The sequence below is a fragment of the Thunnus thynnus genome, chromosome 6 (genome assembly GCF_963924715.1).
Source record: "Thunnus thynnus chromosome 6, fThuThy2.1, whole genome shotgun sequence".
NCBI lineage: Eukaryota > Metazoa > Chordata > Actinopteri > Scombriformes > Scombridae > Thunnus > Thunnus thynnus.
In genome coordinates this window covers 1,757,801-1,828,836 of record NC_089522.1, presented here as the reverse complement: position 1 = coordinate 1,828,836, position 71,036 = coordinate 1,757,801, and the positions used below count along the sequence as shown (strand labels likewise).

Here is a 71,036-nt window from a genome sequence, read left to right as displayed (position 1 = left end):
GGACTGTGCAATGCTCTGGCAACATTCCAACAGCTGATGGACCGTGTCTTAGCCGGCATGCAGTGGGAGACCTGCCTAGTCTACTTGGACGACATCACTGTGCTGGGCTGGGATGTGCCAGAAATGTTGCAGCGTCTTGGCCAGGTTTTCGACAGGCTGCACCAAGCTAACCTGAAACTCAAATCTGCTAAATGCTGCCTCTTCCACCACCAAGTAGCCTACCTGGGCCACATCGTCTCGGCAGATGGTGTTGTTACCGACCCCACCAAAGTCCGGAAGGTGCAGGAGTGGCCCACACCAAAATCCAACCAGGAGATTCGTCAGTTCATCGGCCTGGCGTCATACTATCGCCGGTTTGTAAAAGACTTTGCTACCATGGCTGAGCCCCTGCATGCACTGACCAAGAAATACGCCCGTTTCCAGTGGACTACTGAATGCCAGGCGGCATTCGACAGACTTAAGCACCTGCTAACCACCGCACCAGTCCTGGATTATCCATTAGACCAGGGTAACATGTACTGGACACTGATGCAAGCGATGTTGGCAGTTTACACGGACGGAACTGTCCGTGTAAACTGCCAGGTTCCACCCCTCCTCCGGCAAACATCAGGCACCAAGCTGTGCAGTGTGAGTTGGACTCTGTCATCAACCGGGCAGTGCAGAGTCGAGTGGGGGTAGAGAGACACCCAGTTGCGATAACAGTGAGTCCAGTGGGGGTACAGGAAACCCTGCACACAGACACAGACAGTTTAAAGCCCCATGAGAGAATCTATCTCACTAGGACCAGGGAGACTGCATTGTTTTCTAGCTGGTCCCTGGAGGAGCTGCAACAGGCCCAGGAGGCTGACCCAGACATTGCGCCTATCAGGGAATGGAGGGAGGCCAGTGGAGAGCATCTCTCATGGAATACAGTATCTGCATACAGTCCAACCACAAAAGCTTATTGGAGCCAGTGGAAGCGGCTCTACATCCGAGATGGAATACTAGTCAGGCGGTTCTATTGTCTGGATGACACCCAGTACTATCCACAAGTAGTGCTGCCACACATCTTCCAGTCTGACATCATGAGGCAGATGCATGAGGGACCAGTAGGTGGACATTTCGGTGTGGAGCACACTGTGGCACGGCTGCAGACTCGATACTACTGGTACCGGATGAGAGAGGATGTTGCCCTCTGGTGCCACATCTGCATCAGCTGTGCGTCCAAAGCCAGGCCCCTTAAGGCACCACAGGCCCCCATGGGAATTGTCAGGGTGAGAGCCCCAATAGAGCGCGTAGCCTTGGATATTATGGGGCCACTGAATGAGATGGAGCGCAAGAACCGTTATGTGCTCGTGATACAGGACTATTTCACAAAATGGGTGGAAACCTTCTCCTTACCCAAAGACCAGGCAGTAACTGTGGCTGAAGTGCTTGCCTCTGAGTGGGTGTGTCGCTATGGGGCACCACAGATGTTGCATAGTGACCAGGGTCAGAACTTCGAGTCCGAAGTGTTCCAGAAAATATGCACACTGTTTGGTATTGAGAAAACACACACCACACCCTTCCGACAGCAGTCTGATGGCCAAGTAGAAAGCTTTAATGCCACCCTGCAAAAAATTCTGGCCACAACAGCTGAGCGCCGTCACTGGGACTGGGACCTTATGATCCCCTATGCTGTCATGGCCTACAGAGCGACAAATCACAGTTCCACCGGTTTCACCCCCAACTTCATGATGTTCAACCGGGAAGTGAGTGAGCTGGTAGACCTGGTAACCGGTTTTCCTCCTGACTCTAAAACCGCTCCCTCTGCTCCTGAGTATGTTCAAAGCTTCTGTTAATGGCTGGAGCTGGCACATCAAATTGCCAGGGATGCGCTTGGTGAATCTGTGAAGCGTGCAAAGAGACAGTATTACAAGAACTGCTCCTGCACACAGTATCAGGTCGGAGATGCTGTGTGGTACCTCATCAATGGCACACGGAAGGCCAAGAACAGGGTTAGAAAGTTTCTCCCGTCATATGAAGGTCCCTTCTTTGTCCTAGGGCAGCTGGATGACCAAGTGTATCGCATCCAGAAAGGCCCAAGAACCAAAGTGAAAGTGGTTCACCACGATCAGCTGAAGCCCTATCGCAGCCGTGAGCTGATGGACAACACCTTGGCCATGGAGCATATATGTTTATGTACATTATCTGACTGTTATTACTGATGCATTGATGTGTAGGCAGCATTTTACTGTTGTTGATAGTCGAAGTGGAGATAATGTAACTTTTATATTGGGTAGGTTAATCGTTCACAGTGCATCATATTTAATAAGCTAATTACATATTTTGTTTGTAAAATCTAAATCTGTGAAGAAACTAGTAACTGCAGCTGCAAGATAAATGTAGTGGAGTAAAAAGTACAAAAGTATTCCCTAATAAATTAAATCACTAGACGCATTTAAAAAGCTGACAGCTGTGTCCTGGTGTGTTTAGGTTTAAGTCCAGCCAGGAACATTTTGTTGCAAGTCGTTCACCATCTCTCTCACTCCCTTTTTATTGTCTACTCTCTAATTGAGGCAAAATGCCCCCCAAAACATGATAGCAGCTGATTCAGGGGTCTGCAACCACACAACTATTACCAACCTAGTGGAAGTTACCACCCCAACCATACTCACTTACTACTGTTTACACCTGCTCAGCACTGCAGAACAGTGATAGTGTGAGTGAGTACCTACAACCAGTCTCAGCTACAAATCAAAAACAGCTAGCAGCAGCCATTTTGTCCATAAAAAATATCGGCATATGCCCTAAATACTGTAATCGGTCAGACCTAAGTGTGTGTGCATGTGTGAGTGAGTGTATGTGAACAGCCTAAGGAGTGGATTAATCATTTATTGAAAAAAAACAGCAGAAACAAACACGGCCTTGTCCTTCAGGAGGTGAGCAGAAAGTCTCTTATTTGGTTTGCTGGACCGGAAGCTGCTGTTTCAGGGGGTTAGTGCTCCTCAGCTACTACACTGAAGCACAGAAAGACCTGGTTCAGATACAGTAAAAGGTATGGGTAATGTAAATGTCTAAAACCAGCACAAAGCATTTGATTTAAAGACAGCACTGTAGAAATAGAATACAAATGTCAGATGTCAGTGTTAAATTTGAATCCTCTTAAACTCATCTTTACTGCTTACATCATCCTGTTTAGGGCTTTAGGCTCATTATCCAAATTGAATGAACTCATATACTGTCAAATTCACAAGCAGCAGGTTTGAAGATAGTTTCCATTGCCTGATGCTGCTAACAGGTTCTTGATTGTTGTGAATGAGTCCAGGTCTTTAGATGACCATGATGTAGCAGTGTAGGTCCTCTTCACCAAAGTAATGTGAGGAAGAAGATGAAACATCAGCCTCATCAGCACAACATTCTCTGTTTGATCCTGGCAGATATACAGCTTGTAAAGAAGGCCACGCGTGTTTGTCTGATATAAATCTATTAGAAGTAGTTCAACATCTTGGGGTAATAAACTTAGTGTATATGCCTTTTTTCCAAAAAGAAGCTGGAAACAGGTAGCCTAGTTATGTCCAAAGTTCAAATATACTCCTAACAACACCTCTAAAGCTGATAAACAGATATGTCAAATCTACAATTAATTCTTTCAGATTTATGTGCTGGAACTATTTCTTGACAAACAATTTATCCAGCACAGCACTTCTGTACAGTGTCTCCAACTATTTCCTAATAACACTATTTCCTCCTTTGCTCCCAACACAAGAGTTATTTTACAACAGCGGCTAGGTGTGGTCACTTTAACATACACATATTGTTTAGAACACAACCGCACTCTTGGAAATATGAACAACTGAGATACAAACACACACCTCTGACCCATGGTGTAGCTCTGCTAGCACAACCGAAAAGCTAACCATCAAGTTCAGGATGAGTCATCAAAAATGTGTTAATATGTTTTACAGGAAGACAAGAGAAAGGGATTTAAAGATTAAATTACTCAAAAAAAAATCTTTTGGACAAACAGTATATTTAACAGAAACAGAGATAAGTCAACAATTAGCACAGTGTGTCCCTGTGGAAATTAGAACTTGGAAAATATATTTTTTATTGTGTCTTCAATGCACACACTCGCCAATTAACTGGTCCTAAGTCTGAAATTTGTCCCCAAAAGTAGCCTATGATAGACCACACACACATACAAACACACACAGATTTATATTGATCATCTCATTTCACTTTTGGAAAGGAGGTGAATAAGCCAAAGAGTTAACCCTGTAAAACCAATAATAGCACTGTAATATTCTGTGTTTAAGTGGTGTATAATTTGTTTCACTAATCTGTATTGCAACAATCGCACAATACAGAAACAAAAAGAATATAGTCTCTTAGAATACTAACCACAGTGAGCACAGTATATAGCTTAGAGGAGGAGTTTGCTTGCTATGTGATGTAAGTAAGATTAATTTGATGATTTATGGACTGTAGTCTTGAGTAAAAATGTGCTCTGTCTCTACAGATTTCTTTTGACTGATGCATATAAAAACTGTATTATAGGAAGGAGGCTTTTTCTGTGATAAATGTTATTTGTAGAGCTTGTGTGAGGACAAAGTGTTGTACTGCTGTTGTAGGGGTTTGGTACCCTGATAAGAATATAAGTGAAAAAGAAAAGATTTGACATTAAAACTGTCAAATGTCTAAAAAATGTCTGCTTTGGTCCTAATATTCAAATCTTCCAAAACCCATCATAGAGGGACAATAGTGTGTGACTATAATAAAACAGCATTTACACATTACTCACCTTCATAAAGATGTTATGGCAAACATGTTAGCAAGCAACTGCCTATTTACACATCTAGCAAAAGCTGAAAACAGGAGAAACTGTTGTTTTGGGTTTTTTTATTGCTTGCCCAGTTTAAGTTTATCTAATGACTCTACACTGGATTATAGTGTAGAGCCACCTAAATGCAAGAATATAGTGATAAAGACATTTCTTTCTGTGTTTTAGTCTAACATGTTCATTAAACAGTGCTGTTGTTGTTCAGGTATACACTTCAGATTAATAATTTTCATGGTTATACAGTACCAGTCAAAAGTTTTGACACACCTACTCATACAAGGCTTTTTCTTTATTTTTTGCTATTTTCTATTAGAACAATACAGAAACATCAGTCTACATACCTCATCATTGTGTTTGATGGTTTTCGTGACTGCACTTGAAGAAACTTTCAAAGTTCTTGAACTTTTCCTGACCTTCATGCCTTAAAGTAATGATGGACTGTAATTTCCCTTTACTTATTTGAGTGGTTCTGCCACCTTACACTGGGACCCTGTCAAATGATTGGCTACTGCTGTTGTTTGAATTCAGCCTGCAAGGAAAGATCCTGGCTCCAACCATGCTTCTAATGCTAATTTTTGCTTGATTTGAATTGAAATTAAAATAATGTTTTTCCTCTTTCTGCATGTGTCATTTTCCTCTCCATACATTTCTGACTTTTATATTGATACAATGTATTTTATTTTTTGTAAAGAGGAAGGTGGTTCATTTATCTAATATTAAGTGTAAAGTTAATAAGAGTGGTAAGACTGAACCAAAACAGTTAAGTTGCAGGCTGGAATGGTACATGGCAACTAAGCAGGTGAACCCAAGTGCGAACACAGATGGGCTGGAGACAGGATTGAAGTAGAACCTTCTTTTTTCAGGTCTGCAAATGAAGAAGTCTAGCCAGGTGAGGTCCAGGGAGTACTTCAGAGCTGAGCCAGGCGGAGATCCAGAGGGTGAAGTGTGGAGCTTGGTGGGTCCAGGTTAGGAGAACGGAGCAGACAAAGTGAAACCAGGTCCAAGAGAAAGGGGCCAGAGGGCAGAGCAGATGGAACTGCAGGGAAGAGAGAAACGGGTTCAGACTGGGTACAAGGCAATGGTCAACTAGCAAAATGCTCAGGTAGACGAGCATAGCTGGGAGCTTAGTACTGACTGAACAGAGGCTATGATGTGGCAGAGCTGAGAATATAAATGATCACCCGTATGTTAATATATATGTCAATATAATGCACTCCAGTACACCACCACCCACTACGTCCTCAATAATAAACATAAAGTAGAATTTCACCTTTGTGACATTGTCAACAAAAACTGAAAATGTATAAACTTAGAAGTAGAATTTATGGCAGAGCTGTTGTATTGGATTGCATTCAGTGCTCAGTGAGTGTATATACTGTAAATTTTAACCATGCAACTGAATTAATCAAATAATGATAGCATGGTTTGTATTTGAAGTCTGCCTTCAAAAGAATAAAAAAGTCGAATCTGAGTCTAATTAAAACCTGTGTAACTCTTAAAAAAAATAATGCATTGGGCCATATTGCATCATTTTCTTTGAAAAAACAAAACAAAAACAAAGGTTGTGTATAATGGCAGGAAGTCAAAATGAAGGTAAAGTTGGTCTTTAGCCAACTCAGTCCACATTGGGTGGTACTTGCAGATGGGGGAGGGGTTTGGGGGTCAGTAGGACCGAATAGCAAATCTCTGCACTGGGCCCTCTTACAAGTTCACCCTGCCATGGTACATCTTATAAAATCAGCTCTCAGTCTGAACACCTCTACCTCTGGCCATGTGACCTCAAGAACATTCTCATGGACACTTCTACAATTAAAAATATAGTTAAACTGTGTGTTCTTACACTCCAGGTGAATGATACTGACTGGATCAAAGGGTAATAAAAGACAGCAGTGTGTAGGACACATAAATGGTAGCAGCTGCCACTGTGACACACTTAACATCAGATCAAGACATGAAGGAGAAAAAAGAGAAATCCCACTTCAGGTTGCCTCATAGCTCATTAAGAATGAGATAACATGATGCTCAAACACTTAATGCTCAAGCCCTTGGAGAGGGAAACAGACAAGATAAATAACATCTTCATCATATTTAAATATGAATGAAGTCATTTTGTCACTGTGTGTCCTGAACACATGGTCAGTGACATTAAGACCTATGACACCCCTTTCTTCATAAATTTTTTAAGTCTAAACAATATGTATTTCTAAAGTACAGTTTCTTATTGGATGGATCTCTTTCTTTTTGTGTTCATCTCTATGTGTCTTTTGACTGACCTGTGTATACTACTTGTTGTCATGTTCCTTCATATTATTAATGTTGGAGCTTTTTGTAACTTCATTTCATTCTATATTTCCTGTTCATAAAAGGCTATTGTCCCTGACAAATAAACAGAAAAACTAATCTGAACGAAGACGATGAATGTCTATGTTTTGTTCTAACTAACCCAACCCTTAAAGAATAGCTTATCTTCAAAGTGAACTGAACACTGAATCATCGTCAGTGACTGAATCAGCTTTTAGCAGTGCAGCTACTCAGTGGTGACTGAGAACGCTGCTGTCAGCTCAGCTGTTATTCACAGTACATTAACTCCTCATTAATGCTTTTAGAAGACTGTGAAAACTACAGAAACAATCGTAATCTGATAACTGTGTAAATAATAGGCTATTGAGCTGTTAAACTTGTGTGCAGTGCTTGTATAGGCTATTGAACTGGACGTGACAGCTTAGACTAGCAATAGACTGAATGTACTACTGAACTGAACTGGACATCCAACGATGTGAACGATGATGTGATCACTTACTGATGAACAAACTACATACTGTAGTTGTTGTAGAAATCTTGAGCTGGGTAATTCAGAAACTCTGGGAGATATGGATGTCTTCAGCAAAAAGATTTATTGACAAACACAAACTTAATTGATCAAGCAGACAGCGGTTACATATCGAAGTGCTGGTGTTGACACAGTGAGAGAGTTGTCTGCATGCCTAGTTAAACCTCTTGCCCTGATCAGATAAGGATTCCTGCATAGCAGACAGCCTTGGCCCAACTCACAAAAGGACAGCTGTCTGCCTTTTCTCTGTTTTATTTTCATAATCCTATGTATGAAAATTTCTTCACAGTTTCCCTCCTTTTTGATCAAAAGATCAACAAAAATGACCTACCATAATATCCTTCAGAGTTGGAGTAACATACACCTGCCTTAATCAATCAAACAACATTTGTAAAACATCATGTGAATCAAAGTATACAATGATTAATATGGATAGATTTATTAATTAAGAATTAATAATGTAATGTAGAATTAATGTGATGAATGTAACAATGTGATGAATGTAGTGTAATGTAATATTAGTCTAGTGGGAAGGTGGGGTTCCCATGCACCCCACTGATGTATTTTTCTAACCTAGTTTTTTGTAATCCTCAAGGTGTCTAGTAAACAAATTTTCATGTTCCCAACTTGAAATATTGTCCTAAGGGTCCATTGGGCGGCCATCTTTGTGACCATCTAGGATTTCTGATGAAAATTGAAAATCAACATAATATTTCACATCATACAGAGACAAATGATCCCATTTTTCTACACAATTTTGGCATGAGGAATTGATTGAGATGGTTATTGTTTGGTATATTAAAACTCAAAAAATAAGAAAAAAGTTTGTATAATTTACACTCAAAATCTTGCAAAATATCTGTCTACATATATACCAAACTATATGGTCCATGCAAACTCTGGAGTCAACTAAAATTGACAGTGAGTAGGGAAAAATAACAAAATATGAGTTAAATAAGTCAAAATAACAAGGAAAATGTTCCACTAGTTTCATCTTTCATGACAGAACAAGCTACAGAAGTGGTAAGCAATACTATTTTTTTCATCGTGCTGCTGTATATTTAGTCACTTTCATTAAGATGCTCTTCATAGTGCACACAACAAAAAAAAAAAGTATTTTAATGTGTTTCTAAACTAAAATGGGTTATACAAGTAGTGTAGCTACTTTAAGGAATGGCTCAGTGTGCAGTTGAGAGAGAATGTGTGTGGCTGCGCCGACACTGGTCTGTAGTGCACACGCAGGGATGAGCCAGAGGACGATCGCTGCTTAGCACCAGAACCAGAGCAACCCGCCTGACATCCGGGGACAGACTCACCGAGAGCAGGCAGAGAGTGGACCTTGAAAAGGAGCCTGTCGTGTCCAAGAGATAGAACTTCATGAACGGACAAGGCGTAGGCCAGGACGCCATCGCCCATATGTCCTCGACACTCACCCCACCGAACAAGGCCATAGACGTTGCCACACCACATGTGGAATATGCTCAGACCACATTGGGGGGGGGGGGGTTCCTTACCTGCCTGCCAGTAGGCTTAGGAGACGCACTCACAAAGCCAACTAGCTAGGAGCTTCTTGGATAGGGCTTTACCAGCCACTCCCTCTCAGCTGTTCAGTGCATCAAAGTGCATTCAACATGACATGCCAACGTTTGTACTCGGCACAACCTGTGCAGACAGTCATTTAAAGTCATTTAAATTTAAAAAGTTCATGGAAGTGATGCTCCCCCCGAAAACCAAATGCCTGTCTGCTTGATCTGTTCTGGCACTGACACGGTTTCATTCACTGAATGTGTGTGAGAGACAGAGAGAGAGAGAGAGAGAGAGAGAGAGAGAGAGAGAATGCATTTAAGATCTGAATTGTACCTATTGCCATATTAACCCTCAGAACTTAGTGTCATGTAATATGGTTGCTAAATTTAGTGTGCCTATCCGTCTGATTTATCTGACATCACTACCATTGTTTTAATCATACTCATATTCCAGTACAGCTGAATATGGAGGAGAGGTATGACCAAGTAAGAAATGTTCTTGCTTTTGGTCAGTAAAACAGAAAGGCAGACATTTCAGCGATATGCAGCCAAGTTCAGAGTTTCTGGTCAGTAATAAAATCTTGAAACATTTTTACGGACGGAGGAAGGCTATGAGGACAAAGGCAGAGTGAAAAACCCTGTTTTGCGAATTCCAAAGCAGCCCTATTGGAGGCCACAGTGTGGTTTTTAAAACAAGAAATTATTTGTCCATTCAATTCTACTGGCCAGGAATCTCTACCAACACTGAGAAATGGGTCAGTAATCAATGTCCTGCTCTCCTGATTAGCTGTTCATCTATTAGTTTTAATAATCAAATGTAACTATTACTACCTCACTCAGTTTTCTAACTCTCACTCCATATCCATTTACTTTTTTCCTTTAAGTTTGTTCACTCCTCTTATTACTTATCCTCAAGAAACCCACAATTTTTTTTCTTAATTTTTCTAGGACTGTGATTGTGACAGCTGGGACTATGAGTGTTCACTGTTTATTATAATTCTGTTTTAGGACTCTCAGAAAGCTTGTCGTCATCCATCAAAATGATTGGGATGTCTTCTTGGATGCAACTTTGTTCTCACTGCAATCAAAGATTCATACACCAACAAAATGAAGTCCATTCTTGTTAATGTATGGATGAAAGGCAAGATTTCCACCCAAGGTCCCAGAAGAATGACCTATGAGCTTAAATGGTTTGCTTAATTCCAACAATTAAGTGATATTACACTTAAGGATAGCAACTGATTCTTTTGTGATTGCATCAACATGAATTCTCACAACCTCCAATCTGAAAGGTTTAAAATGTACAAGAGTGAAGGAATTAAATGCTTAAAAGTTTGTGTTCTGTGTTTCGACAACAAACCCCTCCATGTAAAGTTTTATTTCTTCATACTGCAGCTTTCAAATGTGGTTCTTCCTGTGAATGATGGCTATAGGAAATGTATTTAACAAAGAGAAAAAAATTCTGAATTTCTGAAAGAAACTGCAAGTGAAAATGTGAACAAATCGCAGAAGATGCAACAAGAGACCTATGCAAAGTGCATGCAAAAAAATGTTTAAAAATACAAGAATGTAACTTTCCATGTAGGAAATGAAGTCCTGCTTTACAATACCAGAAAAAGTGGAAGCAAGGGTAGTAGAATGGAAGTAGACTTCTCTGGGCCATACACTGTTCATAATACATCAGGGAAGACATACAACATAGATAACATAAAACCATACAAGAGAAGCCATTTAAAGGAAGACACCACAGAAACAACACAATTGACAGCAGAAATTCTTTATGTCAATGGATCCCCACCATCAGTTATCAAATGGACTCAATCTAAGGTAAGTCAGAGGAAAACAGAGGAAGTTGAAAGGGAAAGAAATACAACCAATACAAAAAAGATGTTCAGGAAAAGAAAAAAAGGAACTTGAAAGGGAGAGAAATGTAAGAGAGAGTATGTAACATATATATATAATACTGGTAGCTCATCCTGAGTGGGTAGCGCAATCTGGCAGAACACCAGCACCAACGTGCTCAGTAACGTGAAAAGTGGCACTTGAACATAGCCAGGCATGGCGGCCACGTAAACCACACACATGCATGGACATGCATATGCACACATGCACATGTGCACACACACACACATACACACACACACACATACACACACACACACACACACACACACACAGATGGCAGATGCAGCAACATTAGCATAAAATCCAATTGCACACCCAACAAAAATGATACCCAATAGACAAAAATACTGAAATGAGCAAACTGTAAATTAGCTTACTTTTGATGATTACAGCAGGAGATGACGGGGCTTGGTGTTGAATACTGAAATTATTTCATTGTAGTCCAGTGCTTCAGTCAGTTATCTTTTCAAGGAGAGCAGAGACAAAGAGTTCAGCCTGTATGTCATTGATGCCCTGATGCCGGTTTTTGGTTTTCAGTTGAAAAGGGTCTTGGACATTCACATGCTGCTACTGATGGGAAAAGGGCTGAATTAGGATTAGTGTTTATCCTTCGCATATCTTGAGAACCAATCTACTTCATAGCTGGCAGGTGGATTGCTGGGGGATCAATGAAGTGCAGTGTCGATGTGTGAAGTTGCTTAGATGAGCGGTTCTCGAGAAATATATAGAAATACCTCATAAACAACATTGCTTCCACAATGTTGATTTGCTTCTTGTCCTGCCCATGGAGTCAACAAGTGGACATGTGGACCACACCACTCTGCCAGTACCAGTTTGGTACTGACCCCTCATGCCTTGATTCCACTGGGCTGCACATGGCTACGTTGTGTTCCATCCTCCGCACAGCGTCATACCCCACCAGGAGCATTTCAGAAGCAGAGTGTTTTGCTCCAGCAGCGCCAGAGAGAAGAGAGCCACCCCTCTATCTGGAGAGGAAGCCAGGGATCGGGGCAGTTGAAGCAGCAGTGGTGTCATAAAATCTTGTGATTTTCCACTTCACTTCCAGTCATCCATGGTGACAAATATCCTCTGACCACTTGACTTCTGGTCTGGTGCCACTGGTTATAATGTAATGTTGATGTAGTGATGTGATATACAATCGGGAGTCTGCAGAGGGTGTTTTATTTTGAAAACTGACCAGATGCTCTGTGCTGCTCCTGTATCTGACTTCCTGCATGGCTCAATCTGTTCTGTGCAGCTTGACGCGGCTTTCATCAAAAATACACAAGGCCTGTATGTTTAGCAGAGCGGAAAGCTGCTTCTTTGACACTTCTGAAAGGCACTGCGGCGTGCAAATCTGAACCTCCTTGTGAATGAGCACAGAAACTTACCTGTCACAAGTCTCATGTGAGAGACTTGAGGGAATATGAGGGAATACTGAGGAAATATCTTTTTGAAGAATGGTGTTCCTCAGCCTTGACATTGATTCTACAGGTCTGGGGATGGGATGAACACCATTCTTCAAAAAGATATTCCCTCATTTGGTGTTTGATGATGGTGGTGGAGAGCGCTGTCTAACAAAATCTCCCATAGGTGTTCAATGCGGTTGAGATCTGGTGACTGCAAAGGCCATGGCATTTCATCTGCAGAAACGGACGTCCCTACAAGATCGTTTGTGACCACTGGTACTAACTTCAAAGGATGGAGCACCTAATTACAACAAGCCTTCTCCATCATGGCTCCTGACCTCCAGCAGAAACTGCAGGATCAACAAATTATCTTCTGTTTCAATCCCCCAAGTGACCCACACTTTGGTGGCACTTGGGAAAGGGAAATAAGATCCGTAAAGGATGCTTTTCAATACAACTACTTATCTAATTTAACTACTAAAATATGACTGTCTATGAGGTTAACAGATAGTTAAACACTGTATTTTTAAATACAAATACATGGTTACCAAACATTCATCAACTCTTAACATAAGGGAATTTAACTCTTGTCACTAGAGGGCAGTATTGTTACATGTAGTACAAAGGTTATAAAATCAAAGTCCTATATCTCTCAAGTAGATAGTCACTCAACTATAAAATAACATGATATAACTTGCATAATGATTAGACATTTAATTTACATGAATTTCAGGTTTGGCTCAGATTTGCAGGGAGACCTCACAAAGTCCTCAGGAATGTGGCTGTGGTGAGAAAAGAGAGTCTGTGTTCCATCTAAGGTGAGCGTTGTTTTTCTCCGGTCCAAGTGGCCTTAGGGTCAGTGCTTTAAGTTCAGACCATAAATTTTGAATGTTTAGTCAGAAATAATTTCTTAGGAGGTCTTTCTGAGTCTGTTGAGCATCATTAATCAACCCCCACAAGGTCAGTTCTGCAGGCCGGGGGTCTGCTTTTACCAACGAATCAAAGATTAGTTAACACAATTAAAGAACAAGCAGTTGTCCTCCTACCACAGGTAGTGATGATAACGGATCCTTGACTGCCACGCTCTCTTTGGCTTGTGGGGTAAGTGACACAAGTTCATCCAGGGTCAGATGGACATGTCAGAACTGTGGAAGTCAGAGTCCAGACTCACACCTATTTCCGTCCATTGTGCCCTTACCTCAATTAGAAGAGGATACTGAGACTTTTGATTGACTCAAAATCACACAGTGGTTTAAAGTGGAGGTCACATGGCTGCTGGATTGGAGAGCACTCCCTGGAAGCAGGAACAGGTATGCTAATTAGGCAGCATGCTCAGGTGCATTTGAGTGTCCTGGGCTCAGTTCATTCACTCTTTCCCACATATGGAAAAGCTGTCAGCAGGTCATCAGCTTATTGGAGAAGGTTGCTTCCCCCTGGCACCTGAAGCTCTTCCAGATCTTGTTTTATTGCTATTGCATACACCGTCACACTCTCTACAGATCCCTGGACTAGCCTGGTCCAACAGTATTGTTCATCTTTATCTGGCTATCTGGATGTAATGACTGTGTAGTGAAGTGCTGTGAAGTTAGAAGGCAGTGATGCAAGAATCGAATCAGAGTCAGGCACAATTGTACTACAGTGGTATTGATGGCTTGGAAATCCTGTACAAATTGTCATTCATCTGGCCTAACGGCCTGGTTTTGGAATAGGCAAAATAGGAGTGTGTTATGTAATGGTGGTTTGTACCAACACACCTTGATTTATTAATGACTAAATCACTGGTTCAATCCTGTCTATTGCTTTCTGGGGCAAATAATGTCATCGGTAGCTTAGCATTAGCTTTGAGTGTTACTTGGTGAGGCGGAGCAGACTTTACTAATTCCACATGGTTCTTATGATCAGATCAATAAAACATTATTTTCTAATCTAATAACACCCCCCCCATACCTCTGCTCAACCCTGCAGCTGTACACTGCACCACCTGATTTGGTCTGAATACAGGCAAACACAACAGCATCAGCTCCCTGTCCCGCCGTGCTGGCTGTCCCTTTTACACACACAGTCAATCAGTCAAATTATTGTTGGAGCAACTCTGCCCCCCCACTCCATGTCCATACCTTTTATACAGAACAGCGAGGCGGACTGCAGGTGCAGTATTCCTACCTTGAACAGGCTGTGTAAAAGGGGCTTGCTACAGTAACTTGTGGACATGACTCATTGGTTTGAACAATTTAGTGTGTCAGGTCACTGGATTGGTAGCATACCCCTGGGGACCCACAAACAAAAATTGCTCACTCTTTAACCATTCCTGTGTATTTACAAATGAATCAGCCAATTGCTTGTACTCAGCTGAAGGCTTAAATGCGGCTGTACAATTATAATGCAAGACAGATCTCATAGCAGACAGTGATGCACACACCAGCGATATTTTAGCAACTTGTTAAATGTTTGACACCTTGAAAATATGTTGCATATCAAAATCTGGTAAAGTCCAGTCCAGCAATACAAATAATGGTGGATTGAACAATCTCATCCCTTCAGATTTATTGGGGTTTTATCAGAGATACGGAAAGAATGCTGTACATCTGAACGTTCAATGGTTAAAGTAGAATTTTTAGACATGGGCTCTGCCATAGGAATGACAGCAACACCTACTGTAGTAACACATTTATAAGTTAGTGTACACACTTGTTCATTAGCTTTAACTGCTGAAGTGGTAGCTCCACTATCAATTAAATTATCAAGCTCAATTGTCATCGTTGGATTTTCCGCAGGCCAAGTAGAGAGCCTGATTGTGATTCTGATTATTGCTGCTTGTAACTTTAGGTTGCTGCTCTTAATCATGGCTCTCTATGGCCTCCCAAGCCTGATTGTGATTTGGTTTATGGATGTGTTGATGATCTTATTGGAAAAGAGATCTTAATCTCAATGGGAATGCTTGATTAAATAAAGATAAAAATAAAAATTGTGTCTAGTGTCTACTATCGAATCGTGTCTACTATTAAATCATGATCAATGGTAATAGATAATAAACTCTGTTGGAACCCACAGGTCAATCATGTTAAATCAAAAAATGTATAAATTCACCCTCAAATTTATATAAAAATAAACATTTGCTCTTTTGCACCCCCAGCTCTTAAATAGAACTTGCATATTTCCACATTATATTTCAATCCTGTAGAATTTATTGCTTAATTTTTATTTTCTATTTTGTTATTATTACTATTCTTAATTGTTTACACCTTGTCTTAAGGCTTTTAATGATTTATTGTAAATCTTTCATAAAAAATTGATTCTTGACCTTTCTGTCACACACATATACCCAGCAGACATTACAACTTTGTTCCGTTCTCTATTGCTATTGCTCTATTGCATTTATCCTCTATAAATCTGTAAATTTATTATTTCTTTTTTTTCTCTTTACTAAAATTTATCTTGTAGTCTCTGTTTCTGCTCATTCAACACACATTTTATCATCCAATCACTAGTCATCAGTGTTGGGAAGGTTACTTTTGGAATCCAGTAGGATACAGTTACCCTGTTACAAAATGTGTACCTATTTTAATCACTTTGTCAAAGCAATGTAACTTATTACATTTGATTCCCCTTTGATTACTTTTCTATCGCATGTTATAAACTATGCAATAAAGGTAAAAGTCCTAAAGGCATACATTTAAACGAGGCAGTGTGAACCTCACAACAGTCCTCAACACTTATTACTGTCCGACTTTCACTAAAAGTCCTTCAATATAACCAGAATTAAGATTGGAATGTTTGGATTTTACATTTAGAATTACATTTATATTGTAATTCGATTGCACAATGCTGTTAAACTTAACTACTTACTCCCCTATGCTAGTCATGATGTTGCTGCTTTCCTGAAACCTTTTTCCTTTTTGTTCTCAGCCTCTTTTCTTTCTTTCAACCTCTGTGCCCTGCTGATGCGCTGTGTGCGTGTGTTCATCCTTCACATTTACATCAGCAGTTTTTTTGTTTTTTTTTCACTTACTCTCACACTTCTCTTGCTTCTCACACTTTTTTTCCATGGCTCCTTGCCACAACTTTCACAAACCTACAACATACAATTCTTACATTTTATATTTCATAATCATATGGTTTCAAATGATTTAGCAATTCTTACTGCTTTATTTTAACAAGAAAGGGTAAAGAAACTACCTTGCACTCTCTCTATCTCCTTTTTCCCAGATTACTGTTACACCCGGTGTGATCTACACCCCTGGGCCCAATGGCCTGGTTTGCTGCATAATGACAATTGCCTCTTCTATGTAACATCGTACTTTATTTATTGTTGCTGGGGGAGACTGTGCCTCATAGTGTGATTTTGTCTCTGCTGGACTATTAGCAGCAGGATGTTTTTGCTTTACATTTGGAGGTTCAGTTGCTTTTGGTGAATTTAGAGTTTTAGTGTCATTTTGTCAATTATTTATGTATTCATGGTTAACCTCCACTCTGGAATGACACCTACCCATACATTCACAGTGAAGCAAACACAAAAAACATGCAAACACACACACAGTGACAATACCAATAAATCCTGTTGCCGCATCCAAGTCTCTGCTCTCTCTCAGAGGTGGCAATTTGAGATATCCATTTATGTATTCAATAAATAAAATTGATCCATGTACGTACACTAGATTCTTGAAGCTATAAAGCATTACGGAACCACCTTCTCCCATGGACACAGACTTATACAACAGTATTTTGATTACACATTGATGTGAATTGAATTTTGAATTTTGCCTATGTTGGATCTCAACCTGTAGTTGGCCCAGAAAAACTTTTATTTTGCCTGATTTTGTCAGGCGGAGCACAGGGTCAGTCAAAAAGGCAATAAAAACATCATTATTCTACTCAACCAGTGTTGTGATGCGAGCCGTATTTAAATCCTGTTCCGAGAGGCCAATTTGTAGAAATCTTGAGCTGACTAATTCAGAAACTCTGGAAGATATGGATGTCTTCACAAAGAGATTTATTAACAAACACAGACTTGATCGATCAAGGAGACAACAGTTACATATCAAAGTGCTGGTGTTGACACAGTGAGGGAATTGTCTGCATGCCTAGTTAAACCTCTTGCCCCTTTCCAGATAAGGATTCCTGTGTAGCAGACAGTCTTGGCCCAACTCACAACACGCAGAACCCTTGCAATAACTTTGATGCCCCCTGGCAATGGCCTTGTGGAGAGACTGAGAGATACAATTTGACCTAAGAAAAGACAGCTGTCTGCCTTTTCTCTGTCTGTTTAATTTTCATAATCCTATGTGTGAAAATTCCTTCACAATAGTCAGTTACACTGTGGCCTATGAATCTTTGAACTGAACTTGAACAACGTGATTCGAATCACCAAAGTGATTCATGATTCCCACCTCTACTTGGTGGTGGTAATATACCAAGAAACTTAGCAATGTGCCACCAATGGCGGGGAAGAAGAAGACTGCTAACATAGATCTAAACAATCTAAGTTTCAAACTATTCCAAAAACCATCTTTGCAAATGTAAACAGAACCACATATTCAAAACATGCATTCAAACCCATGGCCTTTGGTGCATATTCCTAGAAGTTTGTGTTTGACCAAATTATCTCAAACAGGGGGTCAATAGGGGCTAACAGCTCATCTTAACTTGACTTTTAAACACATTTCCTTTCCTGATGACTGGAAATGTGCTATTGTCACGCCTATTTTTAAATCTCGAGACCGCCTTGAAGCCAGTAACTAAAGACCAATAAGTATACTGCCAGTACTTTCAAAGGTTGCTGAGAGAGTTGTCATTAAACAACTGACAACATTTCTTAATACAAGTAATTTTGGGCTACATTGTATGCAATTTGGTTGCTACCTTGCACTTAATAGAGCAAATTAAATCAAGACTTGATAAAGGAGGAGTAAAGCATTTGACACAGTCAATCATGATGTTTTAATATCGAAACTCTATATTTAACTTCTCATCTAGAGCACTGCCATGGAGGTCTTCATATTTATCTAATAGAATACAATGTGTTAAAGTTGGTGACACACTGTCCAGTAACATGAAGTGCAGAATGGGTGTTCCACAAGGGTCAGTGTTAGGTCATCTATTATTTAGCCTATGTATTAATGATTTCCCTCAACAGTGTCATGATGTAGAACTGCAAATGTATGCAGATGATACTGTTGTGTACACACATGCAAAAACAGCTGAGTTAGCTGCTTCTAAGCTAACAATTACATTGGAAAGGAACACACATTGGCTTGATCAGTCATATCTGAGTCTAAATGTAAACAAGACAAAGGGTATGTTTTTCTCTAAAACCATGGTACAACCTCCCAATGCTGATATTCTCATCAAAGGTGAAAGGATTGACATAGTCACTGATTTTAAATATCTTGGTGTGACACTGGATCCAAATTTGAACTTTAAGAAATGTTAAAAAAAAAGAAAGAAAGAAAAAAAAAAGGTTAAAACCATAAAGTACAACTTAGCAAATTTTAGACATATTAAAAACTGTCTCTCTTTGGACGCAGCCAAGATATTTATGCATGCTATGATTCTTTCCCATATGTCTTATTGCATCACATGTTGGGGGAAGGCTGGAGAAACAGCCATAAAACCTCTTGAGTCCTTATACAAACAAACTCTGGACAAAAAGCCAATGCATTTCCATCACTGTAGGGTTTTGAGAATTTTAGATTATTCTCAAATTTGTGTCTAGTGTATAAAATTTTAAATGGTTTGGCCTCCTCCACTATGTGACTTTGTGTACACTCACTCAGTAAATTCTATTAGATCCTCCAGAATATCCGCTATATAATATTGTACCATTTTGTCACACTGCATTTCTACAGTCAGCTTTCTCTGTGAAAGCCACAACTCAGTGGAATGTCCTACCTGATGATATGAAGAGCTGCAGTTCCATCAGTTTGTTCAAAATCAAATTTAAAAAACCTGCTAAAAACTACTCAACTCTGTAACACTGACTCTAAATTTCATCGCATGGTCTTCTCATGAACACAAATAATCTTGTTTTTAATTTGACAAGCTTACATTATTAATTTCTAGTTGATATTGTGGGTGTACATGATGTGCTATTGTGTGTATTTTTGTATTTTGTATTATGTGTCCTGTGTGTTTTTTTTGCTTTGTACTGATTGTTATTGTTCTGGTATATGTTTTAATTGTGATCTGCCTAAGGGACTGCAGATGAAAACTGGCTATAAGCTAACTCTGGTACAGTATGTTAAATGGTAACAATACATATGATTGCTCACAGGCAAACCATAACTTTACAAGGATTCTATCTCAGCATTAAGTCTGTTCAGCTAAAACTTCTGTGTCAGGATGACATGCTGATAAAAAAAGAACAGGTACATTTTCCAGCCCTGACTAATCTTTGTATCAGATTAAGAAAAAGAAAGAAAACCCAGAGTAGAACCAGGATTACTTAAGAAAAAAGTAAAACTGGACAAATGCAGGTGAATAAGTATGCCATGGTAACCATGGTAACTATTATGTTCTATGCTAGAATTCCATTACTGATCCACAAGAGTTACTGTGTGGTCTTAGATTTTACCTTGCACTATACAGAACACTGCATTCAGTGTGATCATGGTGTGTTCTTCTCATTGCGGAGGAAGAAAAAAGAAGTCTGACCACTTCTTATTCAGACTCCCCAAAGTGTATCCATCATCTATCCATGGGCCAGGAAGTGATTAGTCACAGCTCACACAATTCAGTCTAGTTAGCGTCATCAATACAGAACTTCCCAGCTGTTGCTCTCGAAAGGCAAAGAGTGTCAAATGCTTGCAGAACAGAAGAGAACAGACTTTCTTCGTGACTGAGGGCATGTTTCTCACTGCATGTTACAACACATTTTGTGATGAATACTTACAGTTCCCAAAAATTATATTAAAAGCTCTGAGAGCTTAGACCATCAGGGGATACACAGCTGTTCTCTATAGGCAGGATGCCTGCTCACACCAGTTCAGTGGCAGATCAGGCCTGTAAATAAAGATGTATTTGACAGAAAACTTTATTGAACAATTACAGAGCAATTTCAGGCTAAATCTTTTGTCAGCACATCTTCCTGTGAGGTAACAGCCCCTGCATGGTTTTTGCGTTGGCCATTGTTCTCCTGTACACGCAGCCACAAACCTCAATAACAATTGGATGGTAGCTAGCATCCAGACCCGGCACATACCTCTCGAAACATGAGACACTGCAGTCCCAAATCTTGCTGGCTGCATGTTGTTCCTTGCAGATGGTTGGCTTCTGGTCCAACACCAGCATATCTGTTGGTCACATAAAAAAATATTATTTTGATCAGGAAATAAAGTCTTGATATTGCTTCATCTGCTTCCAGCTTAGTCCACATTTCATAGCTCACAATCTACATCCAGTGCCAACCTTAAATATACTGTAGTTGCCATGTACAAATAATGTAATTAAAAAAAAGATTGGCATTGAACATTAAAAAAGTAAAAACAAAGGTCCACTACCGGAAACCTATAAAACAAACGTCACAGTGTGTCATTGTTCCATATCTGAACAATGCCTTGTTATCAAGATATGTGTCGCCTACATTTATTTAAACAGCATGAACAGATAAACCTAGAACAAATTAATTGGAGTATGTTGACCTTCCAGGTGGCTTTAGTGGGTTTGATGATGGTGCAGAGACCATGCTGAACTCTTAACATTTCACTAGAAACAGAGCATGCAGTAAGGTGAAAAAAGTCACCCTTTGTGTAGATGGTTATACTAACAAAATCAGTGCTGAAACAATATCAAATGTTAGTCTTTACTTGTTGATCTGTGTCTACAATGACAATCTTCTATTATATTGTCCAAAGCCAGAGAGAAGACAGGTTGAACATGTCGATAAAGGTATTAGTATGCTTCAAAGTGCTTGTTGTCTCGTCTAACAACATCTTGTAAATCTTGGCATGTACTGTGGTTTAGGTGTTATACTGAATTGTGCCACCAAGTGGTGCCTCTGCTGGCATAGCTTTGCATTATTTACAGATCAAAACTTCTTATTCATCTCATACTGACCTTTTATGCAGCCTCTGTCTGCCCCCCTCGTGATGAGCCCAATTGGATCTGATTAGCCAGCTCCGGTGGTCCCAGAGGCTACATAAATGAACAATAATAGGAGATTTCATTTCTTTTTTACTCAAAATGGAAACTTCTAAAATACATCTGTACATGTTCAAGCCAAAATCAGATTGGAAATATGCAAGTGGACAACATGAACAACTTAGCAACAATCTTAGCAACAAATGCTACAGATGGGCATGCTCAAACAATCTGATGTCATCATGAGGAGGAAGTAGAGGTAACATTGCAAATGAAGTTTTCAGAGTAGGCTGAGGACATGGCTTTTGGCATTTTTACATAGATTCAACTCAAATTTTGGACCTTTTAACATATTGAACATAGACATCCGACATCATAACAGTATAAAAATAAACCCCTAAAAGCATTTCTTGCTTCTGTGAACCACAAGGCTGTTGTGTTAAAGAAAACAATTATGCTCTCATTCTTTTTCACTGGTAGAGTTCTGTTGGTACACTGCTAAATGGTTTAGTTTAGTTTAGTTTATTTGCCAAGAGGTTACAATAAAATACAGTAAAAAAGTTATATTAATTGTGCAGGAGAGGAAGAAAGCCCAGAGGACTTATACAAAGTCTTTCCCTTCATTTCAACAAGTCATTCAAAACATATTGAGTCATAAAACAATACAACATCAAATAGACAAAAAACATGTATAGCCGAAAAGAAAAAAAATAATAGAGACAAAAATTTGAACACTTTAAATGTGCAAGAGATGTAATACATACCCAGTTACTCCAAATTCTATTTAGATAAAAGATTTTTTTTTTTATGTGTTTTGAGAGTTATTAAAAAAGATGCATCTTCAGAGTTGTACTTAGTGAATTTCAGAGATGAGGACCTCTAAATTTGATTAAATAAATAAATAAATTGATGATTGGAAGTGCAACAATAAGGTAAATGAAAGTCCTTTGAGTGCCTCATTGAATAAGAGTGGATGTCTGATGATAAAAGGAATAAATTAGCGTTACTGCTATCTACTGATCTCTTCTACCCACCACTGCTTCCTGTTAGCTACCCTTTCCCTCATTATGATGGCAGACAGCTTTTTGAGATGACAGCTTTTTCACCCCACCCTCAAGCACGGCCATGTGGAAAAGGTAAAAACACTTTTGCCTTTAGAAGTGTTTCACATCATGCAAACTAGTTCATTTGTAGCATACTGAGCCCTTTAGTCACAGAGCTAGACCACCACATCTGAAAACACAGAGGTTTCTAATAGTCAAAGAAAGATGCTTGTGTTTAAGCTCTGCCACTAGTGTGTGAAAATCATAAATGTACTGTGTGACTGTTCTCTGTGATGAGAAGATCTATCTTAATTTCAGAATGTGTCAGCCCCCCAGGAATTGCAGAGCAACACATTCAGCGAATTACCAGAACATAGCACAGCCAGTGTGCTAAGTGTTGAAATGTTGAGTCGTTATGGTAGTTACAGAGATTACTTTTATCTGAAATGAAATCAAATGAGCAAATAAATCAAATGCCAACAGGTTCTCAAGAGTGTAATCTTGCTGTGATGTCTACTATCTATAGAGAGCCACATCAGCAACCCAAGATATCATTCTCTTACCCTGCAGGGTTATAAATATCAATCTCAATCCCAGTAAAAGACTAATTATCAAGACAGACTGTGCACCTGGTACCAGTGTGTTGTATGTTGTTGTCTCCCTCGGTTATATCCCCAAGTTTTCTCTTCTTCCCTCCCATGAAACAAAGATCCACAGTGTAACGTTGGTCCATCAGTGAGCCGTCACAGGCTTTAACCTTGAAATGGGATGAGGTTGAATAATCATGTGTGGATCAGTTCACCAGGTCCTCCCACTGTACAACAGAGCACTGACTGGCCTTGCTACCACTTATCTCATATACAATGCAACCTGAAGGCATTTGCTGACCACACAGACGACATGAATGTAATGATTACATTCAGAAGGTGTAGATCTGCTACGAGGCGGGGGAGGTGTGCACAAATTGTCAGTGCCTGAAACATGTACTGTATTATTATAGCGGTTGGGTGAAAACCTTGGATTTGTATTTACCTTGAGGACAAAGTATGGCTGTATGGTATTCATTTTCCCATTAGACTATGTTAGGTAACCATCTGTAACCACGGATAGACGTGAAACTGTCCTGTTTGCATCGTCACTACAAACTATGAGACATGCACTAATTAAAAAAAGTAAATGATCATCATCTCTGCAGTTCCCCTCAGCTCTATGGAGCGTTTCAGTGTCTTTCAGCTCTTTGTTTTGGTTTTATGCCTGCAACAACCTGGCTTCCAGTAGCAGCAGGCACCTGTTTTCAGTGAAAAGGTTCTTAGTGTATACTACCCGCTCAACACCAAACAGCAGACAGACACAGTTAGAGACTAGCTAGTGAACATAGTGAACATTTAGCGGCTAAACAGCCAGATATGTTTCTCAGGAGTTGATAGAGACCAAAAACAGAGCTAAAAGGAGAGTCACTTGGCACAAACATAACTCCAAATGAATGCTAATGTTGTAATCTGTGTCCGTTAGATGTGTAAATAGGCAACTGTTTGCTAACCATGTAAGGTGATGGTGTCAGCTTGTTCCACTGTGGCCAAGTGGCCTAAAAGATCAATTATTACTGTTTCAAGAACATTCAATCATCGAGTTCCAAACTCTGATGCTAATACTAATGACGGGGTGAAGAATCTGTTGAACAGTGTGTTTGTTTCTGGGGTTGGGGAGGGGGTCAGTCCTGCAGATACTCTATCTTACTGTGCACATCTATACTATACATCATGTTTATATTTGAATTCAAATTCCTCATTCTCCCTCATATATTATACTTTCTTTCAGTCTCTCTGAAAAAGACGCCAAGATGGAATGATGATGATGATGATGATGATGATGATGATGATGATGATGATGTGCTGATGGGATGAACTGCTGCTCCTATACCTTCTCCGCGTGGGCGTTGTTAAAATCTCCTGAAGCGGGGAGGCGGTGGGATTATTATTCACGCAGTATATTTCCCTCCCATTGGTCCGCTGATAGAAGCTGCTGTGATGCTGCGGTGACACAGACAAGACTCCTGCGATAAAAAGAAAGACGACGAGCCGCACAGGAGAAACACAAGTGTCAGAGGGAGGACAGCGAGTTTCCATTTGGTGGTAGATGCAACTCTGCGAGTCTAACACGCCTGGAAGTATCTGTCCAACTCCTGAGGTACAGACTCAGCACTTTACTCTGACTTAGTGCACACTTTTTTTTTTGCTTGGTATTGGATAAAATAGTGAAAGAAACACGGGTGATAAACCAATGTACGATTACGCACATTGCGCACGGCTCTACATGATCAGTAAAATAGTTATTAAAATAGGCTAAGTTCAAACTGTTTTGAAGAAATAAGATATTTTCATCATTGTGGGTTTTTGTTTGTGTATGTGTGTGTGTGTATGTGTGTGTGTGTGTGTCAGGGATCTGGTGAAGAATGGAGTGGTATGTCCTGGTGCTGATGCTGAGCTTGCCGCCCTCCATCCACACAGATTGTTCTTCACAGTGTCGGAAATGCGCGCAGCAGATCCTCAGCCCCGACGCCGCCTTCAGCAGCCTGGTAAGACCAGGGGCAACTTTACCTGGAGCTCATTTATTAGAGGCAGGGAGGGAACTGATGCTGGTTGGAGTAGTTTTGGCGTTTTCGTTTTTTTTAAATGTCAAAATAAGGCAGCAGAGGACTAATGAGGAATTGGGATGATTTCTGAACTCAAAATACTAATTTGTCTCTCCAACGAAACTTTATTCTACTGTTATTTTATCATTATAAGTTACTTCTAAATTCACAAATCTTAAAGTTAAGATACAGAATATGTCAGGCTGAATATGAGTTGAAAATGAGAATATACTATATTATTCCCATATTAGAGGGCTGTGTAAAAAATACAGCATCGTGGGTTTGAATTTTTCAGCCCCAGATGCCATATTAATACAGCTGTGGGCAAATGTGTGGTATAATCATTTCAAAGCTACTGAAGGGGAATTTTAAGCTAGAAATCGATATTCAGATGTTGGTGTAGTTGTCTGAAATTGATGCCAGTCTGTAGAAAAGTCTTCAGCAAACAAAAAAATTCCATGGAGCTCACTGTGTTGAAAGCCCATGTGCGCACAGATGCCGGTTGCTTTCACTCTCTTGTGTCTGTGTGTCCTGCAGTCGTGCAGAGCGGGCTGTGAGGGGCAGCTGGAGAGCTGCGGACACGCTCCGGAGCTGGCGGACTTCAGCCAGGATGAAGCTGCGGAGGAGGAAGAGAGCCAGCAAGCCGACCTGGTCAAACGCTACGGCGGTTTCATCAAGAGGATCGACAAGAACAAGAACAAAATCTTCACCTCTCCGTGGCGCGACAATTATATTGTGAAGGCCGCCGCGTTGCCCAAGAAATACGAGGACTTGTTGAAGAAGCTCGGGGAGAGAGATGTCGACGCGCCGGAGGACACAAGCGATGCTCCCGAGGATCAGATGCTCCGCAGTTATGTTAAACGTTACGGCGGCTTTTTACGCAAATTCGGCCCCAAGTCAAAGAGGAGTAGCTCCGTGGAGCAGGAGAGCCAGGAGCCCGAGGAGCTGCAGAAGCGTTACGGGGGCTTCATGAGGAGGATCCGACCAAAGTTGAACAACCTGAAGTGGGACAAGCGGTACGGAGGCTTTCTGCGCCGCCACTTCAAAATCTCTGTGCGCTCAGTCGAGGAGCCCAGTTATTCCTATGATGACTTGAGCCAATAAATGAACCCTGCAGAAAAAGAGAAACTAGAATGAACTTGTGCAGGTTCACTTGAAATGCCACCATTTATCCAGAAAATGATCATATGCCTGCCTATCATGCTTATAGCCTCCTACTCGGTTGCCTTCTGTGTAACAACTCTCATTTTTGTGTTATTGGCATCATCGTCTATCGTTCAATAAAGGATGCTTGTTTAATACAACCATGAATAAAAACACTTTACTGTTTGTCCAAAAACTTCAAAGGGAATCGTATTTGTGCGGCTGATTACAACTCCATCCGGAAATTAGGAATAATTTTATATTTCGTTCTTCTCGACAGACTCATGAACATCATTGCTAAATGTCTACATGTCGCTCTTTGATTCGACATACATCAAATATACAAAGCTAATATTTCTCATGACTGACAAATGTATTTTAAAGAGTTTGCAGATAAGAAAAAAAATAATAATCAGAAATTTTGAGGAATTCGGTGCGACTTTCACAACCATACCACTAAAAAACGGAAGGAGCCTGTCAAACTAAATCAGCAAAATGCAAATAGCACTCTAACCTTTCACAGTCCGATTCATTTAAACCAATAGGACCTATTATAATTAACATTTTCCCAACAGTCATCAATTTTCTGCTATTTCTATCAGATAATTTTACACAAGGCAACATCCAAAATGACTTTTACTTTTTTCTCGTTAGTCTGTGTCCGTAAATCTAAACTGTCCTTCTGATACGAGACAATTAGTTACAGATTCATTATCTCCCCGTGATGGAAAAATCAAAGTATTGTGCAAAGGAACCTGACGAGCTGAGATCAAGATGAAACGCATTCCCAACAAACCAGATGAAGAATGAGCAATAACTAATATTGTTGCGCCATCTTGTGGCCGAATGAAGTCACATCTGCTATTGTTTCAACACAGACGCGGCAGTGTGTTTAGATGGTTTCATCATGTAGGCTGTTCTTCATTATTCATATTCTATATGCTTAATGCTTGATGAAGTACTGCAGACTGTAGATGATGATTTTGGCCTCCATCACTTACACTGAAAGCACATTTGAAGGATCTTTTAATATCCAGTATGAACAGGAGGAATGATTACAGCGAGGAAAACCTCTTTCACTGTTCATACGGACACCTGACTGATGTTTCAAGACAATTGAAAAATCGTGACCCTATTATTTCAGGTGTCTTCTGCACTGTTACCCATCAAATAATGTTTCAAAATGTTTAATCAAATTACAAACACAGCACACCAGAGCAAGGCATTATTCCAGCTGACCTGATGAGCACTTAAATGCAACATATACAATAAAAACTGTCAATTTATGACATATTTTTACATGGAAAATCTTAATACCAATATGTCCTCAACACTGGCCCATCACTCTTTTTTATAATCTTTGTGATGAATTTACAATCTAGTGGCACACATGACAACTGAGCAAACTCCATACGCTGATTAAGACCCTGAGATGTGGTTGTAAGGCCCGAGAAAAACCAAAGAAGTGGACCCTGAGTTAAGATTTTGATGAAATTTAGAATGTGTCTTTACTTACTTCGGACCAAACCAATGAGAAAAGCAGGTACTACATATTGAGTCCATGTCTCAGTGTCCTTATTTCAATGTCTAAGTCACTCACTCACTTATGAAGACATGAATATGTAATGTATGTAATGTGATGTTCAATTTGTTCTTGAAAACGGAGCATTTATTACCAAACTGCACAGTACTTTTTTTTACAGCCTAAATGGAACACATCCATACAGAAACAGCTGTATCAGATATATTAGATACAAATACAGCATATTTACAGTAAATTCACAAATGAAATACAGACTGCTGACACCAAAGGCCATTCAGGTATCTTAAAAGTCTAAAGACATTTACAAGTGAGGGTGCATCACAGGAAATGCACATTCAGTCCAGGAACCAAACAAACCCTGATATAACACAGTGGACACTGGAGAGAACAGCTGCTCCCCGTTTGACTATTTAACCTCTTCTGGCTGACCTTCCTCATCACCGTCAGCTTGTCCTTCCTCTAGCAAGTCATCCACAGCGGTTACTGTGGCGTCCACCACACTGATGCTGCTGACGGGCTGTGAGATGGTGGTGTTCTGTGTGGTGGCCAGGCTCTGCAGCGTGGCCGGCAGCGTCACCAGCTGGTACTGAGGTCCGACCACCTTAACGAAGGCCGTGGAGGCTGCAGAGCCGCTGGCACCGGGCGCGCCCTCCTGTCCTGCCGCTGTGGACAGCACAGTTAGGTTGGAGGCATCGGCTGCCAGCTCTGACCCAGCGAGCGGGGAGGTCAGCAGGGTGTACCCGCCCAGGTTGGTGCCAGCCTGGGCTCCCGCCATAGTCAGCACCTTGCCGAGCGGCAGCGCGGTCAGCTGGTTGAGAGGCAGCGTGATCTGTGTGGGAGTGGCGTTGACCGAAGCGGGGCCAGAGATGGCGCGGGTCAGCCGGGGGCGTTTGGGCGCAGGGGGCGCAGGGACTGGGGTGAGGGTCATCAGGACGTTGTTGAGGTGCTGGGATTTGCTCTTTAGCTCCTTGGCTCGCTTCCTGTGCTCATCACACTGCTGCTCCAGAGCTGCAAGTGAACAGAACACCTCATCAATACCTACAAACACCAACTAAGACGCCTTCATACAGATGGATACTAGTTCATTTCTCTACAGCTACACATAAACATGAGTGTAGGAACACTGACCGGCCAGACTGCGTGTGTACTGCTCTCTGTAACGGTCCATCTGGCTCTTGTGACTGGCCAGAACCTTCTTCACCAAGTCCAACATCCCAAAGTTCTGCACAATGTTGTTGAGCAAAACAGCATCTGACAAAATAAACAATTCATGTTAAATATATCAAAGCTGTAACAACAGAACGTAACAGCAGAACGATTTATGTGCAGTTTGTTCTCACATTTATCTGCTGAAGGAGGAAAGTTTATCTTAAATCTGAGTAGAAGGTGTGTACATATTAACATGATATGTGACATTGCAAATATTGATTGATTGATTATTCAAAGCTGAGTATTTTATTTTTTTTAAATATGTCTAGAGGGGATCATTAAGCATCATTTCCTGTAATAAACTCCACAGGAAATTGAACCGAGGCTGATACTTCAAACTTCATTCTTGGAAAAAGCTTTGACAAAAAAAAATCCCAACTAAAAGGTCCACACACTAGCTTTTTACAGCGCTTTCAGCCGTGTCAAATGGTCTCCATCCTCAGTGGATGGAGTTGGGTTCAGATGTGATGAAGATGGACCTGTTTAATAAACTGCTACTTTATCCTGTTTAATGTCTTCCACCCACCATAGGGGCCGGACAATTCCCTTAACTTTATCCACATTTCCCTCACTTGCATCTTTCCCTCCCACTTTAGTCCCTCCCACTGAGGACGTGAGAAAAACATGTGAGGAGAGAGGAAATGAAGAAGTAGTAGTAGTTGGATTGCTGTTGCAGTTTCCATGTGAAAACAACATATATCTACGCGTCTGTCGAAGACATTCTGGTAAAAACCTTCATTCACACAATAACACCAAAACAACAGAAACACAAAAAAACAACAAAATTCAACTAACAAATCAAACTTACATACAGGTTAATGACAGCTGTGTGATTGGCCACTATGTTGACATTTAAAATTATAAATCACAGAGAAAGTAAGAAGAATCAAAAGATCTCACTGCCTCACAGCTGATTATGACTGGTTAACTACAGACAGCCTGCTGCTCTGCTGAGTGTCGGCTCGTTCAACATCCTGTCAGTCCCCTCCTGCTCTCTGACGTCACACACTGTTGTTGTTAGTTGTTCTCATTCACATCGTTTTCTGTTGCTGTTGTCAGACAACAGAATCAAATAATGAAATAATGACTTGATTGCAGCTAATAAAAACTGTATTAGAGCAGTATTTTGGAGTGTGAAGTGAGGATGTTAAGTTCCTGTTTAGTTTGTTTGGAGTGTCGTTCACTTAAGATGTGTCACTGTGTGTGCTGCACTACGTACGTTCTCCAGCCTTTGCCACCTTTGTCTCAAAAAAATCCAATCTGTGCAGAAGTCCCTCTAAAGTTTCACACTCAGCCCTCCGCAGGGCCAGTAGAGACCTGCTGACTGTAGATGTTCTGCTCTGCTGGTTGCAGTAAAGCAGTGATGACATTCAGAGTGCAAATATAAGCGTATCTTTTCTGTTATTTATGCTAAGTTAAACATTCTTGTTGTTATATGTTGGAGATATTGACATGGTTGGAGATCATTTTTTATGATGTGTGTTCGAGGTAATGTTGAAGTGCTGGATTCAGTTGGGGGTTTTGAAACTTTTGGGTTTCTTTTTCTTTTTACATATGGAAGGTATTTGTTAACCTCCACCTCTGTGTGTGTTTCTGACCTTTGACCTGTAGCGGTGGGTCACACACCCTCTCCTGCAGCCCCTTCAACACCTCCTGCAGCTCCCTCTGGAAGTCCTCCACCACCTCCTCCAGCAGCCCCGCCTCCTTTACCCCACGCCAGAACGCCACAGAGTCCTCTGGACACACACACACACACACACATATCGTAAACATCACTTCACTCTACTCTATCAGTTCATTCTTAGTGATGCTTCGTGTGTATGCAGGTTCCTGATCACCTCCGATGGCTGTGACCCACTCTGAAGTTTCCTCTGGCACCTCTGGAAACGAGGCTGCTGCTCCGTTCACTAAACACAAACACAACACTCACTAAACCACATCACTAGACTCAGACCAGTGTGAGAATTTATCCAAGTATGTGACAACAATAATTCTCTTGGGGGCTCGTCCTGACTGATACGGCATTTTTCCACAGTGTGATGCCTGAGCTTGTGTGACTTACAGTTAGCTGATGATGGGGTGGCAGGAACCAGTTCAGCAGACTGGTCGCTGCTGATGGACACTTTGGTCCCGACGAGGTCTATCTTGGTGCTGCGGCAGGTGTTGGAGCAGACCTTTGTGTGCTGGTAGAAGTCCAGCTCACCTGAGTCCATGATCTTCCTGAGGAATGAAATGTGATGACGGGACTTTAGGAGGCATCAGGATACACAACTTCTGTTTACTGACACCATGTCTGAGGGAACAGCGCCTCCCTGAGGCGTATTTGTGAATTACATATAACCCATTGAAAGGAGGGAAGAGGTGGAATCACGATAAATGAATTGAAATACAAAATAAATAACCTGGATGACCGTTCATGTTTTGTTTGTCTCTGCCTCTCAGATGAGCATCCTGTAACACTACGCATCATCATCATCATCACCAACATCTTCTGAAAGGAATATAGTTTAAGGAATCCATGTAATCAGCCTAAATCACAAGGTAGTGATAAAACAGAGAGGAGAGGCACAGTCAGCCTGATGATTTCCTCAATTCACACAGCATCTGGCATGTAGTGGACTACTTTCCATTTGCCTGGTGAGAACTCTCCATGACGACAGCGAGACACGGAGGAGTCAGAGGTGGAAACTCCAACAGAGGAAAGTCAGCCGGAGAATCTCTTTTAGCCGACATTTAAACAAAACCTCTTACGCCCTAAAACTGACACATAGGCCATAAGATGGTGTGTGAGACCACACAAAGGAAAGTCATTTTAAATATTAAACAATGTTGTATTACTTCAACCAAGAAAATCTCTCTATATAAGGAGGAAAATGTTGATATGTAGCTATAAAATGGTAAAATATGTAGATGACACTGATAGAATTAAAAACATCTGATCTACCCAAATGAAGCACCATTCATTTGTGTGCAAGTGTGTCCCAGTCAAGCTAAAGAGGCCTCAGATATCCACGGAGACGGGGAAACTTCACAAGGTGTGAATGCCCCCTGCTGCTGCTGATTGGCCAGAGCAAGTGTTGTGTGACTCGTCCTGCACATTTACAGAACCACTGCTATGTATTAACATCACATTTTCTTTCCAGTGCACACAATTTGACTAAAAGTGTATTGGATTAGAATTTCTGACTTTACCTTTAATGTTAGTGTGTTAGAAAGCTATACTAGCGTGCTAAGATGCTAAACATTACATCCTAAATATTTGCATTCTGCGTTCACACAGTGGCGGGAGGACGGGAGGAAATGAAGAACAGCCTGTTTATCTTATAGTCACAACATATAAATAGCCTGAATTAGCTTGTTTATGGTCTTACATATTTCTAGTGTTCGTGCCCAGCTCATTCTGAATGAACTCAATCAGCTCTGTTACAATAAATCAAGACAGTAAGTTTCCACTCAGAGTTCAGCTGATACAGTCTTATTTGGTCTGGTGTGACCAGCAGCTTATGGTGACTCATTTTAGTAAAATGTAGACAGATATTGTTGTGTAACTGACATTACAGTCTGCAAACTGACTCAGTAGCAGGACATTTGAGCATTTATCATTATCCCATAATTATGACTTGTGACCACAGTGGCCACTGTTGAGTCAAACTAACATAAGCTTCAGTGTTGAATTTTATTGAGACGTAACTGCTGACAACGGTGGCTTTGCAGGTTTGGTGACATTTCTGTAGTTATTTTCATCAAGTGGGAGATATTACAGCCATCATCAAGCTTCAATCTGTGGGCTGAACTAATAAATAACTGTTTAACCAAAAGCATCTGGTTTTATGTTGCTTCTCTTCCCCCCAGTGAGCTGGGCTGTAACAAATATATATTTTTATATATAATTTTATATTTTTTAAGGAAAAAAAGTCCAAATTCTCTGATTCCAGCATCTTAAATGTGAATATTCTCTGGTTTCTTTAGTCCTCTGTGACAGTTGACTGAATATCTTTGGACTGTCGGTCGAGACAAAACCAGACATTTGAGGACGTCACCTTGGTTTTTGGGAAACAGTGATCGACATTTTTCAACAGAGATCAACAGAGCTGCTGGACACCAATAAACTGAGGGTTCAAACTAGGAGCTATAAATGTAACTTTCTTCAAACATGCAAGAAAATAAAGAAAGGTTTAGTTAAATAAATGTTGCATATAAAAGAAGGCTATGGAGTCCAGACCTGAGCATGGTGCCGTTGAGGCGGATGGCTCGTTTCCAGTCCTTCAGAGTGGACTTCCCTGCTAAACACACAAACTCCTTCGGGCTGATGAGCTGCTCGTTGAACTGATGAGAGAGGAAACAAAATCAATCATGAGCTGACCGTTCAATTAATTCTTATTTACGTCACCTGAAATATGTTTATGATGTTTTCAAAATGACAACGCACACCTGGACACATTTAACATTGATCCCCGGGCAGACAAACTTCTTCCAGACTAGCGTGGCTTTGGCGTCTCCACAGGTGATCGGGTAGAAGACATCAGCTTCCACATCCACCTCCTCAGTTAACTTCACTGCAGAGACAGAGACACCCTCAAACACCCGTCTCCATCAGCTGACCATCCAAACAGAATATCATGTCACCAACCCAAGATCCTCATTCCTAGAGCGGTTGAATAAGGAAGCCTACAGAACTGTTGTTCATCTTGTTTTAATGCCAACTGGTATCAGTTCAACGCCTCACTTATACAAAATAATATAACATGTAGCAAAAGCTTGTAGGTCACATTACCAATGACTGCCTCTTCCTTTGAGAGGGAATCCGTTCTGCTGGCTTCAGCTTCTGTTTCCACTGGTGCTACTGTGAGGACGTCTTCCCTGGAGACACGGCACAGAAACAACGTTTGAGTTTAGCAAAAGGAGCAACAGAACAATCTCCCCAAAACTCAGAGCATGACCACTACAGTTGTGTGTGTGCAGTATGTGCATGTTACCACAAACCCTGGCTGAGGGGTCAGCTCTGCAGTCACCAGCACGGCTTTATCCTCCTCCACCACTGAGGGAAGGTCCTCGCTTACCGACCCTGGTATGGTAACAATCACAACCTCACTCATTTCTTGCATGCCGACGTCTGATGAAGCCATAGTGGACAGATGGAGCTTCAAAGCAAAAAAAATGGAACAACGGCATTTAGAGATATGTCGTTATTGTAAATAATATTCATATAAAATTGGAGAATGTTGAGTCAATGCAAGGAAGAGGGTTTGAAAGACACTGAGGAGAGCAGCGAGCAAGAATGTGCAACAAATCTGAATCTAAAGAAAGCATGGCTCAGACTTCAATAACTGACTTTTAAGAATTGAAAGTAAGAATAACTAGCTTTTGATAATTAAATGTAAGTACATAATTACGGCTGGATAACAAAAGCAACTTCAATAATTTCTCAACTCAAACAGTGCATGTTGTGATCCCTACAGCCACAGTATCAAGTGGGAAAAGTTTGACTTTTGTTCTAGAAAACGATTCTTTTGTTATGGTATATATGCCGAAAAGTTTATTAATGGTATATCACACCTGATAATGTCTTACAACGTTGTAGCTTCAAATATACTTTCTATACATCAACAACAAATTAAATTAGTAAGTTTTGAGTGCAGTTTGGTTTACCCTCGTATTTAGCTCGCGAGGACAACAGGGGGCGTGATGGGGCAAACGCAGCTAAAATTAGACATAGAAATGTAAATATATGACACATTGAATTAATCCTACCTTTTCGGTCTTAATTGTCTTTGACAGTTGTTAGATACGCTGTTCAATTATCGCTGATGTTGCCTCGTCTTGTAGAGAAAACGTGAGGAAACTGAGTGTTAGCCTGACAGGATGTTTGCTAGCTAGCTGTTCATTTAACTTAGTTATATTGCTAGCTAAAAGCTAAACGCAGCTGATACATCATTTCAGATGAGGGGTCTCCCCTTTAAATTTACGATACAGCCGCCCAGCACAACTCATGGAAAACATCTCATCTTCACAGGACTAAATGGATGTATCCTTCTCTATCACTGTCTTCTTCCCATGGATGTTTTCTTCTTCTAATGAATTTCCAGCAGACTGTAAGTGAGAAGCGTAATGCTGCCCCTATGGGAAGACTGTTTTGGGGCCAGTGTGCTTCACGTAACGTCGTAATTACTCGGTTTGGCCGCTATGTCAAGTTTGCTTTAAAGCCCGGCGCTCTTCTTCTATCCAGTTGTCTTTATACATCCATAGTCCAGCGTCATGGAGGCGTGAGGAGACTGGCGTCATGTTGAAAATAATAATACAGTGTTGTTATGATAGTTATTTTTCGACACGTTAACATATCCGGATTCTTGAAGTGCAGGTGAAGAGGCTCGTTGACTGGAAGTTAAAATGGCAGTCTCTGCCTGGTCAGAAGACATACTCCGGCTCCTCCGCCGAATGAATAACTTTTATTTACCAGGTAAAGTTAGACGAGAGGTATTGTGTGAATTTGTAGCATTGACGGGCTGAGATATTGTTTTGTACAGTAACCAATCACCAACTGTTCCCCGCAGGCTCCGGTCGAGCGAAATGTTTTCGGTTTGAGATAGACGGGACGCAGGTCGGCTGGATCCCTCCGCATGTAGCGTCGCTGCTGACGCGGTATCCAGACGTGTTCAGTCCGCCGCACGGTGGCGCAGTGTCCCTGCATCACAGGCTGGACTCTGCTGGGAAGAGATCCGAGGCTGTGGACGCTGTCCTGACATCCTGGAGAGGAGAAGGCTCACTGAGCTGCCTGACGGGATGGAGAGATGAGGTGAGACCTGACACACACACACAGCTGTTAGTATGATGTTGTGTAGCATTGGATCATGGTTGGTTCCCATTGATGGTGCCAAGTTAATTTTAATCGATTTAATTAAGGAATATGCATCATGTGAGCAAAATATAAATTAAAATACATGGCCACAACATCAATAATAATGCAGAACCTGTTTTAGTTGATACTGAATAAAAATCAAATGACTTAAACCAACTAACATACAGTTAAGCGAGTGTTTTTGGGCCCCTGGGGGTTTAGGGCTCCAGAGCAGTTGCCAGCTTTGCTTGGCTGGTAATCCAGTCTTGCGTTACTAATATGGCATCTGATTTTGTATCTCTTCAATACTGATTCAGAGGAGCAAACCTGGAAAATGGATGTCTTGGTCCACAATTTTTCAAGTCTGTCTTAAAGGACCAGTGTGTAGGATTTAGTGGCTTCCCTTCTCTAGCGCCAGTGTTTGCTTGGTCCATTCTGGGATTCTCTAGAAACATGGTGGTGCAACATGGCGTGCTCCGTGAAAGACGACCTGCTCCTTATGTAGATATAAAGGGCTCATTGTAAGTTAAGGAAAATACACAATGATTCTTATTTCCATGGGATTATACACAAATTAAAACATATTTATGAATATTTTATTCCATTTCTGCCCAAGGATCCCCCTAAATCCTGCACACTGGTCCTTTAAACAACAGTCAGGAGCCCAAATGAACATTGAAACATGTTTTCAATCTAATAAGGGAATTGGGATCTATGTCTTCTATCTAATACAGTGGATTAAAAATTGCATCCTAATACCTGAATTCACTTTACATGTTCACACTGACAGCACATGACTCTCAGTAAATCTGAAGTATTCTCATCTTTCAGAAGTACAACGTGATGCAGAAGTTCTCAGACCCTCCTTTGATGTGGATGGAAAGAGCAGCTACAAGTAAGTGTGGGCTCACAGTAACAGGTCAAAGGAAACTTTAATCACTATTAGTGTCCTGTGAACTAACCGTGATGTTACTGAACAGGTCTTTTTGGAGTGAAGCGGTATGGAGTCCATGTTAACGGCTACACTGTTAGTGAAAGCGGGGAAGTCAACATGTGGCTGGCAAGACGCTCCCCAACAAAGCAGACGTATCCTGGACTACTGGACAATGTGGTGAGCACAAGCTGTGACACTGTCAAGACATGCTGCCATGGTAGATACTGTAAAGAGTTAATATATATGAATTAAATGAATAGCACAACATTTTAAATTCAACATTTTGAATGATATCAAGTATATAAGTGCTGTTAATGCACTTGAAGCGCTGCTTGTTGACTGGCTGATGAGAGGACTAGAAAGAATCGAGGAGGGCTGATGTGTTGTATCTCTGAAGGCAGCAGGTGGTCTGGCTGCTGGGCTCGGCATCAAACACACTTTGGTCAAAGAATGTCAGGAAGAAGCATGTATCCCAGCAGCCCTTGCTGAGAAGGCTCATCCTGTAACCACAATAAGGTAAGCTTGATACCAACACTCATAGAAAAGAGTCTTTTCTCATGTGCAGAACCAAACAGACACTAAATGGATCTAATAACAAGTACTGTGTGTCTGTGTTTCTGAAGCCAGTCCAATGTGGAAAACTACAACTATACACCAATAAAACAATACAGAATTACTATCAATAGCACACAATAATATATATGTATAGACCAGTTAACAGGGTAACTACGTCATCCTAAATAACCTACATTAGCATGAACAACACTGATAATAAGGTAACTCGGTCTACAAAGTAATTAAGCCGTAAATCAATTAAGCTAGCGAAACTGTCAGAAATTTTGCTAAATGAAACAGTGTAACAGAATGAGGTAGAATATGTAAGTAAGAGGGTCGACTCAGGCAGAAATATTCACAACATAAGTGGCAAAGCTGATATGTTTGTCCTTCACACACACATCAGAGGTTCTAGACAGTCCATATTATTGTCTCTCAAGAGGTTTTCACCATGGTGACGGTAGGGAAACTCTGCTCGTTAACTACTTTAGAGCAGGGCTGTGTGTCAGGAAGGTATGAGAGAGTGTGACGTCACCTTATTAAGAGGTATAACTGTTTTGCTTTTGTACATTCACTATTTTGTGAGGTTTATTCTTTTATTTTGATATTTGTAATATTTTTGACATATTGTTTTTGAGGTTTAGATTAGCGTCAGCGACAGTAATGTTACATAACTTGCTAATACATATTATATGTACCTTGTGTTTAGAGGGTATGGAGCTATTAAAACTCACCTGGAAGAAAACATTAATGCTTTCAGTCCTATTTAGAACACGGGGTAGTGGTGCACTTGTGGCCCCTTGTGGCCGAAATGAGTATTACAACAACAAACACTTAAAAAAATCTTGATTAAAAAAAAAAAAAAATTTATTCACCTGCTACTTTCACAGATGATGAAGAAAAAAAAAAAAAAACTTTGCCCTCTTGTGGCTGAAATGAGTATTACAACAGAGAACAACAACAACAACAAAAATTACCTGCTACTTTAACACATGAAAAAAAAAACAACAAAAAAAACTTGATGATCCTGGCAAAAAAACCAAATTCTTCACCAATTTTCACAGGTGGAAAAAAAACAAAAAAACCCCAAAAAACTTAGAAAGATGATCCTGGCAAAACTTTTTTTTTTCACCTGTTTCACAGATTAATTTTTAAAAAAAAAAAATTTTTTATGGAACTTTGAAAGATTATCCTGGCAAAACCGTTTTTTCACTTGTTCTTAACTCATGAACACAAGAGAGAAAAGAATTAAGATCAGACTTAGGAATTGGATCTTCAGAAAAAAAAAAATTCTCGCTTGCCTTTCAGGGCTTCCGTAGAGGAGCCAGGGATTGAACCACCAACCCTACGATTAGTGACAATCCACTCTACCTGCTAAGCCACAGCCGACTCCCTAAATACAGCAAGCCCACAGAATAGTCTCATATTCAACAATGAAACAAAGTGGACCTTCCCACCGTCACTCATGTTCCAAAGTAAATGAAAGAATGTGATCACAGTTGCTTTAGAGAATGTAATTAAGGTGCGATACAGCCTGATCATGTGTAATAGTGCCCTGAGATAACTTCTGTTGTGATTCGGCGCTATATAAATAAAAATTGAATTGAAAAACTTGAACGTGCATCAAGCATTGCAGTGGTGATATCAGTGGTTGAAATATCACAACACTCAACTATAAATCCAAACCTCAACCCTTTAACCCCTCGTACCGGGCATAAATCCAGCTTTAGTCTCTTAAAGGCAGCACAGTTTTGGTCTCTGTAAGGCAGGACTGGATGAGGTCTTCAGGTTCTCTGAAGGACCACCTCATGGTCTGGTTCCTTCAGAGTTCTGCAGGAAGTTTGTCTTTCCCTTTTAATATTACAAAAAACAAGTAAAAAAATCAAGCCTCTTTTGATTCCATAACTAACCACTTCAATACATTTTCTAGCTACACTTATGAGGATGAAGAGGGAGTGTTTGCAGAAAGCCAGTTCGTCTTTGATTTGGAACTTCCTCTCCAGTTCAAGCCCAGAATAGGTGATGGAGAGGTGCAAGATTTTTACCTCCTGCCCATAGATAAGGTTTGTATTTTTGTCATATTCTCAGAAGTATTCCCTTGAAATGACGATATACTGAGTGATGTTAGAAGAACAGAGATTTAGCTTTCAAGAAAATACAATCTGAGTATGATCTAATCTGTCTGTCTTGGTTTCAGGTGAAGGAACTACTGGCCACTGATGACTTCAAACCCAACTCTGCCATGGTGGTCCTGGATTTCCTCATTAGACACTCAATTATTGAGCCTGATAGAGGTTTGTGGCGATCTATAACATGTTAAGAGAAATGATCATATCTGTTGACTCCAGAAATGTATGAAGATATATAAGAACACTCTGCTTGTCATGTCTGATGTGGTTTTTCCAGGGAAAAAAGTATAATTACCACTTTAAAATCCTTACAATGGCAACTCCTCCTTCTCCCTCATTAAAAATTCCAGCATCTATGAATATGCAAAATGTTTTTCATTTTAAAAGTTTAACTGCTGGACACGAGATGTCTCCTATTTCATTGAAAAGTCCGTTCTCAGTGTTTGTGCACTGGAGGCTTCCAGTTTCCACATGACACTTGTATGTAAGTTGCATACTGAACCATAATTAGCTTTCAAACTAGTTGTGACATCACTAATCATGCCCATAGACCCGCCCCTAAAAAAAGTTTTTTTAGTGAACACAGAGAAACTTTTCTACTTTCAGCAGATGAATGTAAAAACAAAATTACATCATTTTTAAAGAAACTTCATGTGCTTTTTCTTTTCAGAGCCGTTTTACCAGGAGTTTGTGATGGGACTCCATCAGACGTTATAGAATGAAGCTCAAGACTGAACCGCTCAGACACCACACGCTGTGTGTTACAGTGTTGTTTACATGGATCCCAGGCAGATGTAAGTGTTGCAGAGGCCGACTTCAGTCCTGGGAGCTCAGAAGATGTATCAGTCAGTGGACTGTGGGGAGCGGTTTCTATGACGACAACTGAATTCAGCCTTGCTTTGGGATGGATGCTTACAGGGCTGTTCTGACCACGTCTATGGACAGTTCATCAGTGTGCGATACTGTGATTTTTGAAATATCAACAGTTAGTATTGTATAAGAAGCTGAGATATAACTGGAAATAATGTCTATGGGATTGATTATGAAACTCTAAGTATAAGAGCTATTTATAGATAATCAAGTAAAGTCATAGATCACATCAGTTTGCAATTTTTTTAAATGCAAGAGACAGTATAAAATGAGGCATGTACTGATATATGAACACTACATGTAGCATAAATGGTTTAAATAGATAACTGTATTCAGCATTATTGTAACATTTATTAGTATTTAGAATATTAATAATTTAGTAATGATGTGTAAAGATCCCCTCCAGACATGTTTTGTGACATCTAAAGAATTCTTGAAATGACATTTGCTCTTTTCCCTTATTAAATCATTCACAATCAGTGCATATCCAGCTGGAAACCAGACGTCTCCTACTTCAGTGTAAAGTTCATTCTCAGTGTTTTGTGTACTGGAGGCTTCAAGTTTCCGCATCACACTTGTGTAAATTGAAAACTGGACCACGATGGCTCCAAACTAGTTGTGATGTCACAAATCCTGCTCTTCTGTGCACACAGAGAGTCAAAGTTGAACTCATCATGAGGACTCTGACACAGCCTAAAACAGTTGTTTTGGGAGGCAGATTTGTCAGGTCTCAGAGAACAACCTTGATGATAACATCAGTGTTATTTCATAAGAGAAAGCTTGTGTGCTCTTAAAAATAGACCCAAGCTGGCATGGTTGTGGACAGGTGGGAACTTTGATTCATATGCTGCGGCGCTGCCCTGCAGTCAAGTGCATTTAGTCAGAAGTGTTTCAACTGATTTCAGTAATTATGAATATAAATCTGAGGTTCTGTGTAACAAACCAACTGGTGCGTCGGGTCAGTTGTTTACTTGCTGGCGTACAGGACTTTGGGGCCAGCAGAGTGACATTTACATTTTGGCATCAAAAATAAAATTCGGTATTCAAAACAAAACCTGAACTGAAAAAGAAAACGTTAGCATTGAAAACGTTGTATTGGCACTGAAAAAAGTTCCACTGAAAAATAAAAACACAAACATTAAAAAATTACAATCTTACAATTTTATGATTTTATTTTGATATTTTTTGCATGATGATGTGTTTTCCAATGTCATTCTTCAGATTTTTGCTTCATGTGTCTTTTTTCAGTGACACATTTTTTTTTTATGCTGTCAGTAATTTTTCAGTGTCCCCGGTTTTAGGTTTCAACTTCCTGTCACTGTTTTGGCGTAGAGGGGAGGGCCCTTGCTGGGCCTACATTACCCAGTGTGCCTTGTAGTGCGACGAAGAATGGGTATTCGAGGGTGATGTCATCATGGCAGAGATTTTGAGCCAGACTGTTGTAATTTGGACGGACAGACTAAACCTGACTTAAATTTTATCCATAATAAAAGTTAACGGGGGAAATGACGATGATGAAAAGAAAAATCTTTCTAATGAATGAACGATCAAATAAGGAAATTGGGATGTAGCTCCTGTGTTAATAACTGGATATGAAAGTATCATACAATCCTCATCAGCTCGTTCAAGCTGTCATCAGAGCTATATTAGTATGGTGGCACAATTTCATCACATTCTATATGTCTGCTGCGTCATTTTACACACATTTTCATATCTGGCATCTTTTGAAACTTTGGGATCTAAGTAAGAAGAATTTGAAGACAGTTGTGTGGCTGAATCATCAATCTGTAGAGGTGAAAACTCCAGCAACAGTTTGTAATATATAGAACAACTTTACTGTTAGACCAACGCGTTTCAGCTTGTGGCCTTCATCTGGGTCATCATGAAACACATTACAAACAACATTTAAATAGAGGAAGTATGAAGCTAAAATATATATATATATAAGACAACCAATCATGTACATCCAGACACATATCAGCCAATGGGGCACCTACAAAGATGGGTTGGGTATGTGGCTTCAGGCCAGTCGTTGTCCCAGACACGGGGAGTTTCCAATAAGGGACATGGGTGACACCATATTTGGTCCATTAACTGGAGAAGTGCAACTAAGGGGTGGTAGTTGAGTTTGAACAGAAGAGGCCTTAATCCAATCCATAGTTTAAAAAAAACCAACTTAATAAAGTGCTGTATATAGAAAGATTAGGAAGAGCAAAAAGATAATATCAGTAATATCAATACAAAATAATACGTTATAAAAACCACATAAATCCTCATTCATGCCTCCTGGAAATAAACTTTTGAAATAGAAAATCCAAAATGCTTCTCTCTTTTTCCAGAGAAAATTGACATTTCCCCTCTTTGGCTGGACTCAATCACGTCTATGCCTGTAAAAATAAAGATGAAATATGATGTTGCTTTTCAATGAAATGTTCTGCAACAGGACTGGTTACATCATTACTTTTAATGGAGCTCCTTTGTTCAGTGATGCGCTCTTTAAGAGAACGAGATATCTCACCTATATATGTTTTACCACATGGACACTGTATCATATAGACAACATTTTTTGGTTTTTGGTATATTAGCAGTTTATGCAGGCTTCACACTTCAGGTTGCCTTGAAGACGTTTAGTTGTGAGCTCACAGTTCAGGACTTCAGAATGCTGACATGCTCTAACAACCCTGTCCCTTATGTTTCTTCTTCTTTTAAAAGGTACCACAGGTAGGTCTTTAAAGGTTTCTTGCGAGGATGGGTCATTTTGAAGAATATGCCAATGTTTTAAAATTATGAAAACTGATGTTCTTAGTTTTAGGGGTGAAAGTTGTGCAGTAAATAAGCCTCTCTGCTCTTGAATCCACTTTGTTTTCTGCACATACAAGCCAATCTTCTTGGTGATTTCTTTCTCTGAATTTGGATAACATCTCGACTTTACTTTTATCATGTTGCTCTGGAACATCACATATTCTTTTCAGTCTAGTGATTTGAAGAGTTGCTGGAGTTTTGAGCTCGTTAGACGTTTTTCCTTCTCCGTACACCAGAAACCCCTACTCTGCTTCTGCAGCATCAATCTGTATTCAGTGAGCTACCTGTTGGTGGTGAACAAATGCATGATCTGTAATAATAACTGAAATGGTGTTAAGCATGTGAACAGTGACACCAGTGGCAGGATTTGGTCATTGTCTCTCACAATTTATTTCCTTTAGAATATATTAAAAAAGATAACTGGAGGATACATTTGTATACAAAAGAATATTCCTCTTACAAATAACCAATCCTTTAGGAGATGCTCGTATCTTGCATTTTATAATTTGACATTTTTTTCAAAGTGTTTAAGTCATGCTGAACTTTTGTTTTAACATGTGTGCAAATAATACAACGTAAGCCAGTAGAATATCACATGGAGTTAAAAAATAACATAAAACAGTATATGAAGCGAGAAAAGAAAAGCTGTCAACAATGAGTGAACTGGCAGAATGGAAACATGGTAAAATGCACTCCCAATAACACCATGGCATGTACCATAAATTCTCAAATAAAAGCTGGTATTTAAATCATGTGAGTCTCATATTGGAAACGGCAAATAAAGGCTGGGTCTAATAACGTCTCACAAGGTAAATTCAGTATAATGCACATTTTCACAACAGTAATTCCATCAGTACATCAGTCGGCCATTTGGTCATGTGACAGTAATGGATGGAAAACTGCATTAATTTGTATCTTCTTTTGCCAATTTTCTGGAAACATTGGTTAAAATTGGATCTATATTTGGATGGAAACCTAGCTGAACTCACCACATTGCTCCTGAGCTTACCTTCTCACAAAAATACTGTTTTCATTCACTAATTATTTCCCATTGCTTCCACTACCGTCACTGAAACTCAATACTTCCTGCAGATGTTTCAAATTAAAAGCCAAGAAGTGTTGTGGGTAAAATAATTAAAATCTGAACTGAAATAATTAAAAACAAAAGACAGTGTTTGTGTTAAAATAGAGAAACTCACCGAGCAGCAGAGTGGTGAGTTTGACATGATTCTGTTATTGCAATGATGGAATGAGTGCTGTGGAAATGTACATAATTAGATTGAACATATCAAGACTACAGGTGGAGGTGCTGAGTTCATCAACAATTAAAACAGGAGCAGATCAGAAAACAGGGAGGCCTCTACTACTAAACATGATGAAATATACAGACGGGTGACAAATCAAATGAAAAACCAGTCCAGGTCTGAGTGCTTGACCCCTACAGTAAGGGGATCTGGTGGCTCTGTTATACTCTGGGGGGCATTTTACTGGCATGGTTTGGGTCCACTTGTCCTCTTAAGAGGGAAAGGTCACTGCTAATCAATACAAATATGTTGTGAGTGATCACCTTTATCCTATGATGAAACATTTCTATTCTGATGGGAGTGGTATCTATCATGTTCGTCCCTCCAGAAGACTTCAGAGACTTGTGGAATCAATGCTGAGGCTTACTGAGGCTGTTCTGGTGGCACGTGTTGGTCCAACACCTTACTGAGACACTTTATGTTGGTTTTTCCTTTAATTTGTCACCCGTCTGGACTTATAAACACAGGGAAATCAGAAAGAAGTCTTGACTCTAATATAACCCTGTTTGACATTAAGGCCTGGTCCTCTCTCTAGTTTCGGTAAATTAAGGCTTTGACCACTATTTGAGGATTTACGGTAACTGACTAGAGGATTATACCATTTAATAACCAACTGCATACAGTGTGTCTGACAGTCCACATCAATTCAATCACATACAGTTAAGCTGATTGAACTCAATTCTTTAAGTGTTGCATTCATTAACAAGCTCGTATAAAACACTCAAATAAGTTGGTCTCCTTACAGTTATTATATATTTATGCTCAAATGCCAATAATCTAACTTTTTGCTTTTTAAATTAATTGAAGTTGTATCAAATACTATAGCTTTTCAAAAGGAAGGACAAGCACAATCACACTGCGAGCCATGGAGGTCAGGCATACATCTGTGGGTACAGTGACACTCCTGAACTCTTTTGGAGTTGGTGTCAATGACAAACCATTCAGAGTAATGGAGATATTACTTACATAAACTGCCACACTTTGAGAAATATGAATGAGAGATCATGTTCTCTTAAGTTTGGGTGTTATAAATCCTCACCAGAGATTACAGTATTTTCATTTGAAAGCTAAAAGCTATAACCTTAAATGTATACACTCCCTTTTTCCATTGCATTTGACCTTCCTCTTTTCTCCTTTGGCCTGGTTTCACTTTTCTCTCTCATCTTTACAAGCCCTGTTTAATTTGGCCCACCCTGGTGACAAAACAGACATAGAGGAGGGATGCTTTTCTTGGCCTGGTTTGGTTCCCTCTTCCCTCCCAATCCTGTGTGACTTGACGCTCTATAGCAGAAGGCAGCCACCCTTCTTTCCTCGTCTCTTGGCCTGCAGCGCTGCCCTGGTGGCCATCTCAAACACCTCCCTCACACCGTCCTTCGTCTTCGCTGAGCACTCCAAGTAACCAAAGGCATTGATGCGGTTAGCCATGTCCCTCCCCTCGTCGGACTTTACTGGTTCCTGTTTGGAAAAAAAACAAGTCATTAAGGATAATCAGATCAACTAATCAAAATCAGCAGATATTGATATTGAGAAACTGATATAATATTCTTATGGAAATACACCAAGTGCTGAATCCAATGCAAAAGTGGCAGTAGTGGAAGAAGTTATCAGATCCGTTACTGAATACAACACAAACAACTTTATTAATCCCACGCACACAGGTGTAACATGTGTAACCATTTTTTTATTCAAATAAAATAATCAGAAATCAAAACCAGATGTCACATCTCAGTACAGAGGACCACAGCTGAAACTCACTGATTTATTGATTGTTCATGAAATGTCAAACAATAAGACAAATTCCCAAAAGGTTTCTGGAACCCAAAGTTGTGTCTTCAAACTACTTTGACCAACAGTCCAAAAACCCAAAAGAATTCAATACACTATACAGTGACACATATGTAACAGAGAAAAACATCAAATCCGCATACTGGAGAAACTAGAGTTGGGGGGTTATTTTAATAATCTATTTCCTGTCATTCTACTGAGTGTTGCAACACTACGGGAGACATTCTTTACCCCTGGCTGATTACATCCTTGGATTTGAGAAGATACAATTTCACTTTACATGTCTCGTAGCCTTTTTCCTCAATTTCTCTATCCAAGTTTCCTAACTCCTCTCTCTTCTCCTTGCAACATTTTCTCAAAGTGTTGGAATTTGTAATCAGTTCTGCCATCTTAGTCCCTGCAGTACTCTCAGCTTTCTGCAAAACTGTCTGCATCTTTTTCAAGGGTCTCTCACATAGACTGTGCATAGTTTTTCTTTTCTTCCATAAATCCTCAAGTTCATCTTCAGCCATTTTTGCTTTTAAAGACCCGCTCATCCTTTGTCTTTTTCCTTTTTTCCTCATCCAGGTGCATTCTGTACCTGGTCCACGCAGTTGCACAGTAGTTTAGCAACTCTTTCGTAAGTTGTACCTGGGTCGATGCATTATACACTCTCACGTGGTCACAGATAAGTCTTTGGGCGACAACCACTTCTTAGTTGACTGAGAACCCCCGTTCAACTGTGGCCATGGAAGAGGAACAGCAGCTTCTTCACAAAGGATGAGGTGCTCATGTGCCAGTGCAAAAACATGTCGAAGAGTGTTGAAGAGGAATGTCATGAACTGCTATGCAAACACATCACCTGTATTTAAAAATGGAAAATATATATTAGCTCTTGCTTACACATTGGACCTTATTCTCGTGCAAAATACTAACACCATTAAAAAATATTAAGTGCAGAAAGTTTTCTGGAAACAGTATGCACAGAATAAACTCAAAAGTACTTAAACTTCAATGCGGCATGATAAATTACCAGCATTTGGACATGGACTATTGTTAATAAGGCTAAAACAATAGAGCTTATGAGAATTAAAATATACTTTTTTTTAATGTCAACTCATTTCTTATTCCTGTGTTGGACTTGGCAACTGTTTATCCTGCACAAACCTCTGGATGAGGTCCTTCATTCTCTGCGAGCACACATCTGGCTCAGAGTATATTCTAGCTGGGTCCAGACATGTCATGTTTTGGACCAAAAGGTACTTCAGTGGACACTTATCCAGTATGTTCTTGCAGATGTTTGAGAGACCAATCCCACTGTCTTTCAAGAACTGCAGCTGACTAAACTCGTCTGCTCTGCTTTGACTCCTTGATGTTCCCTGACAAAAGTAGAAAGCTGCACAAACTTCCAATTTACACGTGGTCCATCCATTGACACCGTCAACATCTTACTGAGGCTGAGCTCTTTTGTACCGCTGTACAGGGCAGAAAATAAATAAAAACAAAACAACAAGTTAATGGCAGATTATGTAGCCCATGTATGTGTAAGACATGGGATGAACATTATGAGATAAGCTTTAAAGCCAAAGCTTATTAAGATGACGATTACTGGTGTGATAATAGAATAATTTATAATGAAGAGGACAGCATGTATGGTTTTGGTGACTTGTAGGTCAACAGACAATGGTAAACACAAACACATTTTTATGAACATCTATGTATGTTACATACCGTACATTCAGTTGCCAATTTATTAGGTTCATCTAACAAAAATTAATGCAGTGTAATGCAATGGTCCAGCAGAAAATCCTACCTCATGATGGTTAAAATGTTCAGTGTTGTTGAAACTTTTCTAATTAAATTTTATGTTCATGCCTAGTATAGTACTATAGAACCTACAAGATCAATTACAGTCACGTAATTGCTGCTGAGACGTGTGTACTATTAAAAAAAACACACTCTTTAAAATTTAGTTTGAAACCATCTCCTTCACCTGCAAATCACCAAAAAGTGATTGCTGGTAACGGACCTTCGTGGCCACCAGAACTTCAATATTGAGTGAATTTAAAGTAAATATCGAGTATAATTGTTGTGATCTGATAAGAGGCTCTGTTGGCTTACCTTGAATGTATCCAGTAAATCCTCTGTGGAGTGACCCAGGAACTGAAAACCATAGTAGCGGGAGTAAACATATGTTGCCGTCCCATCGGTGGTCCAGTGCTTGATGTGGAGGTCTAGTTGTTTGTTTTGTATTGTCTTATTCATGCTTTTGTAAAACATTACGACAAATGACTCATCGTTCACTTTTGTGATCAGTTGTCTTTTGATAAACTAGTGCAGTGCCCGTTCAAAACATGCATGTTCGGAACGGGCAGATTGCTTATTATTTCTTGAGAACCATATTGATACATTGTATATATATATATATATATACATATATATGTATCAACTGACAAACATGTCAATTAAAACAATAAGGGTTTAATAAATCAAATGGTTTTAATGCAGACAGAAACTTCACCAGTGAGACTAAACTGAGGTTGAACCGTAGAAGCAGTTAATGGCCTTCCATTGGTTGATTCTGCTGCCAGTCAAATGTGTCTTTGCTCTGATTGGCTAGTTTTACTGTCTACGCCTCTGTTTATTTCTGCTGTGTGTGCTCGTTCCTCTCTCTCGGGCAGCTTCATTGAGCGAGACGCGTGCCTTTGTCCCGCTCAGCGAGTCAGAGCCCAAAAGCCCCACCCTGCAGTGATGTGATGGTGTTTGTATCAAACAGTCCCAACTGCACTCAGACACAGAGCTGAGCAGCTTGCTGTTTGCTTGCTTATTCAAAGTTTATTAAATGTGTCACATGTGCAAACAACTTCACACTCATCACTGTGCTTCCTTTGGTCCTCAGCAGTACACCCACCAAGTGTGAAGTCGAGTCAGAGCCCAGAAGCCCCACCCCACTGTGATGTGATGGTGTTTGTATCAAACAGTCCCCGCTGCACTCAGACACAGAGCTGAGAGGCTCGCTGTTCGCTTGTTTGTTCACAGTTTATTCATATTAAACGGTCTGTCTTCATAGTAAATCACCTGGTGCTCGCCCCTCTCTCTCTTTTTCTCGTCTTTTTTAAAATGAGTCAGGAAAGCCAATATAAAGCCTAACTTTCAACATTATCAAACGAAGAGAGATGTCGTCCCCAAGCAGCAACCTGCAATTCCTTGAATGGCCACTTGAGGCTCCAAAAGCAAGTCAATCCACATAGACCCCCATGTTAAACTGCCCAACTTTACAGCAGAAATAAACATGTTTACAGCCTCGTACGTTTTTTTTAAAAAATGGTTTTGGGCTCTATAGCTAATTTCCTCTTTCATGACAACTGTACAGGGGTGAATTTTTAATAACTCACCCATTTAAATTTTATTAGGCCGTAAATTATGCATGATTAAGGTTGTGGCTACTTTGAGTGACAGATTGCTAGCTCCTAGGTAGCTTATTTCAGCAGCCAGGCTTCATTCGGCCCGCCTCAGCTCCACCTCTTTGCCCATTTTGGATTAGCCTGGAGACAGGCAGAGTCAGGAACGGCCAAGATGGCGACGGCCGGAGCCGCCCACTTTGAGCTTCAAAACTGCTCTTCAGAAACCAACGGGTGACATCATGGTGACTATGTCCATATTCTTTTACAGTCTATGGTAGTCTCCTCCTCTCTCTCATGGCTGGGTTGTAAAGCTGTCAGTCAGATAAAAACTGGCATCAAAGCATCAATGATGACATACAGACTGAACTCTTTGTCCCTGCTCTCAGAGAGCTGACTGAAGTGTTGGACTATAATGAAATAATTTCAATGTTCAACACCAAGCCCCGTCGTCTCCTGCTGTAATCATCAAAAGTAAGCTAATTTACAATTTCAGATTGTAGTAGCTTATTGCCTATTTCAATATGATTGTTTATTAACATCAGCATAAAATCCAATTGTACATCGATGTTACTGTGTCTCTGTGTGTGTGTACGGGTGTGTATGTGTGTGTGTGTGTGTGTGTGTGTGTGTGTGTGTGTGTGTGGTTTATGTGGCCGCCATGCCAGGCTATGGTCAGGTGTCATTTTAAACATTACTGAGCTTGTTGTTGCCATTGTACCTTTGTCCATATGCTTGATTAATGATGTTCATCTTGGTCCTGTAATGTTGCCTCTGATGATGTATAAGGCTTGTATGATTAAACTGTGGTGCATTCAGGCAAGTATAGTTGTAACGGCCTATTTTGGTTAACATATGTGTTTCAGAAGCTATTAAGTGTGATTGGTCTTGGTTGGGCTTGGCCCATCTGATTTTCTCTGTGACCATCGACGCTGCGTGATTTCTGCCTATATCACTGATATGTCTTTTCCTGCAGAATGAGAACTTTTACTTTTGATACTTTCAGTGCATTTTCTCATAATGTTGTACTTTTACTTGTGAGGGATTTTGAATGGACTTTTACTTATAATTGTATATTTTGACATTAATGTGTTGTTGTACTTTTACTTCAGATTAACAGAACAAAGAGAATTGAATTCTTTTTGCGACCACCAAATCCTCCAGAAAGTATTTTGGCTTCTTCTGGGTTCTTGCAAGTTAATTTTCTCTGTTTCCATCAGGGCGTCATCATGTTTTACCAACCAGTATTCCTTGTCCTTTATTCCCACTGCAAGTCCACTACTAAATGCTCCGTAGGTTTTAGCATTGTCATTGTTGATAGATGTTTTTATCAAGCTTATTTATCTTATTCATGGATTTTTTATTCCACATACAGCTCCCTGGTGCTTTTTATTCCTTTTGTGTGCTGTATATCATATTATTGATTTGGTTGTTTGTCTGTTATTGTGTTGTGTGTACAACAAGCGGCTCCAAACAACAAATTCAGGGTTCCTGCAGTTCCTTTAAAAGCCTTAAAAAGTTTTAAATTTGATGTTAAAAATTTAAGTTCATAAAATTCTATACTGTAGGACATCATTAGATTATTAGCACTGAAGCATCAGTGGTGTAGATTCTGGAGGTGGAGCTAGTTTCAACTACTTCATATATACTTAGACTAGAGGTTTAGAGGGGATATCACCTTCTGAACATCTGAAACATGAGACACAACTACAGCCAAAAAGGTTGGAACCACTGGTTTAATCTTTAATGATGTGTTGCATTTTAGGAGCTTATCATATCTTTTTATAGGTGTGCAAGTCCGTCCACAGATGGAGTAAGTAGTAACACACACACTTGCTGTCATATGCCATAATAACTAAAACAGCTCTTTGCTGCTTGTTTACTTTGTAGCTCAGTAATTCTCCTCATTAGTTTCAGGGTTTTAAATGCGTTTTTAAAAGCAGACATTTATGAAGTAAAGGATCACAAAGTTATGAGGTTTTAAATATGAAAAACAATACCCATCCATAAAACCCCCCAGGAATGATCTGACCTCACTGCTGTAGACTAGCTTGAGACATCCTCTGCTTCACTGGCATTAATGGTGTAGATCAAAAAATCATCTACTGTTGTATGTTTTGTTTTACCGTCTACTACTACATGACTCCATCTGTGGACGGACTTGCACACCTTGCAGGCACTGAGAATGTTTACATGCCCGCTACGCTGTATTTATCCTGGCTTTGATCATATTCCCGTAGCTCCACATCAGCACATCATTCTGTGCATATAAAACTTCACAGGCTGTACACTAAACGCCCTCCTGCACCTCTCTGACGGCAGATACAGGGGGAGTGTTCAGCTGTGCAGAGGTGAGGTTTATGTCTCTCTCTCTCTAGCTCTCCTTTTTCACTCATGATACAACTACTTCTGTCACGTTTCATGCGAACATGAGTGCAACACTATGACTGCCTTTCAGGAGAGACTGAGTTATCCCCCTCCCCTGTCTGTGATGGCTGGACAGACAGTGGCCATTCGGAACAACTATAAACACATTTGATTTCTGATGTGGTCGATAACACATAAGAACCAGTTCTGAGTGACCGTATATTAACCCTTAAAGACTCCTGAAAGCATCTGCATCAGAGAGCCGGCCTCACTGACCTGCTTCATCTTCGCCAGCTCTCGGCGTGTGTGCTCGTCGTTCCTCAGGTCTTTCTTGTTTCCCACAAGAATGATGGGCACGTTGGGACAGAAGTGCTTGACCTCAGGAGTCCACTTCTCAGGGATATTCTCTACATGAGACACAAGGTAAACATGTAGGACCTGCAGCAGATGCAAACAGTGTGTGTGTGTGTGTGTGTGAAACAACAATAGAGAGAAAAGAGGAAAATCTCACCTAAACTGTCGGGACTGTCAATGGAGAAACACATGAGGATGACATCAGTGTCTGGATAAGACAGAGGACGCAGTCGATCGTAGTCCTCCTGACCTGCTGTGTCCCACAGAGCCAGCTCCACCTACAAACACAAGCAGGTTACGACACACTTCACAAATATTTCTCAAGCTGTGAGAGAAGTAAAAGAGCACGCTGTTTCTGAATCTCCACTAACCTTTAAAGTCACAGTCACAACGGCGGCACATGCAGATGCTGCGGCCAGTAGCTCCCTAAAACTTTGCTACATTTTTGTTTTAATTTGCTATTTTTTCGCCTTTATTAATAAAGCATGTGTTATTTATGACAGAAATACAGTCATCAACGTTGGAAAAGGAAGTGCAGAAGAGAGGGAAGAGAGCGTGGATCAGAGCTAAGCTAACCTAGCCTGGACCCAGCGTACTTCTGTCTAATGTCCGGTCGCAGACTGAGGCTAACTCAGCAAAGGGAAATCAGAGAGTGTTGTGTTCACATCTTTACAGAGACCTGGCTCCATCCTAACATCCCAGATCAAGTCTAGTCAAGATCTAGTCTGAACGACCAGCGCCCTGTGGCACATCAAAGACAACATCCCAGACAGCCTGGTACCAGTTTGCATACAGAATCAACAGATCCACAGAAGATGCCATCTCCACTGTCCTCCACTCAGTTCTTGCACACCTTGAAAATAACAACACCTCCGTCAGAATGCTGCTTGTTTATTTCAGCTCCCTCGATAAGCAGATGATGAGACGTTGGCAGGTTTTCACTGCAACTTTATTGCGCATAATAACACAGGCTACTGTGAGCCGTAGCCAACGCCAAAACAACTAAAAACCCTGCACTAGCCTCTCACTTAGCCTCTCGTAACATCAGACTAACCGCTGAGTGCCAAAAACTGAAAGGAGACAAGAACAAGCCCCTTAACTGTCAGCCTATTACAGCTGTGTTATCTCCCACTGATCACTGTTACAGGTAGCTCACATGACAGACAGGCTTCAACATGTTCACTGACAGTCTGGAAATATCAGTACTGTAACTCAACAGACCTCATGTCTGAACTTAACAGTAACAATCATAACAGTTAAACACTAGCATGTTACAATACAACCTCCCCCATGAAACTGATTGAAGTAGCTCTCTGGGATTGAGTATCACACTCTGCAACTGACTTCCTCATAAACAGACTCCAGACAGTTTGGATTTGAGTCAAATCCTTTAGATCTTCTTTTTTTAATTTACATTTTCTGATTTCCACAAACAATTAAGGACAAACTCTGACATAATAGAATGGTTTATGTTATATATGTCTTTACATTTCTCCACAATTTACCAGTTTACTGTGCAGTGTGATTCTGTTGGAAACTTCAGTCCATATGTACTTTAAGCTAGTTATCAAAAGTATAACTGTCCCTTTTCTGTACATTTTGAGTATATTAAGATCATCTGTTTTAAATGCAGATGTTAGAAGATGCTGAGTTTCTTTCTGCTGTAGATTCTCTCAAGTTGTAAATAAACTTTCAACTCATTAACAGCTCTACAGCCCAGTCGTTAACATGTTGTATCTCATACAGAAACTGAAATGTAAAATCGTTGTAAAAATGTAAACGTTTGTGATTCTAATGAGGAGTTGCGTGGTTGAACTATTTCTTGGTGAACAATAGAGTTCTTACAGTCTTGTCATCACCTGGTTGCCGGGCAACACAATTCAGAGCAGGATTTGAAATGATTTATATTTTAAATATAACTAAATGTTTCTGGAGCAGTGACGGTGATGTTTACAACAGCACAGTCACTACAGAAATTAAATATCTCTCTGGAAACTAATCAAAACATTTTATTCCCGGCATCAAAATATTGTGTGAGGTTTAGAGAGAATGACGAGCGCAGACATCAGTCAGTATCAGTCCTTCAAATGTCAAACTATTTCTTTAATACCAGAGTCTATAATCAGCTGATAACTGATCCACATACCATACAGATGATGTTATTACCAGGGAGAGCCTCAGACTACACACACTGCTGTAGATATGAAGAAACTTACCTGTTTACTATCCACCTCAATATCTGCTACATAGTTTTCAAAGACTGTGGGCACATAAACTTCAGGGAACTGGTCCTTGCTGAACACTATGAGGAGGCAGGTCTTCCCACAGGCTCCGTCACCAACTATCACCAGTTTCTTCCTGATCGCAGCCATCTGAAGGAGATGAAAACAGACATTTATCAATAGACTAGATCAGATTCAGATCAGAGGTCAGGGTTAGTTAGAGGAGTCCTGAGGTTAGACAGTGGTATGAACAGTTTTGTCATGATGAAAAGTGAAAGGCTCAACAGGAACACCCGGGTGTGATCTATGTGGAAATAGTTTGCATCAATCTCTGGTTGAATGTTTCCTCCCAGCAACAACCTTTCTGATGTGTTAACACACCCATGAAGAAGAACCCAGTGGAGCAGTGACACACACATCAAAACACAGTCAACTGCATGTTCAACAACTCTTCACACTCCATGTTGTTGCTGTTTTGGCAGCTTGATTTTAAAATCCTTCCTTCAAATTGTCAACACGTGCTCATGAATCACACAATCCTAAACTCTCATTAGTTATAGCTACAACATTTCAACAATTTTATCTTTTTTTTTTTAAAAGAGAAGTTAGAGATCAGTGTGTCTGAAGGTTTATCAGACACCAAAACACTGCACAGCACTTTACACTACTATGGAGAAAGAAAGTTATCACGACAATCATTTGTTCCTGTGTATAAAGAATTATTAGACAGGCGAGCATGAAAAAGGGTTTAATAACCTTATTATCCAAACCAGATGTTTTACTGATTGAATGCTAAACATTGATTACAAGGTTTTCCACTGATATACACTAAAGGTGTAAAAATCAGAGGTTGAATAAAACTATTTATCCGTCACAAATAGTCTTCAGGCTGCTGTTCAACTTCTTCTATAGATTCTGAAGTCTTACTTGTTTTTTTAAGACTTTTATACATTTTTGATTCCACTGGACATTATTTTTTATTTCAAGCTTGGTAACATTTTATCTCGATTATTTCCATGCTTTAATAGGATATTAATAGTTGTGTAATATATCTATCACAACTCCTAGATTTCTTTTTCATGTGGTGTTAGACAAGCGTGTGTCTTATTTTGTTTTTTATTGGAGTTCTTCTCTCTGAGTGTCAGATGTAACTAAAACTTGTAACTTAGAAATCACAAGAACTCCACTGGCTGATGACACGGCATCATTTCTTCATGATAAATCTCAAATGTGTTGAAAGAACTCAAAGTGTGAAATCTTTTGTTTGAAAGTGGAAAATATCTTGGAATCCATGGATGCAAAATGTTACACTCAGACAAAATCTAAATTTTTAACCTCAACTTCAAGAAGACCTGTCTATTGATTTATTGATTGATTTATTTATGTGCCATTTCAGAGGGATTTATCTGTTACAGGTCCAGTTCTTTTAAGTTCATTTAAGTTTTGTATATTGATGAACTTTAAATTCCTTCACTAAATGTATCACTGTAATAATATGACTGGAAGATTTACTGACTTAGATATCAGAAGAATCATTCACACATTTACTCTGTCAAGTTTTGTAAAGATTTGGAGAAATATCTAAAGGATATAAAGTAGGGTCCAAAAGTCTGAGACCACATTGAAAATCTCGAATATTTTCACGTGGAAATAATCAAAAAGTTTGAGGATTCAGAAACATTTAAGAACACAAGAAGTTATGAGATGTAAAATGAAGAATAAATATTATAGATTCTGCATTATTCCAGAGCAACTCAACCTGCAGCCAGTGTTCACCTGTTATACAGTTTCCAGCAGATCATTGCTCACTAAGTAGCATTGTGATAGTGGGAAACATCAGAACTAAGTGAAAGTGTCAGAAGTCAAGTTGTTCTTCTGAACAAAGAGGAGCTTTCTCAGAGTCACATCACGGTTAGACTAAAGGTTTCTAAGGACGCAGCGCATGGAGCATCACACCACCAGAAGATCAATGCATCAAGCTTTGTTCCCTGAGAGATAGAAAAGCAACTTCATCACAGATATAGAAGTTGCTAAATAAAGAAGGCAAGACTCTAATCAATCATTAGTGTCAAAAGAAGGCTGTGTTGTCTCAGAGGATGAGGAGCAGTTTCTAAACCGCTTCTGAGGAGGACAAACAAGGCAAAACGCTTAGTGTGGGATAAGAAATAGCAGCATTTCACAGTGGATGACTGGAAAAAGTCCTATTTACTGATGAATCCAAGTTTAAGATGTATGGCAGTAACAGAAGGGTGAATGTAAGGAGACTAACAGGACAGAGATGATACCAGTTTATCAAACCCACAGTCAAACATGGTGCTGGGAATATTCAAGTCTGGAGTTGGACACCTGTACCGAACTCATTACACCCTGACCAAAGAGAAGTACCACTTCAGAGACATGCTGGACCTTCTGCTTTGCATCTTTGTGGAGACCACGCCCACTGGAAGGGCTGAAACACTAAATAAATCCCTGTAGCTGGATAGAAACATTAGATTTCAGCATGTCAGCCTTCCCTCTTAACACACGTTATGTTTCTTCTCCACAGGTAACTTTAAACAACCAAAACAAAACAATCAAAACAAAACCTGCACAGACATGCCATCATTTCCTATTCAGGCTCTTTCTACAGTTCAAACATCTATTACAACCACATACGATTCAATTAAAGCCCCACTCTAGCCAGTGTTACTTCTTGTTTAACGGTTAACATTCTCTCTCATATAATAACATAATCCGTTACCATGGCAACCAGATTGCCATTCTAGAACACCGGTGATGTATTGGAATGGTAACCATATTATAGCCTAACATGTCCGCTTGCTACAGCATTAGCTATATAGATGTCAGCAAAAGAAACATGTGAAATCCATAGTTGAGATCAGACAATGGATTCGTTATTGATGGATCATCTATCCAGTGGCCAGGCCCGGTTCTACGAGGGTGCAAAAGCATGTATTGCACCCTCAGTTTAATATTTTGCACCCTAAGTTGAAATTTGAATAATAAATGCTGAGCACAGCACGGCAGGTCTCAGCACACGGACTGTGTGGGCGTCTCCATGCGCACCTGCTACTATGGTTCATGTATGTGCAGCAGCGCAACGTGCCAAAGGGCTGAGTGAATATAGATCAGCTGGTGTGGTGATTAATAAAAACTCTCTCAGCCAATCACATCACTGCTCTCATAGCTCTGACACAGCTGTGCCAATCACAGTGAAACGTGATAACAACAGCTCAACAAACACACGTCACGACATGAACACACATCACCACAAATCTGCAGCCAAAGACAGATGGAGTAGTTTTTTTCATCAGTTAGTTACTATAATAATGATAATGTCAGCTTAGAGTTATTTGTCAGAAAATATTTGGCGAACAGTGTGGCTAATCAACATTCTCAGGAAATGACTAATATGAAATATCTTAAAAATGTCAAAACACACTGGAGGAGGGCTTTTAACAGCTGTTCTGTTAGCAACATGTCCAGACATATATACGCAGGTTTTTGAGCACAGTTCAGGTCTATCTCTCCCACCGCAGGGCACACAGCCCTGTATCCATTTCTGTCATCTTAAACGCTCAGTTTTTCAGTTTGGCAGCTTGTAAACCTTCAACTTTGGGTTCTTTACCCTGCTGGTGGTGCATCCAACCACACAGCAGCTTTCAGGCATTTTTCTGTTGTTTGCTAGCAGACAGAAGTGAGAAGGAGGCAGCTTCATGCAGTACAAAGTCAATGGAGAGCAATGAATTGATTTCCCTCCGGGGTGGGTGGGTCTTCATTGTGCCCTGTCTCTATACTGCAGCAGGATAATGAACACAAACACACCTCAAAGCTTTGACAAGAACTACTTTAAGACCAAAAAAGACCAAGGAGTCCTGACTGTCATGGACTTTCCTCCACAGTCCCCGGACCTCAACCCCATTGTGGGGGCACCTGAAGACTGAGAAAGCCAAGCATTCTGTGACATCACAAGAAGCTCTTTTGAACATTGTCAAATCATGCCAGGCTGACGAGGGTCATCAGGTTTTGCACAAACTCGTGGAGTCCATGCCAGCTCGACAGCATGCTGTCATTAAAGCAAAAAGGGGACATACCAGATACTAAGATATTCTGAATTTCATGTAAATTTTTCAAGGATTCAACTTTTCACTCAAACTGTTAAGCTAATATTATCAGTTGTAATAAAATGTAATTAAAAATGTATTATATTATTGACTAGTGGTCTGAGATTTTTGAACCCCACTGTAGGTTACAATATACAGAAATATAGACAGTGTTGCTTACTTTGATCGTAATTCCTCCTTCCCATACGATATGATTCATTCAGTTAAATTATTCATAAGTTTTTCAGGTTTTTTGGATTGATCTTATTACAAAGATACACTGAAATCAATTACCTGTAAAAAAAAATAAAATAAAAATAAAGGGTCAAGAATGTTTGAAGCACATAGAAAAAACGTTGCCAAGCACCACATAACGTCTGTGCAGTGGCATCTTCTTATTTATTGTTTTTGGTCATTTATGATTTATTTATTATCATTTATCCAATTTCCCTCTATTGTATTTATCTATTTTTTATTTCTTTATTTTCAAGCTGAGACGTCTAACTTTTTTATATTTTTACTTTGGCAAATAAAGCTTTAAAAGTGGTAAGTAATGGCACAAATAGAGCGTTTAAGATACTTTCGGTAGTTACCAGGCGTAGCTGGTGAATTTTATGTTGACGTTGCGTTATAATCTCACTTACTCACTGTTTTTAGCTTTAACTGTTACTTCTAATGTTAAGGACTACTGTGTTTGTCAACTCAACCTCTGGTGAAATGCTTTACGTTACAGATAACTTTCCTACCTAACTGAATGTCACATTAGTTTAAGTAATTTTATATTTGGCGTATGTTTGTTTCCGAATCAGTGGAGTGTCAGCTAACTTCTAGCTAGCCGCAGTTTCCATTACATCTAAGGAAGCTAACTGTTAGCTTGCTAACTTTGATTAATATGTCCAGACAACTGGCCTCTTGTCAAGCTGGACACATGATTATGATACCAATATATTGCTTAATTCTAGCAGAAGCCTTTATATAGAGAGCAACTAAGCAGTGACAGATTCTGAGTAGACACTAAAACATCATTTTACCGTTTTATTTGAGACAACGTTACTCGCCTTTCTTTAGTTTTCCTGTCGGACCTGACAGTCCCGCCCCCAAGGTGCCACGACGATTGCGCCCGCCCATTGTGCATACTTTCAGCCAATGAGACACCGTGAAATAATGAGTGAAGCGTAAATCAGCCATCCAGCAGACACCAAAATTGCCCAGTTTTACCCAACATAAAGACATTGGCAAATTTCAGCCCTGGGTTGAGCCTTTCAGGGATGATTTCTGTCAGGTTGCATACAAATCCTGCTGCTAAAAGAAGTTTGTCCCATCTCTGTGTTTCAAAACCCTCCTTATCTTGCAGCTTCACTGGGATTGTATAAATAAGAGTGATATTAAATGCATGTCCGTTGTTGATAAATCAATTCATGATGATTGAAACAAAAACTATGTGTCGTGTGTATATTTTTCTGGTGTATATGTGAATGTAGCGCGCGGGGAAAGGTCAAACTGAACCATGAAAACAAAAATGAACTATAAAGTGTAAACTATAGAAAAAACAAGATGTGTGAACACGGGAGGGCCACCAACATCCAGATCTGTTGCGTGGCAGCAGATGCAGCCATCACAGGGTGACGGTCCGCAAAACTGCACAGAGCATATAGAAACGTTTCTATATCACACAGACTGGGAGGAAACTGCCTGGGAGGTTGAGTTCAGGGCAAAAGAGAAAACAGAAGCGATTTGACATGGGCATCATTTTACTTCCCTTTTGTAAAATTGGATTTGTCAAATTTACTTCCTCTCAAAACATGCTTTATTTCACTTTTTTGTTACTTTATAGACTAATATGATCGATTGTCTGAATAACTTGACTCGACTCAACCTTTGAAGTATTTACACCCATATCGGGAGTTTCATAAAATAAAATGTTTTACATTAAAGTTCTTAATCCATGTGCACAGATGTCCACATAAATATTTGTTTCTACATTTGTGTTCATGCAAGACGAGGTTGACTTGGTATGAGCCAATGAGCGGCGAGCTGACGAACAGGACGTCAGCCATTGGACGATTCAAAAAGGAGGAAATTCAAACACCAGACGTAACGTCTGCAGTTGCATGTATACAGCTCTGGGCGGACGCGGTAAGCGATGTTACTAATCTTATTTAATTAATACTATGTTAGATCTGTATTTGCTTCACGATTTATTATATTAAAGTAAGCTAAACTAGATAGCAACGCGATGTAGCAATATTCAATCTGTGTTAACTCGAATAAGCTGATAGATGAATTCAAACAGTTGTGTGCGTATGAAGGGGCTGTTGGTTAAACGTTAACCGGGCTAGCGAGAACTTAGCCTGTTGTTTCTTCAGAAACATCAACTTATCGTGCAGCTCGCACATGGAGTAAAGTAATGCCCGAAAGACAGTTCAGTAACAGTTAGCTATGCTACGTCGTTTCTTTCTTTCTCTTTTTTCTTTTTGTTTTTTGGCAAAATGTATTTCACATGTTAACGTTAGCTGCGTTCTCCAAGTTCGTTTGTTTTTAGGTTATTGTCAGGTTTGTCTATCAAAGAAACCATACCGTGTGTGTGTGTATATATATTAGTTAACTTACACACACATTTGTGTTGTATTTCATCGTTAGTTACTAGGAGTTGAGAACATGGCGGAAGGCAGCCCCAGTGAAACATCTGGCCGTTACGAGTACGATGCTCCGTCCTACGTGGTGGACTTCAAACAACTGGAGGGCACCGACGGCGACGACAGCTGGTTTGGTAAGTCTACATTTTAGTGGATTCAGCTAACGTTATAGTACATTAAGCATGTGCTATGTCTTTGTTTTCATTGCAGCATCCTCATAACAACTGAAAGCTAACGTGACTTGTTATTGTGTGTGGCTAACTCTGCTAAGTTTAGCGTTAACAACTACATGAACAATAAAATGGTAACTTATCATGATGAATTTTGTTTGAACACATAATACAGCCGTAGGTGGAGAAAATAACAAAGATACTACATTCATACAGTACATGAGTTCATGAGTAAACACTGCTTTGGCGAAGCTAAAGATGTTAGTTTATGGTGACCAAAGGGGAAAAAACTAACTAGATAAAATGCCAACGCCCCAGTTTGTGCCCCTCATGTATTGGCGTATATTCAGGTCTCACAGATAATGAGTTTTCTCCCAAATCAACCAACATGTAGGATAAATTCCACATCTGCTTGTTTGACTCTCTTTCATGCAGAGCAACAGACCACTGGAGAAGACCTTTTCACCCCTTTGAGACCAGTCAAGCCAGTGGAGTGCAATGAAGAGCCCGCAGCCAGCAAACCCCCCCCAGTCAAGACTGTGGAGGATGGTTAGTTTTCTTTGCATTATAAGTAGTTCAGATGCACTCTGTATTTCTGTTGGATACTTAAAGGCACTAGCTAATCACAGACTGATATTTAGTTATTTCCTGTATTCCAATGAGCTCTTTGGTGATTAATATTGGGTTTGGAAAAGCAGCCTGGGAGGGGCCATGGAGAAAAGAATAACTAATTTATTCCCTTGATTTAGTCATTTGTGCTCTCAATTTAATAATTTGTGCTCTGGATTTGAACAGATTTCACCCTCATGTAGGGATGTACGACAATATTGGCATGTCATCATATCGGTTGATAAACGGCCAAGATGAGTTGGAAAATATCAGCAAAAAATGCCCTTATTCTATTCTCCTGTCCAGTGTGCGCCCTCACTATGGATCGATTTGAATTCAGCAAGTTTTTATTTTGATCTTGGACTAAGATATGTGGATATTAAGCACAACCCCATCATTTAAGATCCCTCATTTATAAAGTGTATGTAATCTAAGTACATCCATGGTTGTGGAGCGCTTCCTGGTTGCCTTGGATCAAGCTGGACCTGGATCAGTAACTGACAGGGAAACGCTGTCATCATCACTTTCTATAATGTGTTGTTTGTCAAGGGGTGCCCAAACCTTTGCATACAACTGTGTGTGTGTGTGTGTGTGTGTGTGTGTGTGTGTGTGTGTGTGTGTGTATGATTTAGTGTTTTGTAATTCAGTTTTTAGTTCTCAATACTTGGTTAATGGCCCAATCCCACACCAGCCCCTACCCACTACCACTCCGCACTCACAGCTGTGGGGGGCACTTCTAATGAAGGGGGAGAGTATAAACGGATAGCCAAATTACGGGACACCCTTGCCACTTTACTGGACACAAGGAAGCAGCCATCACCATGGCAACAGATGGGTGCTGTGCATGCATGGCTGTTATACTGTTTCACAGTTTACGAGAGGATAGCTGCTTGCAGAGGACGAAACTGTGAGAATTAGATATAAGGAAAATTTTAATTTAGTTTTATGTAAGTTATGCTGCATACAGGCGTTTGTGGGTTTGCTACAAGTCAAGCTAACTTAGGGACTAAGTGATATTCTGACTTTTCACACCACACATTCTGAGATTTTGTTTTAGACTGTAAAGTTTTCTCTTACATTTGTATGTTTCCTCCGTTCTGTTGCATGTGCACTTCCTGTTAGGATGATTGTAAGCCTGTGCTGATGCAGACTCGCTAGTTAAAGGTTTCACAGTCCACTTACACTCCGCGAGGGGGGAGTGAACAGGGCGAGAGGATGGGATGGTTATGGATTGGGCCACAGTGTACTCATATGGACTGTTTTTTGATATTTCAGGTCCCAGCACATCCACATCAGTATCTTCAAACATAGTCACATGCTGGGGTGCTGGAGCTTCTGCTAATGGTGGTGCCAGACCAAAGACAAGGACCTCTGGTCAACCCCCTGCTCAACCACGCAGGTACAGTCCCAGTCATGGCTACTCGTATACTGGTGTGACACTGCCTTAGAAATATGTCTGCTACATATCTCAAAAAAAACTTTGATCAGGGCCAAAACAACTATTCTCTACCTGTCTCTTCATGAGACTTTGTGTCTTTTCTTGGTCTATTGAATATATAAATAACACACAGCGTTGAGTTACTGGTGCTGGATAAAGTATTGTGATGTAAGATGTTTCGTCCATGCTTGTGTGGTTCTACGTTATGTGGATTGTCTTTATACTCACCTGCAGATGATTTATCTACTTTTAGGGTTTCAAAACGTAAAGGGGCAACGGGCACACCAGCACAACCACTAGTCAAAAAGCACAAAAAGTAAGTGAAATGACCTCCTGTCATATCCTCCCCAGATGTTCTCCTGCTCTTTACAGCAACAAGTCCTGCTAAACTTTTGCAGAAAGCTCCAAATGACTAGAATATTTTACTTTCAATGAGAAGCTAAGATGGAAAAGCGGATGATGTCTTCTTTTGTTCACCAATAATTATTTTGATGTGTGGCAGCTCTGAAGATCACGAGCTGGAGCGCATCAGGAACCTCCAGAAGGAAGTGGCTCTGCGTCGCAAGAGGAATGAAGCCAGTTACAAAGCTGCTCTGGCTGGCAGTGAGTAGATGTTACTGTCTTCATGTAGAGCTGCAGTCAGTAGTAAATGCACTTGCTGACAACCTCCTTTTTTAAAGTGTTGGTTAGCATTAGGTGCCATTTTACAAGATCTGAAAATTGTGATTTTCGGTTAATTGTCTTTGTTGAAAGGAAGTTTGAATCACTGTTCTTTCAGATCCACCACAGAAGAAGATGGCCCTGTCAACAACTGTGCCTGAAGAATTCCACTTCAACACAGACACTCGTGCTAGAGCAGCCTCTTCAACCAGCGCAGGCCACGACGAAGCAGACTCTGCTCCTCATGCTCGCGTAAGTAGTTCATTCATAGAACGGCGTGAACTCTGACCACTAATGATCAGGAGAGGCCAGCTTTGATAATCTCACAATATCGATTCTCTATTCAAAACTGATTAATTGAAGAGAAACCCCCACAACCCCCCAACAACCCACCCCACTACAACCACAGCCCTCCAGAAACCTAGAGAAACCCTTGGAAAGTGTCACTGGTTAAATGTCTAAGATCTAATGTGGGTGTGTTTGCTGTGTATTTATTAACATTATGTCTCCTACAGCGGGGAGCAGCTGACTACGTGCCCATGGCTCAGGCAATACAACAGTTCCAGAAACGAACCCCGGACCGCTACCATGTGCCCAGTCGCCAGAATCTGGAGAAAGGTGTGCAGGAGATGTCATGTTTTTTTGTTTTGTTTTGTTTTTTTGGGGGGGGGGGTTAAGTCTTTAACATTCAATGCAACATCTGTTTTTTGTTTGTTTTTGTTTTTCATTGTTTTTTGTAGGGCTGTAGTCTCCAAGTCGATTAGTTGGTCGATATGCTCTTATCTGACCAAATTCTCATTGGTTGAATAATCTCCCTGTTACTTTCATAAGGAGAAAAGTGCTACATCAGCAGCCTTCCAGGATTAATCCATTATTTCCTGTGGCGGGAGGGACAGACTAACAAACTACCTGTGAAAACGGGGGTGTATTCAAAACACCCCTGTTGTTTTCACAACTTTAAACTCTCCCAACCTGATGGAGACTGCTGGGTCTAACTGTACTCAACGTTTACTGAGCGTTTACTGAGCGTTTACTGAGCGTTCACTGAACGTTTACTGAATCAGTGTTTCTCCTATGATTATAACAAGGAGAACCCCCGCCAGGCCAAAAAAATATTTTAATGCCAAAAATAACACCAAATATCCATTCATTCATTTGGAAATCAATGGCATTTGGGAGCCTCTGTGCAGCACTGTTCCAACACGTGAGTCAACCCCTGTGTTGTAGCCTGGGAAACTCCTGGTAGCGTAGCTCCGTTAAGGAATAGGGCAGTGAGTAATATGTTGGTGTAGCAGGTGTGAAAGGGTGAGCGGCAGAAAAGTGATGGTGAATGCGAGCGGAGCAGAGGAAAAGGTTAGCAGTCAGTTGTCAGTGTGTCAGTTAATAAAAGCTGCAGCTTCTCAAGACCAAGAAAAGTCACGTCTGTTGTTTTGCCAACTGCTGGAAAAGTGAAGGGGGTTAGCTCCAAAGTTAGCAACAATGAGTTAGCCTAACCTGACGATGCTAAACAGAGAAATGTGTGGCTGCTGAGTTCACTCTGTCCCATAACAGCCAACAATTTTTAGTCCCCCCACCCCTGTGACTAATCAATCAGTTGAAGATTATTTATGGTTTCAGTCTGTCTCTGGTTGACTACAGCCATAGTTTCTTGTTTTTTGTTAAAGCGTCACATGTAACTCAATCACATATTTTCTAATAAAATGTTTGTCAGGGCCGTGCCCAGTGAGAGGCGACCACCTGAAACTCACCCAGCCTCACTCCCCACACCTGATGACCCGCCAGAGGAGCCGGGCCCAAACCGCCAAGAGCAGCGACGAGCTGGAAGCTGAAGAGGTGGACAAACTTCAGAAGTATGGCTCTTTACTTTCTTTTGTATTATTTGGATATTCCATTTCAATATCATCTCCTCTACTTTTTATTGAATGTTATAAATGTGCCATCTATATCATATCATATCATATATCATCTATATGACAATACAGAAATATGGCTGGAAATGGTTTCTGCATTAAAATGTCTAAAGACGACTAGACCTGTATTATGTTTTGTTGAGTTGTGTTTCCAACACTTTACTGTCAGAACATCAAAGGAGCTGTTTTACTGACGTTGTGTTTAAATCACAGGAAAAAGTTCAAGGCCAATCCGCTGCCCAAGAAGATCATGGGTGGTGTCGTGGTGAGTTTAAATCATGCTGCCAACAGTTCAGGGTTCACACTGTCACTTTGTTGTTTGTTTTTTAATTGAGAGAATGACACTTTTAAGGTCATTTCCATATGTGAATGCAGCTTTAAGACTTCCTCCTGTCAACAGGGAGTACCAGAGAAGAAGGTTCTGCTGCCGACCGTGCCAGAGTCTCCAGCTTTCGCCCTCAAGAACAGAGTCCGTGTAGAGAAGGTTGAGGAAGTAAGTCTTGAATTCAAAGCTGCTCAACTGACTTTTTTCTTCAGCTTTAAGTAACTCGAGCCTTCCATCACAGCCGTACCATCTACTTGAACCTAATGTTGCTTCATTTGTGTTTGTCTTGTCAGGTGAAACAACCCTCACCAGTCAAGGCCTCCCAAGTCCCTCACTTTGGCCTTCCCTTCCAACCTCGGCTGCCTCAGAAACACGTGGTGGAGGTCTGTCCTTTCTCCTTTGAGGAGAGGGAGCGAGAGAGGAGGGTGCTGAAAGAGAAGAAGCTGGAGGAGAATCAAAATGTAGAGGTAGTCACACTCCCCCAACCTGTGTCCTTACGCCTCGGGATAAATGACTAGTTAATAGTTAGTTAACACAACTAATATACCCGTTTTCTGTAAAACCTTTCCAGGTGCCAGAGTTCAAGGCTCAGCAGCTCCCATGCTTCGACACCGTGGCTCTCCCTGAGAAGAAGAAGCTGGAGCCCACGAAGCCAAAACCCTTCACACTGCTGACAGATCAACGCGGAGCCACAAAGACCAGCCGCCAGGAGCTGATGGTACGATACAGTCTGCCACTCAATCTATGAAAAGCAATAATTGTCTTTTTTTACCTCAGAAATTCAAACATGACCTCTTTGCCCTGCAGGTGAAAGAGGAGCAGAAAATACAGGAGGAAGCAGCGACGTTCAAAGCCAGACCGAACCTGGTCACACACAAAGAGCCTTTCCAGCCCAAGAAGGAGCACAGGGCTGCAGTTGGTAAGACCATCGACACTGGTGTCAATGAAAAGGCCAACACTGTTACTGTTAGTCCATCTCTCAAAACTTTCTGACTTCAAGACTCAGAAAATTTTCAGAAAATCAAATCCTACTGAAATGAAAGGAAATGGTGCATTTGTTGTGAACTGTTTTCAGCTAATAGAGCAACATAACGACATACATACGGTCTACAGAGACGATCAAACACTTCAGCTTTCATCTCTAAGGCTGACGTCTTCTCCAGCGTTGTAATTCACGGCCCTGCTGTTTGAAGTGCACTACTGTTTGTCACAGCATTGTCTGAAGGCGTTCATTCTCACACAGCCGTAGAGTCCTTCGAGCTGGCGACAGAGCGGCGGGCCCGGGAGTGGGAGGAGAGTAAGCAGCTGGCCAGCGAGAGGGAGGCACACAGGGCGCTCATGGAGGAGGAGAAGAGACGAGAGCAGGAGCAGTGGGCAAAGGAGGAGATCACCAGACTGCGACAAGAACAGGTACTCACTAATATTTAGACATGTTCATTTAATCAGGAAGTCTCATTGAGATTAAGATCAGGGCGGCTGTGACTCAGGAGGCAGAGCGGGTCCACAAACCGTAAGATGGGCAGCAGATTCCCAGCTCCTCCAGTCTGCAGAACAGCCTCTGCTCTCTTACTCTAAATGGATCATAATCTACAAAATGAACATCATGATGCTGAATAAGGCTTGTAACTAGCGACACTATCAGTCTGTCTGATGTGGATTTTCTTAACCTCCCTCTGCAGGTTCACAAGGCTCAGCCCATCAGACACTACAAACCTGTAGCTCTGAAGAAGAGTGAGACACCTCTCACTGTTCCCAAGTCACCCAACTTTAGTGACCGCTTCGGATTGTGAGCCTCGCTTTGTATTATACTGTACCTCTTCTGTTCTTGTCTGTACTTTGTCTGTTGTGCTCAATTTTTTTATATGAAATTCTGACCAAACCAACTTATAGTAGCAATTTATTATTACCTTATTAACATGCCAATTTCAGTTTTAAAGGAAAGGTTCACAATTTTTCAAGTGTCTTTAAAACAGTCAGGTGCCCACATGAACAGTGAAAGAAGTTTTCCTCACTGTAATCATTCCTCCTGTTCATACCGGCTGTTCAAAGATCCTTCAAATGTGCTTTCAATGTATGTAAAGGGAGCAACAACCACAATGTATTTATAAGTTTATCTGAAGCTTCATATTAGCTCCAGATAAACTTTTAAATGCATTTTTACACAGGAGGCTCCATCACTCACATTATGAAGGGATCTAGTGGTCAGTATGAACAGGAGGATGATTACAGCAAGACAAACCTGTTTCAATGTTCATTTGGGCTTCTGACTGTTTTAAGACACTTGAAAAATTGTGAACCGTCTTTTAAGTTTGGAAAAACCCGAGCTTGTGTGGCACTGTGACAAATCCTCACTGTTTATCATTTCCACATGTTGTATAATGTTTGATTAAATGTATAATTAAATATGTATAGTTGAAATGTTTTGTGATTTTAGTAGTTTGAATACATTGAAGTAATATGCAACACAAGTGGAATAAAGAAGGTCTTCTAGACCTTAAGATTAGATAACAGAGCAGGACAAACCTTCAGGCCCTCATCAGGTCATTTACAGTGCTTTAGTGATGTATATTAACATGAATCTTACATATTTAGTCTCTAATATGAGTTAAGCTCCAAAAACACTGGATCCTACACTTCCCATAATGCAATACCATAGCCTCTTCTGATACTGCCCTCGTCTGGTTCGCTCCACTCCCAGTCTGTAACACAGGTATCAGAGGTTATCTGCACAGGTAGCAGCCTACACCTCATGATCTGTGGAATGCCCTTTAATCTGTGAATCCTTGGATCAATGTCAGCTCATAAATGGCCTGAATGTTGTTGCACAAAGGACTAATGTGAATATCTTGTGTTGCAACATTGACATCAGGAAGACTACAGGGTTTGTTCCAATAGTTTAGACTCAGGACTAAAGTAACATGTCCACTTTCTCAAAGAACAAAGGAAAGAATCACTTTAGTGAAATCTGTGGCCATGTGCCTTCATGTAAGGTCAGGAGCTCTTTTAACCCCTTAATGAATACATTTTACAGTAGATGCTTCTCATATTGAAGTAGCAATAGTCTGCTGGCTAAAAGAGGGATATAAATGTCTGTCGCTTTGAAACAAGTTGAGAGTGAATCACATTTTGCATTATTAAAAGAGATGTTCACAATTTCTTCAAGTCTGTCCTAAAACAACAGTCAGGTGCCCAAACATTGTTTTTATTTTTTCTTCAATCATCCCAACCGTTAAGAAGATGCCTTCATAAAGCAATTACAGTATAAGTGAAGGGAGGCAAAATCCACAGTCCTCCTGTGCAGAAATGTATTCGAAGCTTCAGATTAACTTTCAGTCGTCCAGATGAGTCAAATCAAGTAGATGTCTTTCAAATTGACTTTTTCTTACGATCCTTCCACTGCAGATCAACAGGAAAACGCTGTCAAGACATTTTTTTTTAAGAATGGAAGATATACAGTTTAACTCAGACTCCTGAAACTTCATATCAACCTTCAGATCAACTTTTAGATACATTTTTGCTCAGAACGAGGACGTTATGTCCTCCACAGATCTGGCTTTGGTCCAGGATTTTTGAATGGGATTAGTTTACTATAATACTGACCAAAGACTGCAATACAGATACATGGAAGTATTTCAGAATTTTCCAGCCATCTGGATCTAACTAAACAAGACAGCCCATCGTCCCCGTTATCTGTGATGCCAATAGAAGCTCACACATAGAAGCTCACATAAAGGTAAAATGTTTACAACAAAGATGCCAATTATACTCAAATTCATTTACATGCAGCTGATGTTATGGATTAATGTTCCTTTGTATGTGTTTCAGTGGTTCAAGAAGAGACCACATATTAACATGTATAATAACATAAAATATGAACATACATGTCATCCTACATGAAAACAAACATGAATGACTACATGTTAATTAAAGAGCACAATACAGGTAAAACAGGAGCAGCATATATATTCAGCTAAAAACAGGAAAAGACAGTTGCGCAACTTAGTTAAATAAAACAGTAAAAAGAAATGTTTTGAGTCTACTTTTAAAAGAACTAAGCTTTGGTGTTTCTAATATGTAGTCGGGTGCTCCATCTGTTTGGAGCATAAAGCTGAATGCAGCTTCAGTTTCAGAGCACACGGGGAACAACAAGGAGACCACTGGTTAGACACACAGTTAGTGTTGTGATATTTATAATTGACAGCAGCTGATATAAAATGTAATCTTGACTATTAGGCCACTATTAGAGAATTCAGCTGAACTGAACAGAAACTGACAGAATAATTAATTAATAATCATTTTGAGCAGAAGAATCGTTCATGTACAGATCCAGATGTGTCGCATGGTGGATTTCTAGCCAAGGCTAATTTGCGACGCTCGTCCCTGGTTAAACTTTTCTATTTAAAACAGTCACAACAAATCACCACCAGAAATACATGAATTAAATAAAGCTCATAATAAATAACAACAGTATTTACATCACATAACAATCAATGTACATGTGTTGTATATGTGTGCACATGTTCCCTAATTCA

At 40.3% G+C, this 71,036-nt stretch overlaps 5 protein-coding genes across 7 annotated transcripts; 3 read left to right on the top strand and 2 right to left on the bottom strand.

Moving 5' to 3' along the window:
• The first annotated feature begins 24,389 nt into the window (after positions 1–24,389).
• On the top strand, positions 24,390–26,903 carry pdyn (prodynorphin). 2 transcript variants are annotated; one of them, XM_067593650.1, is made up of 3 exons: positions 24,390–24,776; positions 25,028–25,164; positions 25,759–26,903. In XM_067593650.1, exons 2-3 carry the CDS (start codon positions 25,042–25,044, stop codon positions 26,323–26,325), a joined length of 690 nt encoding a protein of 229 aa, XP_067449751.1. In that variant the 5' UTR covers positions 24,390–24,776; positions 25,028–25,041; the 3' UTR covers positions 26,326–26,903. The 2 variants fall into 2 exon arrangements, with proteins under 2 accessions (XP_067449751.1, XP_067449752.1); XM_067593651.1 differs by having other exon boundaries at positions 24,390–25,164.
• Positions 26,904–27,233: 330 nt separating this feature from the next.
• gmeb2 (glucocorticoid modulatory element binding protein 2) lies at positions 27,234–35,272 on the bottom strand. The gene is made up of 10 exons (XM_067591218.1): positions 34,868–35,272; positions 34,100–34,257; positions 33,891–33,976; positions 33,548–33,672; positions 33,339–33,442; positions 31,179–31,336; positions 30,955–31,023; positions 30,715–30,852; positions 29,036–29,158; positions 27,234–28,915 (listed from the first exon to the last, which is right to left on the bottom strand). The coding sequence occupies exons 2-10, from the start codon at positions 34,240–34,242 to the stop codon at positions 28,314–28,316; spliced, it is 1,548 nt and encodes a 515-aa protein (XP_067447319.1). The 5' UTR covers positions 34,243–34,257; positions 34,868–35,272; the 3' UTR covers positions 27,234–28,313.
• Positions 35,273–35,310: 38 nt separating this feature from the next.
• tpk2 (thiamin pyrophosphokinase 2) lies at positions 35,311–40,937 on the top strand. Its single transcript, XM_067591219.1, has 8 exons — positions 35,311–35,573; positions 35,668–35,909; positions 36,783–36,846; positions 36,932–37,062; positions 37,283–37,401; positions 39,371–39,503; positions 39,638–39,734; positions 40,240–40,937. Exons 1-8 carry the CDS (start codon positions 35,504–35,506, stop codon positions 40,284–40,286), a joined length of 903 nt encoding a protein of 300 aa, XP_067447320.1. The 5' UTR covers positions 35,311–35,503; the 3' UTR covers positions 40,287–40,937.
• A 2,670-nt stretch (positions 40,938–43,607) lies between these two features.
• Positions 43,608–59,893, bottom strand: rhoaa (ras homolog gene family, member Aa). 2 transcript variants are annotated; one of them, XM_067591220.1, is made up of 5 exons: positions 59,788–59,893; positions 54,648–54,803; positions 52,589–52,709; positions 52,354–52,484; positions 43,608–46,000 (listed from the first exon to the last, which is right to left on the bottom strand). In XM_067591220.1, exons 2-5 carry the CDS (start codon positions 54,801–54,803, stop codon positions 45,827–45,829), a joined length of 582 nt encoding a protein of 193 aa, XP_067447321.1. In that variant the 5' UTR covers positions 59,788–59,893; the 3' UTR covers positions 43,608–45,826. The 2 variants fall into 2 exon arrangements, with proteins under 2 accessions (XP_067447321.1, XP_067447322.1); XM_067591221.1 differs by having other exon boundaries at positions 59,815–59,892.
• Positions 59,220–68,922, top strand: tpx2 (TPX2 microtubule nucleation factor). Its single transcript, XM_067591217.1, has 17 exons — positions 59,220–59,302; positions 60,755–60,892; positions 61,397–61,526; positions 61,998–62,111; positions 63,447–63,570; positions 63,863–63,925; positions 64,112–64,212; positions 64,388–64,521; positions 64,785–64,887; positions 65,981–66,119; positions 66,393–66,444; positions 66,580–66,672; positions 66,798–66,971; positions 67,076–67,222; positions 67,312–67,423; positions 67,748–67,914; positions 68,184–68,922. Exons 2-17 carry the CDS (start codon positions 60,779–60,781, stop codon positions 68,292–68,294), a joined length of 1,878 nt encoding a protein of 625 aa, XP_067447318.1. The 5' UTR covers positions 59,220–59,302; positions 60,755–60,778; the 3' UTR covers positions 68,295–68,922.
• Positions 68,923–71,036: the final 2,114 nt, after the last annotated feature.

What these genes read in the sequence shown, in the direction of transcription:
- pdyn (XM_067593650.1), top strand. Translation starts at nt 25,042, where the DNA reads ATGGAGTGGTATGTCCTGGTGCTGATGCTGAGCTTGCCGCCCTCCATC. An exon ending in ACGCCGCCTTCAGCAGCCTG is followed by an intron (nt 25,165 to 25,758) that starts GTAAGACCAGGG and finishes TGTGTCCTGCAG; the next exon opens with TCGTGCAGAGCGGGCTGTGA.
- gmeb2 (XM_067591218.1), bottom strand. Translation starts at nt 34,242, where the DNA reads ATGGCTTCATCAGACGTCGGCATGCAAGAAATGAGTGAGGTTGTGATT. An exon ending in GAGCTGACCCCTCAGCCAGG is followed by an intron (nt 33,977 to 34,099) that starts GTTTGTGGTAAC and finishes CCGTGTCTCCAG; the next exon opens with GGAAGACGTCCTCACAGTAG. An exon ending in CCCACCGCTACAGGTCAAAG is followed by an intron (nt 29,159 to 30,714) that starts GTCAGAAACACA and finishes TTATTTTGTCAG; the next exon opens with ATGCTGTTTTGCTCAACAAC.
- tpk2 (XM_067591219.1), top strand. Translation starts at nt 35,504, where the DNA reads ATGGCAGTCTCTGCCTGGTCAGAAGACATACTCCGGCTCCTCCGCCGA. An exon ending in GATGGAAAGAGCAGCTACAA is followed by an intron (nt 36,847 to 36,931) that starts GTAAGTGTGGGC and finishes GTTACTGAACAG; the next exon opens with GTCTTTTTGGAGTGAAGCGG. An exon ending in CATCCTGTAACCACAATAAG is followed by an intron (nt 37,402 to 39,370) that starts GTAAGCTTGATA and finishes TACATTTTCTAG; the next exon opens with CTACACTTATGAGGATGAAG.
- rhoaa (XM_067591220.1), bottom strand. Translation starts at nt 54,803, where the DNA reads ATGGCTGCGATCAGGAAGAAACTGGTGATAGTTGGTGACGGAGCCTGT. An exon ending in TTGAGGTGGATAGTAAACAG is followed by an intron (nt 52,710 to 54,647) that starts GTAAGTTTCTTC and finishes TTGTGTTTGTAG; the next exon opens with GTGGAGCTGGCTCTGTGGGA. An exon ending in AGCTGGCGAAGATGAAGCAG is followed by an intron (nt 46,001 to 52,353) that starts GTCAGTGAGGCC and finishes TTTTCCAAACAG; the next exon opens with GAACCAGTAAAGTCCGACGA.
- tpx2 (XM_067591217.1), top strand. Translation starts at nt 60,779, where the DNA reads ATGAGCGGCGAGCTGACGAACAGGACGTCAGCCATTGGACGATTCAAA. An exon ending in CTAGTCAAAAAGCACAAAAA is followed by an intron (nt 63,926 to 64,111) that starts GTAAGTGAAATG and finishes GATGTGTGGCAG; the next exon opens with CTCTGAAGATCACGAGCTGG. An exon ending in GAGGTGGACAAACTTCAGAA is followed by an intron (nt 66,120 to 66,392) that starts GTATGGCTCTTT and finishes TTTAAATCACAG; the next exon opens with GAAAAAGTTCAAGGCCAATC.